This window comes from Theropithecus gelada, chromosome 4 (assembly GCF_003255815.1).
Source record: "Theropithecus gelada isolate Dixy chromosome 4, Tgel_1.0, whole genome shotgun sequence".
Classification (NCBI taxonomy): Eukaryota; Metazoa; Chordata; class Mammalia; order Primates; family Cercopithecidae; genus Theropithecus; species Theropithecus gelada.
Genome location: NC_037671.1, coordinates 164,898,139 through 164,970,227, shown reverse-complemented (window position 1 = coordinate 164,970,227; position 72,089 = coordinate 164,898,139).

The following is a 72,089-nucleotide window of genomic DNA, read 5'->3' as shown; positions in this document are numbered from 1 at the left end:
CCTGGCATTAGGGTGTTTGTGACTTCAGATTCTCTATGCAAAATCATACATAATAAGGCTTCACTAAGTAGAGAAGAGGTCATTGCACAAGTTAGAGCTGTGCTGGGTATTTTCTGTTTGTTCCTCCAGATTCAATTCCTGCATTTCTGCACCCTGGCCTGTGTTCCAGTATGTAATTTGTATAGACTGAATCTATTCCTTTGCTCTTCTGATTCCTGGTTGGGTTTGGCCATTAAGAGGCACCAGCAGGAAATAAGTAGGGAGGTAGAGAGTAATGTCATACAAATTCTTTCCCCCGCTCTCTCTCCTCTAGTAATTCACCATGGGTCAGCTGTGTCCCTCTATACAATTTCACTACTCTTATTAACAGGTCTTCCTCATAGAGCTATTCTGGTTCCAGTAACTCTTCCTGTCTCCTGTTATTTCAAAGCTAGGATTAGGGGTTTCCTATTCTGGCTAGCCCAAGGGCTGGAATGTTGGATTCCTTAAGTCATGCACACACTTCCTAGTCCACTAACTAAACTCCTTCAACCCACCTGGTAGAATGTGCCATCCACTTCCTGTCAAGACCATGAATGACACCACAGGTCAGTTAGGATATGGGAACAATATGGGAAACAATGAGTTGTACTTAGCAAAAAGTGGGACTGGCCTAACTAAACTAGAGAGAAATATTAAGGAAAGTGAAAAGTGGAATCACCAGGAGAAGGCAAGTTAATAAAGACCCTAAATCCAGAGGGCTTTAGAGTTTGATTAATAAGAAAAAAAAAAAAAATCAGAAAAGTTTTATCAGTATAATCAGAGCATGTTGAAAGTATGATTTTGCCGGGCGCGGTGGCTCAAGCCTGTAATCCCAGCACTTTGGGAGGCCGAGGCGGGCGGATCACAAGGTCAGGAGATCGAGACCATCCTGGCTAACACGGTGAAACCCCGTCTCTACTAAAAACACAAAAAAGTAGCCGGGCGAGGTGGCGGGCGCCTGTAGTCCCAGCTACTCGGGAGGCTGAGGCAGGAGAATGGCGTAAACCCAGGAGGCGGAGCTTGCAGTGAGCTGAGATCGCGCCACTGCACTCCAGCCTGGGGGACAGAGCAAGACTCCGTCTCAAAAAAAAGAAAAAAAAAAGAAAAAAAAAAAAAGAAAGTATGATTTCATTATATTCCTTTTGTTTTTTGTTTGTTTGCTTGCTTGTTTGTTTTGAGACAGAGTTTTGCTCTCGTTGCCACAGCTGGAGTGCAATGGCATGATCTCGGCTCACTGCAAACTCCACCTCCTGGATTCAAGTGATTCTCCTGCCTCGGCCTCCCAAGTAGCTGGGGTTACAGGCATGCGCTACCATGCCCAGCGAATTTTGTGTTTTTAGTAGAGGCAAGGTTTCACCATGTTGGTCAGGTTGGTCTCGAACTCCTGACCTCAAGTGATCTGCCCACCTTGTCCTCCCAAAGTGCTGGGATTACAGGCATGAGCCACTGTGCCCAGCCTATTCCTTTTGTTTTTTACAGTAAAATGGTGATGAAAAGACTGAATGATTCAAAGAAAATCTAGAGAATCCTAAAGACATTTGGGCAAAAAGTGATGCAAGCCCAAGTCATGAGGTTGACAAAAAGTAAAGATGAATCACAAGGGACACATGGGATCTCTTAATTATGGAGAAATAAGAAACATGAAGGGATGGGATTTATAGGATAATCATATAATTTATCCAAAGCAGAACACTTTTGGAAGTGATTAAAAGAAATCCATTAATATTTAAGGTAAGAAAATAGGTATATTCCAGGACGGTTTCCATCAAACAGAGATGTATAGTCAGTTTAGGAATAAACCATTTTTAGATTATAAACCTGAATTCTTTAGAAATAGATTTCATTTTTGTGCAAATAAGAAATTAAGCAATAAAGTTAAGTATGTGGGAGTTGAGAAAACAGATAAAAGAGTCATTTTTTTGGACATAAGATTGGAAATTCCCAGCTCAAATAGCATTTGATAGTACAAGGACAAACTAATGGTCAGTTGAGAACATAAGACAAGAAATAGAAATTGAAATCTTGTCAACATAAACAATGAATATGCTCTACCAAGGAGGTAATTTCTTTGGTAGAAATTCTCTCCCTCTTAACTATTTATGTCTGTGAATTATTTTCTCCACTGCAATCTAAGATTCTCTGAGGCAGTGCCAGCTTCTGATTCACTTTTGTAAACTATTAGGTTTAGCATAATGCTGCATATGGAAAAGATTCTAATAAATATTTGTTGAGTTAAAGATTTGTTTTACTTAGGCCACCTAAATAGTGCATCTGTTACTGTGTCTCTGTCCTGCCATGGCTTTGCCATGCCTCATCCTTCACCTAAACAAAGCCTGCTACTATTCAATATGCTTTGTCATGTAGAAATAAAGAAGAGTCTAAGAATTAATGTCATCCGGCGACTGAGCTATAGTAGGATTCCCGTGTTGCTTGAAAGTGAGCTGGAGGCCGGCTGCAATAGATCACACCTGTAATTCCAGCACTTTGGGATAGCCCAGGAGTTGGAGACCAGCCTAGGCAATATGGCAAGACCCCCATCTTCACAAAATTTTTTTAAATTAGCCAGGTGTGGTGGTGTGCACCTGTAGTCCCAGCTACGAAGGAGGAGGCTAAGGTGGGAGGATTGTCTGGGCCCAAGAGGCCAAGGCTGTAGTGAGCTCTGATTGTGCCACTGCATTCCAGCTTGGGTGACAGAGAAAAACCCTGCATCAAAAAAAAGATAAAAAGAAAGTGGGCCAAAATATAAATGAACTTAACTGTGTCACACATAAAGGTCTCATGTCTTTACTGAGCAATGGAGTAGACAAGGTTTTGTTGTGACATTGGTTAAGTAGTGTTACATATTTAAATGTGATACATTTTTAAAACTTTTTATTTATTTTTGAGGAGGTATTTTTGAGGTATTGGAAAATATTCTTCTTTTCTATTTTAATAAGATAAATGGACTGGGCGCAGTGGCTCATGCCTATAATCCTAGCACTTTGGAAGGCCTAGGCGTGTGGATCACCCAAGATCAGGAGTTCAAGACCAGCCTAGCCAATACGGTGAAACACTGTCTCTACAAAAATACAAAAATGAGCCGGGCATGATAGTAGTGCCTGTAATCCCAGCTACTTGAGAGGCGGAGGCAGAAGAATTGCTTGAACCCGGGAGGCAGAGGTTGCAGTGAGCCAAGATTGTACCATTCCACTCCAGCCTGGGTGACAGAGTGAGACGGTATCAATAATTAATTAATTAATTAATTAATTAAAAATAAATGGAGGATTCTTTTATGTATTAATAACACTTTGATAACCCAGATCCGTGTCTGACCTCTAACAAAGCAAGTGAACACTAGCGGTCTACTTACTCTCATGTTTTTAGCAATCGTTTTTATAGATATAAGCAATGTCTTTCCCATTCATTTAACTTTTTTAAAAGCAGGGGTCATTCCTTTATTTGCCATTAAAACCCAATTCCCTGTTCTGTATCCAACTGGCTCTGTAGCCAATAAATATGAAGTACGTCCTGACAGATGATGTTATTCCTTATCTGGCAAAAATGTAGCAAGTGTTTGAAATGTTAGCAGGTGAAAAGCATGAGATACGGATTTTGAGGGTCAGGAATTACAAAAACAAATAAAACATATTCCCTGACCTCACAGAGTTCTAAATTGTTATGGTGACTTACCTGTGTGATTGTTTTGCCACAATACTTTATGACAGAAATAGAAATGTCACAAATGCTGTAGAGTATCTCTGCCTCTCTCCTGCCCTTTTTTCCTTCCTCATATTTAAGACATCTATTTTCAGAGCATGTCAATATTGAATATTCATTAATTTTCAAAGTCCTGGGTTTTTGCCAGTTTAGATTTAGTTGACGTTCCATTACCCTGTTGAACAGATTTCATGGCTCTCTAATCAAATTAGCTCACTTCTAAACACAAACATTTTTATAAGACACTTGCCCAAAGCAATTGTGACTTAGCTCCCATCTTATTTTTTAAATAAAAAATTGAACAGCGGGTTATTAAGTTCAGCACATCACCTGCTGTGCAAAGAGACCAACAAACACGAGTTGCAGCCAATCTTCCTACAGCATTTCTCACACACTCTGTAGATCAGAGAGTTGTTACACCACTAATATTCCAAGCCCCCTGGATTTCAATTATACTTTATTTATTATCTTAGCTGCTCCACCATTTGCAATGCACAGTAATCTTCTACAAATTCGCTGCCTCCACCTTAATGGTTGTGAAGTATCTGCTATGATGCATTTTGTCATTTAGTATTAGGTTTACTATGCAAAACACAGCTAAATCTTGACAGGCCCCATAAAAACTCATCCTAAATGAACCATTATATTGTATGCTGTCAATGTAGACTAAAAAAAATATAGTGCCACTCCACAAAGCTTGCAGAAGCAGCAGAAAATAGTGAGTCGTGTTAGTTCCAAAAAGAGCCTACAGCTACATATTATGTGCTTGACAGGATTTATTGTTATTATAAACAACCAATCAGGATATTGGGTGAGCATAACTGGGAAAATGATAACAATTAAAATTTAATTCAGTTCACAAAGTAGTTTTTGAATTCTTTCAGAGGATTAAATTTTTAACAAGGTCTGGATTCTGCCCTCCACAAGTTTGGCAAATGGAGAGGGAGAAAAAGAGGTTCCCTCTTGACCATAAACAAGGCAAACTGTAACATAGGGTGAAACAGACTCATAAATACCAGACTGCAGCAGGCCCAAGTAGTGGCAGTTAATTGCAGACCCCAGGGGTATTGGTGAGTGGTGTGCTCATGATTCCTGAGGCCTGTTCATCTTTTCAAGGGTTCCAAAATGCAGGTCTGTGAACCTATTATGTTGGAATCATGGAGAGCAGTAGGTTCTGGGATCCTTGGCACTTGACAAGGCGCTGCAGGAACAAAGGTGGTTTGCTATCTAGTCTGTGTACAAATCTCCATGAGAGTCATAAGTAAACAGATTCATCTGCCCTGTCCAAGAGCTGCTGACATCCCAGGGTACAGTATATATTTTAAGAAATGTGCTGGGTGAATAAGATGTTTAGCTGGTCATTGAAGGCACAACTGTCCTGCTGAGACTTACCAGATATTGGAGATCCTACCACCTCACAGTCACCATGATGGCATATTCTCTGTTCCTGACAATCTCCAGCTCAATAAAACTCATTCACTGGTCTCCCATCCTTCAGTAAGCACATTTGTGCCCAAGCTAACTACATCATTGACGTAAAGAGCTGCATTACTTATTTAGCTCTGCCACAACAAGGATCTCATCTCCTCCAGATAATTCAGCATCCTAAACCATAGAAAGGAGCTGGTTCAAAGTTATCAATACCAAAAATCATCTTTCTCTATATGACATGTGATACATATCTTAATACATTTACATATAGTGGACTTACAAATAATGAGGCTACGTATCCTGTTTTCCCTAGAAAACAAAATTGAACCCCTATAGGGTAACCCATGGAAATCTAATGATAGTCTTTTGTAGATAATGACGTAGTCTTTAATGCCTTTAATTCACTTAAAAAGTGAATCTTTTTGTTTTTCTTTTTTTTTTTTTTTTTTGAGACAAGGTCTGGCTCTATGGCCCAGGCATGATCTCAGCTCATTGCAACCTCCACCTCCCAGGCTCTAGCCATCCTTCCACCTCAACCTCCAGAGTAGCTGGGACTACGGGCACACAACACCACACCCAGTTAATTTTTTGATTTTTTGTAGAGATGGAGTTTCATCATGTTGGCCAGATTGGTCTTGAATTCAAGAGCCTCAGTGATCCGCCGCTTCAGCCTCCCAAAGTGCTGAGGTTACAGGTGTGAGCCACCGCACCTGGCCAAAAACATTAATCTTATAGTGAGATATTTACATATTAAGCGTAAAGCTGTATTCAGCAATCAGGTTTGGTGAGTCAGGGACTCTTTAAAATTTAGTTTGATCTAAGTGACTTGAGGATTGCAACATTTGCTACAGATTTAACCCGCATTCTGCCTTCAAGGTATATTCTGTGGTCATCATGTAGTTGTTTACTAATACTTGGTTCATGGCTTTTAACAGGCAAATTCCAAGCCAACAATGGTTGATTGTATCTTCTATTTCTTGTTTATTTGTGACTACATATTAACAGTCTTCCTGCAGAAGGAAGGAAGGAAGGAAGGAAGGAAGGAAGGAAGGAAGGAAGGAAGGAAGGAGAGAGAGAGAAAGAAATGCTAGATAAAATAAAAATAAACATGCTTTTTAAGTAAATAGAAAAAGGGAAATAATTTTAACATTTTTTATCAAAACTTAAAGGGTTTTAGAATGCCAAACTGGGAAGCTGCACTGAAGCCACCAGTCTTGGGATACTTACTGTTCCAATATCTAGAATCTTGAAAGTCAGGAGCAAAGCCAGAGAAGAAAGGTAAGACTAAGGAAAGTCCATCTTCCAGGAAGGAGATGTCACAGGAAACTTATCTGGCTTAGAAAGGACTCTTGGTGGGAAAATATAATAAAATAGAAAAAAATCTGCTCTAAAAATGTATAACTCAGGCCTGCCTTTACACTGATAGGGATTTGAATTTATAGATCTTGGAATTAATTAAATCTCAAGTTAAACAATTCAGTTGGTCCTGTGTTAGTAGGTTCCAAAGTCCTCTCTATAAGGATTCATAACCATTGAGACTACATGCAGCACAAAAAGACAAACCCCAACCAGACATAAACTCACAATACAGAAAGAACTATGCCAATGTGAGGCGTAGTGAGCAGAAAGAACATACGATTGAATTAGACAACAAGGAGTTTAGGTATTCCAACTACCAAATGTGGATTTTGGAGTAAGCACATTTGATTTTTCTTTTTGACAATAAATGAATTTAGAGCATGAATAAGACAAAAGGTATTTTCAAGTAAAATTGGAAATGCTTTTAGAAGAATAAAATAGAATCTGTGTATAAGAGCATAAAAAATGTACATGCCCATATCCATGTAATCCCCACTTAGTTTTTAAGAAAAAAAAAAAACAACTCTGTAGAACCTTAGAGGATCCTTTTATGATTCTTATCAATCAAGATCTTTCCTCCTCACCATTGTAACCACTACTTTGACTTATAGAATAATTATTCTGTTAATTGTATTCACAGTTTTCTTAATATAATATTTAGCTTTGTTTATATCTAAATTCTATATACATAGAACTGTACTTTATTCATTTGGTTATTTTCTTATTTTGCTCAAAATTAGTATTTCTGATATTCATATATGTTCACAGTTACAGCTGTAATGCATTCACTTTTATTATTATGTGGTAATTCATTTTGTGTATACACACACACACACACACACACACACATGCTATGATCAACATTTAATTCTAGTGTTAATGACTGAAACAGAATGCCAGAAGTAGAAATATAAACACTGGAAGTATTTAATTGAAATTACTACTAAATGATTAGAAGTAATGTTAAACAGAAGATTTGATATATAAAAACAGAGAACTGTTGCACTCAAGGATAGATCAACACAAATTATGTAAAATGCAGCAGAGAGAAACATGATAAAGGATAGAATGAAAGGGTGTAACATATTGATGTGGTTTGGCAGTGTCTCCACACAAACCTCATTTTGAATTCCCACGTGTCATGGGAGGGACCTGGTGCAAGGTGGCAAGGTGATTGAGTCATAAGGATGGGTCTTTCCTTTGCTGTTCTCATAATGGCTAATAAGTCTCAGGAGATCTGATGGGCTTTTTTGTTTGTTTCTTTTTTTTGAGACGGAGTCTCGCTCTGTTGCCCAGGCTGGAGTGCAGAGGCGAGATCTCAGCTCGCTGCAAGTTCCGCCTCCCGGGTTCACGTCATTCTTCTGCCTCAGTCTCCTGAGTAGGTGGGACTACAGGCGTCCACCACCACGCCCAGCTAATTTTTTGTATTTTTAGTAGAGACAGGGTTTCACCATGTTGGCCAGGATGGTCTCCATCTCCTGACCTCGTGATCCACCCACCTTGGCCTCCCAAAGTGCTGGGATTGCAGGCATGAGCCACTGCACCTGGCCGATCTGGTGATTTTAAAAGAGGGGACAAGGCACTGTGGCTCACGCCTGTGAACCCGGGAGGCAGAGGTTGTAGTGAGCCAAGATCGCACCACTGCACTCCAGCCTGGGTGACAGAGCAAGACTCCATCTCAAAAAAAAAAAAAAAAAAAAAAAAAGGGTGGGAGAGTTTCCCCACACAATCTCGCTTCTCTTGTTTGCTGCCATGGGAAGCATGCCTTCAACTTCCACCATGATTGTGAGGCCTCCTCAGCCACATGGAATTGTAAGTCCAATAAACCTCTTTCTTCTATAAATTGCCCAGTCTCAGTTATATCTTTATCAGCAACATGAAAATGGAATAATATAGTAAATTGGTACCAGTAGTGTGGGGTACTACTGAAAAGATACCTGAAAATGTGGAAGCCACTTTGGAACTGGGTAACAGGCAGAGATTGGAACAGTTTGGAGGGCTCAGAAGAAGACAGGAAAATGTGGGAAAGCTTAGAACTCCCTAGAGACTTGTTGAATGGCTTTGACCAAAATGCTGATAATGATATGGACAATAAAATCCAGGCTGAGGTGGCCTCAGATGGAGATGAGGAACTTGTTGGGAACCGGAGCAAAGGTGATTCTTGTTATGTTTTAGCAAAGAGACTTGTGGCATATTGCCCCTGCCTTAAAGATATGTGGAACTTTGAACTTGAGGGAGATGATTTAGGATATATGGAAGAAGAAATTTCTAAGCAGAAAAGCATTCAAGAGGTGACTTGGGTGCTGTTAAAGGCATTCTGTTTTAAAAAGGAAACATGGCATAAAAGTTTGGAAAATTTGCAGCCTGACAATGCTATAGCAAAGAAATTCCCATTTTCTGAGAAGAAATTCAAGCTTAAAGTTGGCTGCATAAATTTGCATAAGTAACAAGGAGCTGAATGTTAATCACCAAGACAATGAGGAAAATGTCTCCAGGACATGTCAGAGACCTTTTCAGCAGCCCCTTTCATCACGTGCCCAGAAGTTTAGAAGGAAAAAATGGTTTCATGGACCGGGCCCAGGGTCCCTCTGCTATGTACAGCCTAGGGACTCCGTGTCCTGCATCCCAGCCACTCCAGCCATGACTAAAAGAGTCAAAGTACAGCTCAGGCTGTTGCTTCAGAGGGTGGAAGCCCCAAGCCTTGGCAACTTTCACATGGTGTTAAGGCTGTGGGTGCACAAAAGTCAAGAACTGAGGTTTGGGAACCTCCGCCTACTTTTCAGAGGATGTATGTAAACACTTGAATGTCCAAGTAGAAGTTTGCTGCAGGGGCAGGGCTGTCATGGAGAACCTCTGCTAGGGCGGTGTGGAAAGGAAATGTGGGGTCAGAACCGTCACACAGAGTCCCTAGCACTGCCTAGTGGAGCTGTGAGAAGAGGGCCACTGTCCTCCAGACCCCAGAATGATAGATCCACTGACAGCTTGCACCATGTGCCTGGAAAAGCCACAGACACTGAACACCAGCCTGTGAAAGTAGCTGGAGGGAGACTGTACCCTGCAGAGCCACGGGGGTGGAACTACACAAAACCATGGGAACCCACCTCTAGCATGACCCAGATGCAAAACATGGAGTCAAAGGAGATCATTTTGGAGCTTTAAGATTTGACTGCCCTGATGGATTTCAGACTTGCATGAGGCCTGTAGCCCCTTTGTTTTGGCTAATTTCTCCCATTTAACATGGCTGTATTTACCCAATGCCTATATCCCCATTGTATCTAGGAAGTAACTAACTTGCTTTTGATTTTACAGGTTCGTAGGTGGAAGGGACTTGCCCTGTCTCAGATGAGACTCTGTACTGTGGACTTTTCAGTTAATGCTGAAATGAGTGAAGACTCTGGGGGACTGTTGGGAAGGCATGATTGGTTTGGAAATGGGAGGACAGGAGATTTGGGAGGGGCCAGGCGTGTAATGATGTGGCCTGGTGGTGTCACCACCCAAATCTCATTTCGAATTCCCATGTGTTGTGGGAGGAACCCAGTGGGAGGTGAATGAATCATGGGGGCGAGTCTCCTGTGCTGTTCTCGTGATGGTTAATAAGTCTCAGGAAATCTGATGGTTTTAAAAAGAGGAGTTTCCCTGCACAAGCTCTCTTCTCTTGTCTACTGCCATGTGAAACATGCCTTTCACCTTCCACCATGATTGTGAGGCCTCCCCAGCCATGTGGAACTGTAAGTCCAATAAATCTCTTTCTTTTGTAAATTGCCTAGTCTCAGGTATGTCTTTATCAGCAGCATGAAAATAAACTAATATACATATATTTAATCAGATATCTACAGATATAGAATAGAGATAACGGGGAATAAAAAGACTGTTTTAAAGTGTTTCCCAGAAATTAACAAATGAATATTTAGATTAAAATGCACAGCAAACCTCAAGTAGAAAATGTCATTATCATAATAAATGAGGAAAAACAAATTTTGTCAAAAATAAACCCAGCTCAAAGAAAACATTTCAGCAAAATTCAGAAAGAAAAAGGACAAATAAAACATCTTAGCAGAGATACAAAACAGATTACCTACAAGGAAACACAAATTAAAATGGCAGATGAGTTCTCAACAACAACAATCAAAGATATGAGATAATAATACAATATCTTCAAAATTCATAGAGAAAAGCAAATCAGAATTTTAAAGCCAAGTAAATTATCTTTCAAGAGTGAAGATAAAATAAAAACATTTTCAGATAAGGAAACAAGGATCTTGCCAACAATAGAATCGTACTAATGGGAATGCTAAAGGAAATAATTTAAAAACAAAATTAAGAAAGAGGATCTGAGTAGCAAGAAGAAATGGTGAGAAAATATATTCTCACATATTTTGACAATACAAATAATTATTTAGTATATAAAATCATATCAATGTTAAATTTATGAGATACACAAAGAGATTAAAAGCCCACTCAAGATTAACATATACAATATGTGGAGAGTATAGTTAGAATTCAAGAATTTTCTGACCGGGCACGGTGGCTCACGCCTGTAATCCCAGCACTTTGGGAAGCTGAGGCAGGCGGACCACAAGGTTAGGAGTTCAAGACCAACCTGGCCAAGATAGTGAAACCCTGTCTCTACTAAAAATACAAAACAATTAGCCAGTTGCGGTGGTGGGCGTCTGTGGTCCCAGCTACTCAGGAGGCTGAGACAGAGAATTGCTTGAACCCAGGAGGCGGAGGTTGCAGTGAGCCAAGATGGCGCTACTGCACTCCAGTCTGGAAGACAGACCGAGACTCCATCTCAAAAAAAAAAAAAAAGAATTCAAGAATTTTCTACTATTTTCATTGCTTAGGAAGAGTGTGAACTTAAGCTTTTAGTTAATTTTGTCTAAATTATAATAGTAAAACTTCCAAACTAAAGTTGGTTTAACAGAATTATAATAATAAGTGACAACAGCAGCAGGAACAATAGATAAAAACAACCCCAAAAAGTAAGAAAGTGAAATAAAATGATCAAAAAAGTATGCAAGCAGAGTATTGTAAAATATTTCAATAATGTATCAGATATCGTAATAAAAGTAAATTGACTCAGGCATCAATAAGCAAAGATGATCAGATTGGAATTAAAAACAGAAAATTCTGTTCTGTGCTATTTTTAAATTACTCTTAAAAAATCACAAGTTTTTAAGTAAAAGAATAAAAATTATATAGCAATAAACACTAAATAAAAAATGCAGAAATAGTTATAGTGTGGAATCAGGAGGAATGCTAGAGTCTCAATAAATAATGTAAAAGATGTACTCACTAGAAGTAAAAACAATTCTAAACTTATCTGAAGTAATGACATAGGTTCAAAATATATAAAGCAAAAACTGACACAATGTAAAGAAGATTTAATTGATTTACTATTTTAGTGAGAGAATTTAACATTCTTCTTCCAGTAATCAAAATTTGAAGCAAACAAAGAATTAGAGACAATTCAGAAGATTTGACAAAATGATTAGGTAGCTTGGTATAATGGACATATATATACACAGAACCCTATAAAATTGGCATTCCTCTTCAACACATACAGAATGCTTATGAAAACTTACAATCTACTAGAACATATGGTAAGTTCTGTATCATACAGACCGTGATTTTTGACAACAGAAGAATTAAAGTGAAAAATCCTCAACATCGATATTGTATATAGCAATGCCAAATGTCAAATATAATTTGACAACAAATTCTTAACAGAGGGCATACTTTTGGATATTTTAGAACATTTTCCCAAAAAAAAACCAGTAGTCAGCAAATTAATCATAATGAAAACTTGAAAAGAATACAAAAATCAATGAAACTACAAATATTATATATGAAAATTTGTGGGACAGGGTGACTTCAAAAGTAAATATAAAGCTTAAATGTTTCTATTAGAAAGGGGAAAGGCTGAAAAAGTATTCATTAAATACCTGTCTTAAGAATTATTTTATATGGCACCTCAAACTAATCCTAGTGTATTAATGCCAGTTTCCATTTTATGATCTCACATTCCTCATCCTGGTTAGACTTAGCCTATACTCAAACTATTTCCTGCTGATCTGAGATTTTCATCAATGAATTCTGTCACACCCCTTCACAAGACTTCATAGCCCAACCTTCACTCCGTTGTACAGTCTCAGCCTGTTACTTTACAAAATCAGATGTATTAATTGTTTGTAAAATAAATCCATCCTTTTCTTCCCAAAATTTGCATCTGTATCACCCTGTCTTGGACCTTAATAATCTAGTAGCATCCCTGTCAGCACTATAGAAACAAATCATCTTCCAGTGAGCATAACTCCATACAGAGATAAAGAAATGTACCATCTAAATTTGCATGTGTTCATTTTACTAAAGATAACTGAATCTTGAGGCTTTGAGTTTGGACACTTTATTTGTGGTGATAAAAAAAAAAGGACATCTTTTTTGTCAACAAGAAAAATTAGAACGCTGCCTGAAATTACCACACACACATATACCTTACACTAAGTTTAGAACCTGAACTGTCGCCTTTTCACATTTTTGTCAACCACGTCACCTTTGTGCTAGCAAGTTAATAAACCTTTTTTCACTATGCTGTAGCTGTGGACGACAAGCTGGAGAGTTTGTTTTGTTTTATTTTGCATTTTACAATTCCTCGAGGAAATAAAGCTGATACATTAAGTAGCTCCATAAAGCCAATAGTAACCCTCTCCAAGATGAGTTTGTCTGAGGAAATATAACCACATCCCTTGCTCAAGTTAAATGTTACATTCAGTTTCTTAGGGAAATCTAGACACATTTTTGGTGAGGACATTTTGTTGTGATGTGCAGCCATATATATCAACTATTGTTCCCTTAAGAGGATATGTTACACATAAACAAAAGAAGAGTAACCTTCTATAAGCCCCAGAAATATGCATTCTACATTTAATGATAGCTTATATTTATAGACCAGCTTCAATGGAGGAGGCATCATTTTCAGTATTTTGCATGTATTAATTTTATTTACTCCTCAAAGTAATTCTATGGTATAAGTTCTATCGTTATCTGTATCATACAGGTGAGGAAATTGAGGCACAAAATGGTTAACTAACATGTCAAATGTAAGTAAAAAGTGAAAGGTCAGGATTTGAGTTCAAACAGGCTGCAGAACCTGTATTTTGAAACTTGTTTCCAATTTCCATTTAAGTTTCTGAGGGCATCCTAATTGTCAACAGTGAAATATAAATATTAATAGATATATAATTTGCAAATATTTTCTCCCATTCTGCATATTTGCTTTTTACTCTTTTGGTAGTGTTCTTAGACATACAACATTGTTTAATGTTTTTAAATTTTATTTTTTTGAATGACAACTAATTGTACATATTGTATATTCATAGGGTATATAGTGATGCTTCCATACATATAACATGTAGTGATCAGATTAGGGTAATTAGTGCATATCCATTATCTCAAATATATATCATTTATTTGTGTTGGGAACATTCGATATTCTCCATCTAGCTTTTTGAAACCATGTAACATATTATTGTAAACTTTGTTGACTACAGTCATCCTTGACAAGCGATTAATGTCCAGAATATACAGAAACTCTTACAACTCAACAGCAGCAAAACAACCCAATTCAAAAATGGACAAAGGATCTGAACAAATATTTTTCCAAAAGAGATACACAAATATGCACATAAGATGTTCAATATCACGAGTCATAATGAAAATGCAAATCAAAACCACAATGAGATAAAATTTCCTACTTATTAGGAAGGCTATACTACAATAACAACTACAATAAAAATATAAAACAATAAATCTAATCAAACATATAGAGAAACTGGAACCCTCCTGAAAGCTGGTGGTAAAGCAAATGATGCAGCCATTGTGGAAAAGTTTAGTGGTTCCTCAAAAAGCTGAACACAGGATTGTCGTATGAGCTATCTATTCCACTCCAAGGTATATACCCAAAGAATGGAAAACAGGGACTCAGGTAATTGTACACCAGTGTTCACAGTAGCATTATTCACAATGCCCCGAAGGTCGAAACAACCCAAGTGTTCGATAAAAGGTGAATGGATAAACAAAATGTACTGTGTGTACACACACAGACACACAGACACACACAATGGAAGACTGGCCATTAAAAGGCATGAGGGATACATGCTGCAACGTAAATGAACCTTGAAAACCTGCTAATTAGAATAAGCCAGACATCAATGGACAAATATTATATGATTCCACATATATTGGGTATCTAGAATAGGTAAATTCATAGAGACATAAAGTAAAATGGAGGTTACCAGGTGTTGCGGGGAGCAGGGAATGGAGAGAACTGTTCAGTGGGCCCAGGGTTTCTTTAGTAGTGATGGAAATGTTTTGGCATTAGATAGTGGTGGTGGTGGTGTAAATATATTAAAACCTGTATTGTACAACTTTAAAATGGTAATTTTAATGTTAATCATAGTTTACTATGATTTAATTTGAAAGTTTATTTTAATTAAAAAACAAGGAAATGATAACAAATAGAGACATTAATGAGCTATATAAGGTATACAAAAGCTTCTGAGATTCAGCCAATATTACTACCACCCACCTTGTGCCAATCACTTCCTCCACGACTGTATGTTCATCCTAAGCCACATATTATCTGTCTTTACTGGTATTAGGAATCTAATTGCTCAGAGTTAAGAATCGCCGTTATGTAAACCAGTATACTTTATTGATTTCCCTAACTAGATTCTGAGTAGCATATGAATAAAGGTCCAAGCTTTAAAATGAGACTCTTTAAGTTCAAATCTAGCTCTATATGTTCCAGCATAATTTGGGGCATAATAGCCTCACTAAGCATCTATTTCCTCTTTTGTAAAGTAGTGATATTAATAGTACTGACTTCACAGAGTTGTGATGAATAAATTAGATAGCATATAGAAGGAGACTCAATAAATTTTACGTGACTCATTAAATGTCTAACACTTTAAAAAATTAATAGTTCAGGCATGCAATTGCTGAATGATTTGCAAAGATTACACGATGACAAAGATTTCAGAAAATAATTCACATTAAAGTGATTTACTGTTTAAATTTCTTTTAGGATATCTAAACTAAACTCTTATATTCATCTTGAGTACATTTATCGTAGGAAGCCAGTATGATTTTCTCATTTGTTAGGTTTCAGACATCATATTTTAGTGTTTCATACATCTTAATATATTCCAGAAAGCCCAAGAGAAATTGTTGAAAGTTCAAAGAAACCAAATGCAATAAAAGAGAGTGATTCTTATAAAGTACTAAGGAAAGAAGGGTTATTGAATCAGTATCACCCTGACTGTGCCCTATGATTCTGGTGAAGCTTTGATGAAAACATAAAACAATACACTTTACAGAAGTTACAAATGCTCTGGGAAGAGACTAGAATCAGGAAGTATCAGAAATCCTCTGAGGGTATCTACATTTACACAATTTGCAAAACAAACAGTTTATCTGAGAAATTTCAGTGGCTTAGCCTAACTGATTTAATGCAATTTCCACTGTCCTAATAAACACAAATTAGTCAGGAGCAAATCTGTGATGTGAGAAAATGATAGGCATCTATCTATGTTTCAAAAGAGATTTCTTTTCAAGCAAAGGTATGGCTTAGAGGTGCCCCTACTAATGCACATTTTAGATTAATGTTGAATGGCTGAATGAAGAGAAAGCCAAAATCATTATGAATAGAATGAATGAAAAAGTACTAATATAATACAGATTGAATTTTAAATATAATCTAAATATTTTTAAAATGCAATTTTTAACAAGTGGATTTTTAATTTAATAATTACTGGTAATACAGGAACAACACTTTCTCACCACCTTCAACAGTTAGATTTCTGCAGTATCTAATGAAGATTGGTGGTACAAAATGGTACTTACGGGTGCTTATTTTCACCTAAGGGCCATGGAGAGTCAGCTATTTGAAGAATACTTTGTTTTTTTGTAATATTTTCATTTTCTTAAATCTCTAAACTCCCTATATGCTTGATTATTTCTTGATCAACACTGACTTATCCTATTAATTGTACTTGATTTTAAAGTTTTCCTTTCTTATACATTTTTGAGAGGTGAAAGTTTTCTTCTTTTATAATGTGAAGTATATCTATATAGGACTTTTTCTTTGATGTTTCAGGCCTGAGTGGAAAAATAGCTAAACTTTAATTCTTAAATTGTGAAGTTATTCTGGTTAATGTTATACATATTAGCACAAAGATTAGAATATGGATAATAAGATAATCTCCATCATTGCAGCTTGAATTATTACTCATGGATATGTAAGGTTATATGGATATAAGGCTTAAAAAGGATTTAAAGTCCTCACAGTATTTTAGCACCATGCTACATAATATTCATATTAATTGTCCAACAATGTTTTGCAAAACATGCTCTACGAGGTCCTATTTATTTCACATTATTTAAATAATTCTTATTTAATTATTTAAATTAAAACATCCTGTTTTAATTATTGATGATTATGAAAGTGGACGGTTTATGTATAAATATTATTATTTTAAATAAATATGCCCAATAATATTTATACATCAATTATCCACTTTCATAATCACCAATAAATGTGGAAATAATAAATATACATTTATATATACCCAACTAATAGAATTTTGGCATATAAAGCACTTGAAGAGATTTTCATTTCAAGTTACAGCTGGAATTCTTATTTATAATTGAAGGAATTACAAGATATTAACCTATAAGATTTGAGCAAAATTCAGATGGCGTATTTCAATGACTACTTTTTTATGCTATTTAAACATGATCTAACATGATTATATGATTATTGTTCACTAACAGGTTCAGAGGTACCAAACATTACAGCAGAACATTCATTTGGTCCTCAGCTTTCCAAATGCTGAATCTGAGACCAAAGCACCTGAGCAACTATTTGATAAGCCGTAAATCCAAAGCCAAACTTCTGTGTAAATGTAGCTGGCAGATAAAATACTGGCATTCGCAATTATCTGAACTAGTATTTTATTAAGTATATTTTAGCTTCCTTTTTCTCTTTCTCCCCACCCCCCTACTTTTAATCCTCTCTTTCCCTCCTTTCCTAAGCACTTCCATCCTACAGCTATCATGTAGTATACAAAAGGCAGGTGTCTGTAGTGGTAGTTGGGGGGGAAATAGCTGTAGTGTCTATAAGCAGGTGGTCAGAGTCCAATCAAGATAAGCAGGACATCCTTCTGGAGAATGATCTAGCAGGGAGTCAAAGTCCAAGAGGCCAAAGAGAATGTCCTACTAAAAGAGCAGGCTGCATGGGCCTTAGTTAAAGACATCCATGCAGGGGAAGACTTAGCATGAGGAGTTACAGTCTAAGAGGGTGAGGAGGATCCCATCAAAGGAGTGCCCTTGTGAAGGGTATCAGAACCCAGGCAGGGTGAAGATGGCATCAATATCAGGAGCAGAAGAGGATATTCGATAAGGAGTCAGAGCCCAAGACAGGCAAAAATAGCGTCCACATGGCACCTGAGGGTAGCCTAGAAAGCTAAAGCACATGATGATAAAAAGGGCCTCTCACCAGTTCCACAACTTCACAATTTCAAGGTTCTAATACAAATTGGAATATTTATTTTGAACACCACTTAAAGCATGTCCCCTTTTCAAGGCTTCATAAGTAAACTTCTTTTTCTATTAAAAAAAGATAGATGATTGATAAAGCATTGGATAGACAGATGGATGAATTGATGGATGCAGACTGCTAGATGACTGAGAGATAAAGAGGACCGATGAATAGATATAGATGATTGATATGTATAAATGACTGATACAGATATAGATTATAGATTTAGATAGATGGTTAGATGTAAACGACAGATCAGGTAAACCTGTTTTATTAAAAAATCTGCAGACACTCTGATACACTACAACGTACTCTGCCGTAAGGCATACTCAGTTATTCCACAGGAATGAACAACCAGACCACTCCTGGTTCCTTCAATTAATGTTTACATAATAGATCTGTTTCCATCATTTTAGGAAATGTGTCTCTCTTTTCTTTTACACTGTTTATGTTACAAACTTCCACAAAGGTTTTCTTGAAAAAATAAATAAATAAATAAAACTTTAAGGAATGGGTGATTCAAGGAGGAACCAGGAGACCATAGTCTACCATTTTAATTTGTGTTCATTGTGTGAGTCTAGAAAACAACCTTAGCGTCCCTTTGTTTAAGATTTTTCATGTGTACAATTGATGTGAATAGTATTTTTCTTCTTTCCTAATATGTGGAAGTGCTAAGGAGTCAAGATTTCCTTGGAGAATATGGTTTGGCTCTATGTTCCCACCCAAATCTCATATTGAATTGTAATTCCCAGTGTTGGGGGAGGGACCTTTTGGGAGGGTTATTGGATCATGGAGGTGATTTCCCCATTGCTGTTCTTGTGATAGTGAGTGAGTGCTCATGAGATCTGGTTGCTTGAAAGTGTGTAGCACTTCACTCCTTCACTTTCTCTCCTACTGCCATGTGAAGATGTGCTTGCTTCCCCTTCACCCTCTGCCATGATTGTAAGTTTCCTAAGGCCTCCCAACCATGCTTACTGTACAGCCTGTGGAACTGTGAGTCAATTAAACCTCTTTTCTTTATAATTTACCCAGTCTCAGGTAGTTCTTTATAGCAATGTGAGAACGAACTAATACAGAGAGATCTTGGTACTGGATGTATATACTTCCTACGCACAATAATAAACAACTTGGGGAAGGATTTCAGCCACTGTGGAGACTATCAACTCTGGATTGATGAGGCATTTAGACTAAAATCCACAGACTAGCCAATTCCCAGTGCCACTGGTGAGTATTCATAGCTTCCACAGCTTTGTTAAATAAGGAGAGAAAGAGAATTTGATGAACTTAAATGGTGATAAGCTGTCTACGGTTACACCACCCTGAACGCGCCTAATCTTGGAGGCTAAGCAGAGTGGAGCCTAGTTAGTAGTTGGGTGGGAGAAATGGTAACAAGTTATGATTTGCACCACTCTCTGAAATAATTTTTCTCAAATCACCTTTCTGATGTCAAATCCAATTCATATGGATTACACAAATTGCATGGGATTTTTATCTAAAGCAATTGTGTAACAATTGATTTTTTGCTGCATTAATGGTTTTTTCATATTGATGTTATAGCTTCTTCCAATTTAAGTTTGAAGTTAGGCAACTATAAATAATGGTTTAAAATGTTCAGGTCACTAGAATAGAAATGTCCTGGGGTGGCAATTACAGCATACCAAGTACTCACTGTAGGAGCTGCCCTGTGGTAATTAGCAGGCAAGACCCAGCCCATATATACAAGTGCTTTTTCAGGCTGACAAAGTCTTAAATAAAAATTAAGACCGGGTTTGGTGGCTCAGGCCTGTAATCCTAACACTTTGGGAGGTCTAGACGGGAAATTCGCTTGAGCCCAGGAGTTCAAGAACAGCCCGGGCAATGTGGTGAAACCTCATCTCTACAAAAACTGAAAAAAAGTTAGCTGGGCATGTTGGTACACACCTATAGGGCCAGCTACTTGGAAGGTTGAGGCAGGAGGATCCCTTGAGCCTGGGAGTTTGAGGCTGCAGTGTGCCATGATTGTGCCACTGCACTCCATCCTGGAAGACAGAATTAGACCTGGTCTCAAAAAAAAATTAAACTAGACTTCTGATAGAGGAGCCATAAACTCTTCAGCTCAGTCAAACCCTCACCCCTACCTGTTATTGTCCCAAATCTAATTCATATGTTTATATACTGACCTGACTCTGATAGATATCACAGTCTGCTCATGATTTAAAACAACTGCCAGAGGCTGGGCGTGGTGGTTCATGCCTGTAATCCCAGCACTTTGGGAGGCCGAGACAGGCGGATCACGAGGTTAGGAGATCGAGACCATTCTGGCTAACATGGTGAAACCCCGTCGCCACTAAAAATACAAAAAGTTAGCCGGGCGTGGTGGCGGGCGCCTGTAGTCCCAGCTACACGGAGGCTGAGGCTGGAGAATGGCGTGAACCGCGGAGGCGGAGCTTGTAGTGAGCCAAGATGGCACCACTGCCCTCCAGCCTGGGCCACAGAGCAAGACTTTGTCTCAAAAAAACCAAAACAATAAAAAAAAAACAAAAACTGCCAGAGTGACGAAACTTAGTAAAATATAAAAAATTAGGAATGCTGCTAAAATGACTTGAGTAATTTGAAACTATACTAGCTCACCGTCGTCTGTGGGGAATATGTTCCAAGACCCTCTGGGGATGCCTGAAACAACAGATTGTACTGAGCCCTGTATATATTATGTTTCTTTGGTTTTTGTTTGTTTGTTTTGAGACAGTCTCACTCTGTCCCCCAGGCTGGCGTGCAGTGACACAATCTCAGCTTACTGCAGTCTCCACTTCCTGGGCTCAAGTGGTTCTCCTGCCTCAGCCTCCCAAGTAGCTGGGATTACAGATGCCCACCACCACGCCCAGCTAATTTTTGTATTTTTTGTACAGACGGGTTTTGCTATGTTGGATAGACTGGTCTCAAACTCCTGACCTCATGATCGGCCCACCTCGACTTCCCAAAGTGCTGAAATTGCAGGCATGAGCCCAGCCTATATACAACATGTTTTGTTTTGTTTTGTTTTTAACTTTTATTTTAAGCTTAAGGGTACAAGCACAGGTTTATTACATAGGTAAACTTGTGTTATGGGGGTTTGTTGTGCAGATTATTTCATCGCACATGTATTAAGCCTAGTACCCACTGGTTATTCTTCCTGATTCTCTCCTTCCTCATGCCCTCCAGCCTTAGAAAAGCCCCAGTGTGTGTTGTTCCCCTCTAGGTGTCCATGTGTTCTCATCTCTTAGCTCCCGCTTGTAATTGAGAACATGCAGTATTTGGTTTTCTGTTCCTGTGTTAGTTTGCTAAGGATAATGGCCTCCAATTCCATCCATGTCCTGCAAAGGGCATAATCTCATTCTCTTTCATGACTGCATAGTATTGCATATACCATATTTTCTGATATATGAAATGTGAATATATACCACATTTTCTTTATCCAGTCTATCACTGATGGGCATTTAGGTTGATTGAATGTCTTTGCTATAGCGAGTAGTGCTGCAATGAACATTCGTGTGCATGTATCTTTATAATAGAATAATGTATATTCCTTTGGGTATATACCTAGTAATGGCATTGCTGAGTTGAATGGTATTTCTGTCTTTAGGTCTTTGTGGAATCTTCACACTGTCTTCCATGATGGCTGAACTAATTTACGCTCCCACCATAGCGTTACATACACTATGTTTTTTCCTTATTAAGAATTTCACCTTTAACTTAAAGAAGAACTTCAAGGCTTCTCTTTGGCATCACTACTCTTGCTTTTTGGTGCCATTATTAAGTAAAATAAGTGTTACTTGAACACAACCAATGTGATACTGCCACAGTTGATCCCGTAACACAGACGGCTACTAAGTGACTAAGGGATGGGAAGTGTACACAGCGTGGATATGCTGGACAAAAGGATGATTAATATGCCAGGTGGGACAGAGCTGGATGCCATGAGATTTTATCATGCTACTCACAATGGCATGCAATTTCAAACGTATGAATTGCTTAATTCTGGAATTTTTCATTTAACATTTTTGGACCATGGCTGACTGTGGGTAACTGAAAACATGGAAAGTGAAACCATGGATAAGAGGTAACTACTGTATATGTTTTCAAGCATATCCCTAAGAAGTTGACAGTTATATTCACTAATTACTGAATCATAAAAGAACTAGTGCATGAGAAAATAATATGGTTATGTGTTATTCTTGCCAGACATCTAAACTCACTCTATATGAAAGTATCTATATTTTTAGCCAATAAGATTGTTATAAAAGCAAAAGGTTAATTTAGCTGCCTCCAAGTCAAAGTCAGTGGCAGATGCTAAGTGCCTCATTTTCAATGATATCTGCTAAAAGAAATAGAGCTGACACTGTATAATTTGATTCATAGAGTCTTAATTACAGGGTATAAAATGTTCTGTAAATGAGCTATTATGCATTTTCCATTTTGTTAGTTATTTCAGTGAATAAAAACTTCAAAACAGCAAATTTTTAGTTAAGACACAAGTTAGATTTGCTGGGAAACAGTATTATCTAAAGAGTAATGCACTGATTTGTGAGCCCCAAATTCTAAATCTTTTTAGTTTTATGGACTTTCTACAAGCAAGCCTCCTCTCAGCACATGAGTCTTTGCAGCTTATAAAATGAAGACTAATACCCACTTCAGACTAATCCACTAACCATGGAGATTTAAAAATCTGATTCATAAAGGACAATGAGCTTTTTGAAAGCAAATAAAAGACAAAACAAATACATGTTCTATTGTTATTACTATACATTCTGTTATTATGTTGGTTGATACTTTTCTCAATGACAGATTTAAGCAAAAGATTGTTATTTGGAAAAAGTTGTATCCATGTTAAAATTCCATTTTCTTGGTAAGTTAACCACCAAAAATACCCATTTTTTTCTGTACTTGTGCATTTTTTTAGTTCTGTTGAATCACTGATAAAGAAAAATTCTCTTTTTTTCTCTCTTTTTTTAATCTCACGTTTGGGAATACCTTATTATAAATGCCATTGCATATTATACCCTTCAAAGTAGAAAGAAAAAAAAAGAAAGAAAACCAAACCAAACTAGGGCATAATTTAAATGAGATTACTTAGGCTATAAATACCCATCAAAATATGTTTTTGTTTTCATTTGCTACATGAAATTGCACAGTATATCACTCAATACATTCTGCTTCTAAATGACTGCAAATGGAAGGTAGTGTTTTCTTACAGAAAAAGTAAACAAAAGCTTTAAAACCTAGCTTATCCAGACAAATGACTTGAGGGGAGAAGAAGGTGGCTGTCTTATAATGTTGGAATGTGGTATGCATGAAACTTTCCTTATACCAAAAACCCTATATCAGCTCATTTTCAAGATTGATCATAAGTGCAGTATGACCTGTTGCTTAATGACTGGAATATATTCTGAGAAATGCATCCTTAGGCAATTCTGTTATTGTGTGAACATCACAAGTTATGCCAATGTAGATGTTGTAGCCTACTACGCACCTAAGCTATAAGGTATAGCCTATTGCTCCTAGGGTACAAATCTGCACAGCATGTTACTATGATAAATGCTATAGGCAATTACAGTACATGGCATTTGTGTATCTAAACATATCTAAACGCAGATAAGGTTGTGTAAAATATGGTATTATAATCTTATGGGACTACTGTCCTCTATGCGGCCTGTCATTGACTAAAACATCATTATGTGGCGCATGATTATAGTTGCAACTGCTGAGGCTCTGAAGTTTATTATATTTTTAGACCTGGCTTTTTGCCTTTTTTCTTTTTATTGGCTTATCACAATGAAAGATCATTAAAATTTCATGTCATAAAAATTCCTCCACAGTATTGGTACAGTCTATCTTTGACATTCAGGAAAAGAGCAAATTAATTTCATTGTTGGAGAGTCCTGGATCTTTCATACTATCATTTGATGTGTACATGTAAACAAGTTCTTAGGAGGAAATGAGAAACGGCAAACAATTTAGTGGTGATAGATAATAATAATCATTTCAGCAAGTGGATCAAGCTGAGTACATATTTCAGTCACTCAGTTCTTCCCTTTGTCTCTTCACTGTTTTTCCTTTCATCTGTACTCATAGACTAAGAAGAGCCCTCAAAAATTATCTCATCAAATCTACAATGAGATAATATAATCAATATAATTCCAAGAGTCAGCATCCAATAATAAAATCTGACAGTAAGTACATTCTTTGTTTCAGCAGCTTGACTCATGGAATGGTTTTCCGCATGTAACCTCTGAGAACTCTCATTGTAACATTGTAATTTAAGGACACCAGCTCACTTCTCCTTTCACGGTCATACTTACTCTTATCTCGGTTATGGGCTGAACTGTGCTCCTCTCACCAAAAAAAAAAAAAGAAAAATTCATGTTGAAGTTCTAAATCCTAGTAACTCAAAATGTGATCACAGTTGGTGGTTAGTGCTTTAAAGAGGTAACTAAATTAAAATGAGGTCTTAGGGTAGGCCCTAATCCAATATGACTGTTGTCTTTATAAGAGGAGATTGAGACACACACACACACACGCACACACAGAAAAAGAGGCCGAAAACTTGAATGCATGAAGAGACAGTCATGTTAACACACAGCAAGAAGATTGCCATCTATAAGCCAAACACAAACAGAGGCTTCAGAAAAAATCTCCTTGATCTCAGACTTCCAGACTCCAGAGCTGTGACTAAATAAATTTCTGTTGTTTTAGCCATGCAGTCTGCGGTATTTTGTTATGACATCCTTAGGAAACGAATACAATATCTTACAGCCAATTCTGTGTGTATATGTGGCTGTTTGTCCCACTGGGAATATTATTATATTACTAGTATAATGGGGTGTATCTTAAAGCAGAGAGTCAATGAGATTAAGCAATTCTTTGAAAGGTGTCCACAAAATTATATTATCCGATGTCTAAGAGTAAAGGACCACAAGTCAACTTGGAATGAACCTCCTATGAAAGACTCTATTAGCCAAATTATGATAAGAAGGAATCTATTATTCAAAGGGAAAACACTTTTCTTTTAGTATTTTGGCAAAATATGACCCTCCCCTTAGCATGTATAGTTTAGTCACTAGTGAGTAGGTAAATAGGTGTCTAGGTCTTCTGGGTAGGAAGAGATTAACATCCTAATTCTCACATGGGTGTATGGCACCTCGACTTTGGACTTTCCAGCCTCTAGAACCATGAGGAAAAAAATTGTTATTTAAGCCACCCAGTCTATAGTACTTTTTTTTTTTTTTTTTTTTTTTTTTTGAGATGGAGTTTTGCTCTTGTTGCCCAGGCTGGAGTGCAACAGTGTGATCTTGGCTCACTGCAACCTCTGCCTCCTGGGTTCAAGCGATTCTCCTGCGTCAGCCTCCCAAGTAGCTGGGATCACAGGCATGCTCCACCACGCCTGGCTAATTTTGTATTTTTAGTAGAGAGGGGGTTTCTCCATTTTTAATAGCAGCCCAAACTGCCCATGACAGGGCCCGAGAATGCAAACAAATGCCGCTTAAAATGCTCTCTAACTAGAAACGAGATCTAATTTCTAAACTCATAATTATATCCATTTATTCACATATTGCTGTCTTTCTTGATCTCTATTCTTCTGTTTTTTGTCTGAAATGTTATTAACGAGAAATTTTTAAATATATATTAATATTCAATAAAAGTACTATGCATTATCCCACTTTTCAACAAAAATATCAATTTCAGTAAAATTTAGAAAAACAAAACTTTCTATATTCTTGGTGCTTTTGGTCATTTCATGGTAAAGTTCACTTTCACTTTATCCCTTAGATGTCTAACTTAAGTCCCACAACACTTCTCCGTATCTGTGCAACACTTGGTGTGTGTTTCTGTATATGTCAGTTTGGTTTTCAGCAGAGAAAATTAACATTCATTCACCACCCTTTGTCTAGCAAGTTACTTGGAATTACTCTTAAACTTGGTCATCTGTTTAAAAATTCTTCACTATTTTTCTCATAGTTTGTTTTCCCATCTGTCACTTCAGTAAGCATCCAATAAGTAATTTCTAAGTATAGATTCTTTGTTAGTTTTGAGAGTCCACCACCAAATATAGTCTTATCACCCAATTAGGTAATTATCTCTCAATGCCTATATTTAATTTCCAAAGTTAAAAAACCAAGTTACCTATGATTAATATAATTCATAATAGATACCTAGTGAATTTTGGCTTTTTAGAGTTTATATTTTGATTACATAATATCGTGCTTAAATATAAGGTGTTCTTTACAGAAGATTCTTTTTGATGCTTAGGTTGTGATGATGCTTGGCCACACTTTATCATTAGCCATCTTCAATTTGAGAATGTCTCCTCCCCTTGTCATGTTAACATTTAAGTTTCCATATGCAGCCTTATTCTTTTTGATATTTGTAGAACATTTCTGAATTATGTCAGCTTTTCTCTTAATAACTATCACCACTTCTACTTTGTTTCAAAACATATTAATTATTTTCATATAGGTTACTAATGTTAAAGTATTGTAGTTCCAGAATAGAATTTAGGCAAATGAGATCCATGTCCACTCTGGATGTGATCATCTAATCTAATAAACATCTCCCTCACTGACATTGTGTAGTCACCGAGTTTAGGTTTAATTTTGTAGGAGCACAACTCTTCGTGCTATTACATTTAACCACAAAACCCAGTATATAAGGCATTAAAAAAAGAGCTGTTCTCATTAACAGATGTTCCTGCCCACTTGACACTTTTGATGATAATATGATGGCAAGAAAAATTCAAAGGATCTTCAGAGCATGATTTCAAAATCGTTGCTCTTGAGGCTGCCCTAAATCCTGATTTGGAATTATGCTGTACCTGTTTCATGCAGAGCCACTGAAAAATCAAGTGGTTACAACCCCAAATTACCCAAAGCAAAAAAAGAGATGAAATTCTCAATGCTGAAACAAGTAGGATCCTCACATAAAACAAAATAAAATGAAATTTTGAAAAATTATCGCTCTGTATTTTATTATCCTATATATGATATTATGCTGGTTAATTGATAAGCATCTTTCAAGAACATATCAAAAGCTTTATCAGTCATCGTAGATTAAATTTATCCAGTGATTAATGATATTCAACCAGACTTGATCTTTGCAGAAGCATACTGATTATCATAATTTTTAAAAATGTAAAAATAGTCTTAATAGTGTCAATTTCTCACTAGAAATAGGATCTTTCAATATGTAAGATCTAACTCTGTTTCTTCACCCTTTTCACAGTTCTCAAGATGATATAAAAGGTGAATACGTTGTAATTTTAATATTTAAAAAGTATGTGATTTTAGGCTGGATTAAGCAAACGAGGAATTTAGTGTTACTTAGAGTTAACTTAGAGCTTCTTAATCTTTGGACACTGCCCCTTTTCACCAGTTTCATTATTCATTAAATATGTTGCTCTGCCAAGGGCATTCTAAGAGAACACGAACTCCAGCAATAACAAAGTACATATTTGTTAGGTCCACCACTACAAACTGAAAAATTTAAATAAAGAAAACTCAGAGAAGGCATTTTTAAAAATTAACTTTATATCAGCTCTTCATGATTTAGAGTGCTTTCTTAGACAAATTCTTAGGAATTCTCATTGGAATTTCATTTAATAGATCTATCCACTCAGGGCAAAGTTTATTTTTTTACACTAACATTCAAACCATTTTATATATTCAAAATCACATTTTTAAGTAATTGATATATTGGCAAATTCTTTTAAATAATAATTCTGATATTTAAATATGGAGTTTATCTTTGGAATTTATGGATAAAGATAGTGAAATCAAGTCTGGTAAAATATTCTCCCTATACAAATACAAAATAGCTATACAAAAGTACTCCTAAAAATAAGAAAGTATACACAATTTGCCAAAAACTCAAAACAAGGAAACACAAAATGATGCTAAAAGTTTTGCGTGACATGCCTCTGAATTATCTTTGCCCCAAAATCATAATGCTGAATCTAAATGATTGTCAGAATTCTTGTAATACATACAAATTACCCTACCTGACTAGTAGGAAATAAACATGGCTTTTAAGCAAGCAACTCCTGGGGACAAGTTTTTCTGACTGAAGCACAAGCTACAAAGTATCAAGCTGATTTAAAGAAATGCATCTAAGGCACACCCCACATCATGAAACACTACATCACTGCCTACTCCAAGCCCTAGCCCCAGTACCTGAAGTGAACCATGACAGGAAATTTAACATCTAAAGGAAAAGTAGAAACACAATTCTTCTAAGGCTTTATGTAACTCAACTAAGGTCATCTCTTCCTTGCCATTACTTCCTGAAACAGAAGATACACTTAAATCCTCACACTCCAACGAGAAGATAGATCTCAAGAAAGAGAGGATGGAATCAAGATATTAGAAAAATACAGCTGCCAGTACTAAATGTTCTCGCAGAAAAAGAGAGAAAAAAGAATTAGAGGAAAATGAATCATGTAAATCAAAGAAAAAAAAATCCAAAAACCAAAACATCAACAACAGACAAAACCAAGGAATAGAAAAGAATATTTGAAAATTATGTCTAAGACTGGGAAAAACTTACTCTGACCGTATATTTGAGTTTTTTAAACAGTGAAAGTTTTAAAAAAAAAATGCCCTACACCTTGAGATAAAGAAACAAACTGAAGACCAATCAAAACTATGCCAGAGATAAGAAATAAGAAAATTGCAAGGAGCAGAATATAGATTACTATATTAAATTACTATGTAAAATAATGAACCAACTGACATACATAAAATTAAACAGGCACAGTAAATTCAGAGGGAAGAAAGGCACACATTACAGACAGCCATATATTTGAGTAGACTCGTATTTCCACGTTTTTTATGCTAACCGTTATTTGCATGGTGAGATTTTATATATATATATTTATTTATTTATTTAGGCATAATTGACATAAAATAAAAACACACATTTTGAAGGTACACTTTAATGTTTTCATCTATGAATATATGCATTAAACCATCAGCACAATTATTAATAAAATAGGAATCATGGTTGCACTTCGGTTGCTCTCAGGCTCATGAGGGAGGGCAGCGATTAGGGACTAACGCAGACCCCTAGCACAGCGTAGCTACCTCATGGAAAAGTGGCAGACTGTTTTCCATGCAGCTTCCCGCCCCTCCTACTCCTTGCCAGGCAGGCCTTCGCCCCCTGGCACCCCAGCCACCCCCTTACCTCACCCCCAACCCAGGATCTCCGGCTTCAGGTCTGTACTTGCCTAGAACCGAGCTCAGAGAAGTAGCAGGCGCGGCCACCATTTTGTGCTGATCTGCAGCCCGGCTTGGGAGGGAGTGCACAGTGATTAAGGACTAAGGCAGACCCCCAGCACAGGCAGCTGCCTTACAGAGAAGCAGACAAACTGTTTTCCACTTGGGGCTCTGCCCCTGTTACTCTTCACTGGGTAGGGCCTCTCCACCTGGACCCTCAGCACAACCACCCTGCGCACCCACCTGACCACTTCCGTCTGTGATGGTTCTGTGTTTCTCAGACAAGGAAATCCCAGAGACACCCACAACTCCTCTGCCATTGCTATTCCTGTCCTCGGGCTGGGGAATGTAAAAAGGGCGCGGTCACCACACTGACAAGTCCAACATCCAGCAGCCACCATATGGAGAGCCCTGTGTCTCTCCCCTGTGAGCCCCCACCGTGCACTCTTCACCAGGTAGAGCCCCTGGCTCAGGACTGCAGAGTAGCTGCACCACCCACCGCTGAGCATTCCTACTAGTAGTCCCTCGACTTGGGCCAGCAGTGCAATAGCTCTGCCTTTCTCTGAAGTGGAGCTACCAGAGACAACTGAGAGGCCTTCTGCCTATGTCACTACAGTGGTACTGTCTTTGCTGCCCTCTGACTGTGGAAGTGAGAGGTGACAACGTGCTAGCAGCCCTCACTCTCAGCACCTTCTCAGCCTCCAAGTCCACTCTGGTGGCGCTTGAGGAGCCCTTCAGCCCGCCACTGCACTGTGGTAGCCCCTCTCTGGACTGGCTGAGGCGGGAGCCGCCTCCCTCTGCTTGCCCAGAGGTGTGGAGGGAGAGGCGCATGCGGGAACCCGGGCTGCGTGCAGCACTCACTGGCCAGCCCGAGTTCCGGCAGAGGCTGGCGCGGGGGCGGGCGCGGGTTCCACGGGCGGGCACAAGGAGCTGCCTGCGGGAGCCGATGGCCCAGGGCAGTGAGGGGCTTAGCACCGGGGCCAGCAGCTGCGTAGTTCTCGCCAGGACTCAGCTGCCTCCCCGCAGGGCAGGGCTCTGGACCTGCAGCCGCCATGTGAACCCCCGCGGTGGACCTGCAGCCAGCCATGCCCAAAGCCCATGCCCGAAGCCCATGTCGTGGGCTCCCGCTGGGCTGGAGCCTTCCCAATGAGCACCGCTCCCTGCTCCTTGGCTCTTGGTCTCATCAACTGTCCAGGGGCTGAGAAGTGAGGGTGCACTCCACCTGCAGCCCCAGTGCAGGATCCACTCCTGAGTCTAGTGGGAACTTGGAAAACCTTTATGTCTAGCTAAGGGATTGTAAATACACCAATCAGTATTCTGTGTCTAGCTCAAGGATTGTAAATACACCAATCAGCACTCTGTCAAAATGGAACAATCAGCTCTCTGTAAAATGGACCAATCAGCAGGATGTGGGTGGAGTCAGATAAGGGACTAAGAGCAGGCTACCCAAGCCAGCAGTGGTAACCCGCTAGGGTCCACTTCCACAGTGTGGAAGTGTTGTTCTTTCACTCTTTGCAATAAATCTTGCTGCTGCGCACTCTTTGGGTCCACACCGCCTTTATGAGCTGTAACACCCCAAAGGTCTGCAGTTTCACTCCTGTTTCACTCCTGATGGCGAGACCACAAACCCACCAGAAGGAAGAAGCTCCAGACACATCTGAACCTCTGAAGGAACAAACTCCAGACTACCATCTTTAAGAAATGTAACACTCACTTCAAGGGTCCCCAGCTTCATTCTTGAAGTCTGCGAGACCAAGAACCCACGAATTACAGACACAAAAGGAACAAATATCCTGAGTGCTTTACCCACACCTCCAACAAGCCCATGGCCACCCTAAAGAAAAGAGTTCAGTCTGTCTCCCCATTATCTCCTTGCCCTACCTGCTCAGCACCAGGCAGGGCCTCTAACCTTGGACCCGCGATGCAGCTGCCCCAACTCAAGCTGATCATACTGATTGGTGGTGGCTCTGCATTTCTGTGGGGCAGAGTCCCAAGAGACAGTGAAAGGCTCTCGGCCACAACCACTGCCAAGGTCCCTTCCTCTGCTTCCTCCAAGTGGTGGGTGCGGGGGAACATAAAGCATGACCTTGCCCCAGGGTTATGGTACCCAGCCCAGGAATGCCACGCTGAGATCAGCAGCCAGCACTTGAGTGTGAGAGGAGTCTACACTTTCAGAGCACTGAGAGGGAGCATGGCTACAAACATGAGGAAATACGGAGAAACCACATGGCTGAGTAAGAACCTACCTACAAGCCATTATGTTTAAGTGCCATCTATTGTGTCACAACCCAAACTTCAACGCCAGAAATTCTTTGCTAATATTACTCACATCTGTGAAAAAAAGGACAAGAATTTTGCTACAGATAAAGATCTTGCACAAAGCCTTGGACCTCTGAAAATATCCAGAAACAAAGCCAACTTACATACCCAAATTACATCCCAGTTCAAGAAACATCAGCCCATGAACCAGTGCAAGGCCTCTGGCAACTCAGACAGCTAGTGTCTTCTTTCCACCAAATGATCACATTAGTTCCTCAGAAAGGATTCTTAACCAGGCTGAAATGCCTGAAATGACAGACATAGAATTCAGAATAAAGATGGGAATGAAGATGATGAAGATTCAGGAGAAAGTTGAAACCCAATTCAAGGAATCTAAGGATTACAATAAAATGATACAGGAGCTGAAAAATGAAATGGCCATTATAAGAAAGAACCAAACTGACATGATGGAGTTAAAAACACACAACAAGAATTTTGTAACATGATCACAAATATTAACAGCAGAATAGACCAAGCTGAGAAAAGAATCTCAGAGCCCAAAGACTGGTTCCCTGAACAAACTCAGTTACACAAAGATAAAGTATATAAAATAAAGAAGAAACAACCCCACATAGAAACATGGAATTATGCAAAGAGACCAAATCTACAATTCATTGGCACCCCGAAAGACAGTAAGAGAAAATTAGCAACTTGGAAAACAGATTTGAGTATATCATCCATAAAAATATTCCCAACCTCACCAGAAAGGCAAATATTCAAATTCAGGAAATGCAGAGAACCCCTGCAAGATACTGTATAAGATGACCATCCCCAAGACACATAATTATCAGATTCTTCAAAATCAACATGTAAGAAAAACTATTAAAAACAACTATAGAGAAAGGGGCAGATTACTTATAAAAGGAACCCCATCAGGCTAACAGTGGACCTTTCAGCAGAAACTCTGTAAGACACAGAGATTGAGGGCCTATATTCAGTGTTCTTAAAGAAAAGAAACTCTAACCAAGAATTTCATATCCTGCCAAACTTAGCCTGAATGGCTTGGGTAAACAACGAAATAAAGATAGAAATTAATTTTACTTATCTTTTTGAAATAGTAAGTAAAATTGATAGACCACTAGCTAGACTAATAAAGAAAAAAAAGAAGATCCAGGCTGGTCGCAGTGGCTCACATCTGTAATCCCAGCACCTTGGGAGGCCGAGGCAGGTGGATCACGAGGTCAGGAGTTCAAGACCAGCCTGGCCAACATGGTGAAACACCATCTCTTCTAAAAATACAAAAATTAGCTTGGCATGGTGTTGCATGCCTGTGGTCCCAGTTGCTTGGGAGGCTGAGGCAAGAAAATTGCTTGAATTGGGAACTGGGAGGCAGACGTTGCAGTGAGCTGAGATAGTGCCACTGCACTCCATCCTGGGCTACAGAGTGAGACTCTTTCAGAGAGGAAAAAAAAAAAAAAGAAGAAGAGAAGAGAGAGAGAGAAAATTCAAAAAAAAAAAAAAAAACCACAATCAGAAAGAACAAATAGAGACAAATACCACTGACCCCACAGAAATACAAAAAACCCTCAGAGACTACCATAAATACCTCTATGCACACAAAGAAAACCTAGAAGAACTAGGTTCTTGTATATACTAGGTTCATGTATATAAATCATGGAAATATACAACCTCTGAAAATTAAACCAGGAAAAATTGAATCCCCAAACAAATCAATAATGAGTTCACAAATTGAATCAGTAATAAAAGTCTACCAACCAGAGAAAGCCAAAGACCAAACAGATTCACAGCCAAAGTCTACCAGATGTATAAAGAAGACTGATAACATTCTTACTGAAAGCATTCCAAAAAATTGAGTAGAATAGACTCTGCCCTAACTCATTCTATGAGGCCAGCATCATCCTCATACTAAATACTGGCAGAGACACAACTAAAAAAAGAAAACTTCAGGCCAATATCCTTAATGAACATAGATGCAAAAATGCTCAACAAAATATTAGCAAAATGAATCAAAAAGCTAAAAAACAAAAAAAAAAAAAAAAAAACAAGCACAGCAAAAAGCTAATCCACCATGATGAAGACCATGGTCAAATAGGCTTTATCACTAGGATGAAAGATTGGTTCATCATATGCAAATCAATAAATGTGATTCATCAGACAAACAGATCTTGAAAGATTGGTTCATCATATGCAAATCAATAAATGTGATTCATCAGACAAACAGATCTAAAAACAAAAAACACATGATCATCTCAATAGATGCAGAAAAGTCTTTCAATAAAATTCAACATTCCTTTAGGTTAAAAACCTGCCACAAACAATGCATTAAAGGAACATACCTCAAAATAATAAGCCATCTAGGATAGACACAGCCAACATCATACAGCAAAAGCTGGAAGCATTCCCCTTGAGAACTGGAATAAGACAAGAATGCCCACTCTCACCACTCTATTCAAAAATAGTATTGTAAGTCCTACCCAGGACAATCAGGCAAGAGAAAGAAAGAAAAGGCATCCAGATAGGAAAAGAGAAAGTCAAACTCTCTCTGCAGAAGATATGATTCTATAAGTAGAAAACCCCATAGTTTCTGTCCAACAGCTCCTAGTTCTGCTAAACGACTTAAGTAAAGTTTTAGAATACGATCATTTTACAAAAATCAGTAGCATTTATACGCATCAAAAATATCCAAGCAAATAGTCAAATCAAGAATACAATCCCATTCACAATAGATACAAAAATAATAAAATACCTAGGAATATACCTAACCAGGGAGGTGAAAGGTCCCTACAACCAGAATTATAACACTGCTCAAAGAAATCAGAGATGACATAAACAAACGAAAAAACATTCCATACTCACAAATAGGATATTGTTAAAATGGCTATACTGCTCAAAGTAATTTACAGATTTAATATTACTTCTATCAAACTACCAATGCCATTATTCACCAAATTAGAATGAATTATTCTAAAATTCATATGGGACCAAAAGGAGCTTGAATAGCCAAGACAATGCTAAGGAAACAGAACAAAGCTGAAAGCATCATGCTACCTGACTTCAAACTATACTACAGGATTATAGTAACCAAAACAGCATGGTACCATTACAAAAACAGACACACAGACCAATGGAGCAGACTAAAGAACCCAGAAATATAGCCAGACACCTAAAACCCCTGATCTTTGACATAAGAAACTATAGGGAAAGGAATCCCTATTCAGTAAATGCCACTGGGATAACTGGCTAGCCATATGCAGAAGATTGAAACTGGATCACTTCCTTACAAATATCAACTCAAGATTGATTACAGACTTAAATGTAAACCTTAAAACTATAAAAACCCTGGAAAATAATGTAGGAAATACCATTTTGGACATAGACCTTTGCAAAGATTTCATGACAAAAATGCCAAAAATAATTGTAACAAAACCAAATATTGATAAATAGGGCTTAATTAGGCTAAAGAAGTTTTTTTCTGCACAGCAAGGGAAACTGCTAACATAGTAAACTTACAACCTACAGAATGCAGGAAAACATTTGCAGACTATTCTACCAACAAAAGTCTAACATCCAGAATCTGTAAAGAACTTAAACAAATTAGCAAGTGAAAAACCAACCATTGAAAAGTGGGCAAAAGACATGAACTGACACTTTTCAAAAGAAGATATACATGTGGCCAACAAACATATGAAAAAAACTTCTCAATATCACTAATCATTAGAGAAATGCAAATCAAAACCACAATGAGACCCAATTTCATGCCAGTAAGAATGACCATTATTAAAAAGTCAAAACAATAACAGATGCTATCGAGGGTGCAGAAAAGAGGGAATGCTTAAACACTGTTGATGGGAACATAAATTAGTTCAACCATTGTGGAAAGAAGTGTGGCAATTTCTCTAAGAACCTAAAACAGAATTAACATTCTACCCAGTATTCCCATTATTGGGTATATACCCAAAGGAATATAAACCCTTCTACTAGCAAGACCCATGCACATATACATTCATCACTGCATTATTCACAATAGAAAAGATATGCAATCAACAGAAATGCCCATCAATGGTAGTCTGGATAAAGAAAATGTGGCACATATACACCATGGAATACCATGTAGTCATAAAGAATAAGATCATATCCTTTGCAGCAACATGAATGGAGCTGGAGGCCATTATGCTAAGTGAACAAACGCAGGAAAAGAAAACCAAACTGTATATTCTCACTTATTAGTGGGAGCTAAACACTGAGAACACATGGACACAAAGAAGGGAACAACAGACAGAGGCCTACTTGAGGGTACAGGATGGGCGGAGAGAGATAACTGAAAAACTAACTATTGGGTACTATGCTTATTTCCTGTGTGATAAAATGATTTGTACACCAAACCCCCACGACATAAAGTTTACCTATAAAACAAACCTGCACGTGTATTCTGAACCTAAAATAAAAGTTTTTTGTTTTTTTTGTTTTTTTGTTTTTTTTTAAAAGAGCACCTACATAAGGCTTCATAAGGCTTCATGCCACGGCACTCCAGCCTGGGTGACAGAATGAGATCCTATCTCTGAAAAAAAACCAAAACCCTTACAACTCAACAACAAATAACCCAATTTAAATTTTAAAATGGGTAAAGACATACAAAGTGGTATAATGGACACTGGAGACACAGAAGGAGGTGGGTGAGAGGAGGCTGAGGGATGAAAAAGAGTGAACATACATATCACAATCAAAAGTTTCCTCATGTCTCTTTGTAATCTTTCCTTTCCTCCCCTCCCAACATCATTCCATTCCTAGAAAACTGCTGCTCTGCTTTCAGTCATAAAAGATTAGTTTGTATATTTTAGAGTTTGATATAAATAAGAATTATACATCATATACCTATTTTGCTTTTTTCTTTCATTCTTTGCTTTTTTCTTTCAACATAATTATTTTGGTCATTTTCAGGTTTTGGTTATTACAAATAAGGCTGGTATCAACATTCATGTACAAGTCTTTGTGTGGATATACGCCTTCACTACTCTCGGATAAATGTCCTAGCGTAGAATATCTAGATCATATGGTAGATGTGTGCTTAACTTTTTCAGAAACTGCCAGTTTTCTAAATTAGCAATACCATTTTGCCTTCCCACAGTGTAAGATAAATTTAGCATTTGAATGGGCAGCCTTTCTTGATTTTAGCCATGCTAACAGAAGTGTATACAGTCTCATTGAAGTTTTAATTTGCATTTCCCTAATGACTAATAATACATTTCTCCAAAGACTAAAGATGGTATCTTTTCATTTGCATATTTCTCACCAATATGTCTTTTATAGTAAAGCACCTGTTCAAATACTTTCATCATTTTTGTTTGTGTAAAGAATTCTTTATATAAGTATACAGTGATTTCTTATATATGGTATATAAATAGCTTTTTCCTAATCTTTCTCTTGTCTTTTCATTCTCTGAACAATGTTATATCAGTTGCAATTTTGAGATTGCTGTATCTATTGTAGTGATCATACGTTTTTCTTTAGTTTGTTGACATATTAATTATATTGACTGATTTTTGAATATAAAACTAACCTCAAATTCCTGAGCTAGCTCCATATGGTTATGCTGTCATATTTTGACATAGTACTATGTTTAATTGCTAAGTTATCATTAAGAATTGTTTACACTTATATTCATGAAAGATATTAGTTTGTAGTTATTTTTTTCTTGTGATGTCTTTGGGTTTTGGAACTGGGGTAATGCTGGCTTCAGAAAATGTGTAGAATAAGTATTAACTTCTCTTAAATTTTCTGGAAACATTTGTTTTGGTATTATTTCTTTTTTAAATGTCTAGAAAAATTCACCAATGAAGTGATAGGAGCCTGGAGTTTGTGGAAAATTCGCAATTACAAATTTAATGAATGGATATAGTTCTCTTCAGATTATTTGTTAACATAGAGAAGACTTTATTTATTGTACGAGTATTGAGAGTTTGTGTCTTTAAAGAAATTTGTCCATTTCATCTAAGTTGTTGAATTTATGGCCATAAAGTTGTTCAGAATATTCTTTTACTATCCTTTTAATAACTTGTAGAATTTGTATTGATGCCACCTCTCTCAATCCCGGTATGGACAATTTATGTCTTCCTTCTTTATATCCTGTTTAGCCTGGCTAGATAGAGCCTTATCCCTTTATTGATTATTTCATAGAATTGCTGTTACATTGATTTCATTATTGTTTTTACTGTTTTCTATTTCATTGATGTCTACCTTTATTATTGTTTTCTTTCTTTGATTAATTTGGGTTCAATTTGCTCTTCTAGTTTCTCAAGGAAAATGCTAAGGACACTAATTTGAGAATTTTTTTATTTCTACTATAGGATTTTTGTGGTTATAATTTCCACCTAGTTACTGCATTCGTAGCGTTCCTTAATTTTAATGTGTCATGCGTACATTTTCATATAGTTAAAAACATTTTTCTTTTCTTCTTTGAAATACCTGTTAGGTTGAAGTTTGTTATTTAGCTTCCAAATATTTCTGGATTTCACAGGTATTTTTCTGTTGTTGATTTATAATTTAATGCTCTATGGTTAGGGAACATATTTTGCATAAATGGGCTCTTTAGGTTTATGACACTCATTTTATGGCCCAGAATATATCTATCTTCATAATAGCTTTGCATTTATTTGAAAAGAATGTTGAGATATACATTTTCCACAGATGAACCACGCACACAAAACCATAGAAAACTCTTGACTCCCGAGCTCTCAATGTAAACCTGATTGGATATAGAAGCAAAGAATAAATTGATACATAAAATGCATCATTTAAATTATAGAAAAATGTGCAAAGAACCACTTGTAAATTGTTTCAACTTGTTTATAATTGGCAATGCTTTTTATGCAAGAAAAAATAGTTTTGAAGAGATTAATGAAATTAAATAATATAACCTATGAAAACATTTAACACAGTATATTCCACTTAACTATTACTTCTTAATATTTATTACGAGATAGAAATGGCAGACAAATAATATAGTAATTAATATTATCTTATATCATAAATACTATGAATTGTAACATGTATATATCTGCTAAACCTTACTGATATAGGAGTTAAGAATAAATTACTTAGGCAGATAGTAAGTGTAGGGGAGTCCTCGGTAAGGCTTTTCTTTTTAATGAAAAGCAACCCCAAATTATTTTCCTTTCTAACGAAGAGCAGCCTGTAAAATCCAGCTCCAGACATACATACCGGCAGTTGTGCCAATCATGCTCAAGATGGTGGCTCCATCTTCCATTCTCTTTGTCAGCGGCATGTACGGTAAGAAGCAGACAAGATGGCACCGACCAACTGGAAAGTCCATTTGCATAATAAGATTAGGGTGGGGCAGCAGCCTTCCACTCGCACTATGTAGATATCATACCTAATCAAGCCAATCCAGCCTGCCTATAAAATCTGCTGCCGGCGGCTGCGTCCCCACTTTTCGGACGTCTCTCTCTCCCGCAAGGAGCTGCTCTACTCTATCCTTTTTTCTGTCTATTAAACTTTCCACTCCTTAACCCACCCAGCTGTGTCCATGTCCTTTCTTGTTGAGCAAAAATGAACCCCAGGGTATATACCCCAGACAGAGTAGCCATTTCCTTATATTAAGGATATGTGAATAAGTGTATAAAATTACAGTTATAGAGTGGTCTTATATAATTATTTTTCAGACAATTAACTACAGAAAACCATGCACTACATGTTTAGACAATAAATTTAACACGAGTATACTGCCAAATCCTTATTGCAAAGAAATTTTAGAAAGAAAACTGTATGTTTAGATTTATTTTATAAAATACCAATAACAGTACAGTTGACACGGTAAATTGCAAAAATCTTGTGAATTGATGATAAATCTTAACAAATCATTTAAGAAATTAGTTTTCTTTCCTTCCTCCCCATGTTTATAGTATTTGACTTGTTTAAATGGTACATTTTTAAATGAAAGAGAAGTAAAAAATAGTAATACAATAATAATTTGCAAAATAAAGAAAGTAAAACAGTAGGGATCCTGTTGAGAGCTGCAACAGATTATTTTAGGAAGCTTTATTATTCAGAGTTACTTTCAGCAAGGAAAGATTCAAATCTCAAAGCCTCAACTAATGGGAATATTTTTGTTTATTAATTTCCTCCTCCGTATAAACAGTGATCAAAATTTTATTCAAAAAAAGAGCCTGATAGCTCCCTGGAGATTGCGTATTGGAGAATTAGAGTTACCATTAAGTAACATTTTCTTGAATACTTAAGGATTTTTGAGAATAGAATGAGAGTTACCATGGGTACAATAATCACAAAAAGAGTCTGATAGCTCTCTGGAGATTGCATGCAGAGAAATAAACATTGTTATTAAGCAACATTTTGTTAAATGTTTAACAATTTTTGAGAATAGAGTAAGAATTACCATGGGTGCAAAATTTGATACATATTCCATTGGATATTGAAACAAAAACCTAATAATCATTAAAATGCCTTTAAAGATTATTTAGGACTTCTAATTTTAATTCTGACATGGAAAAAACTTAGAAGTCATCACTCCTGTCTTTACAAGAGTCAAACAGAACACAGTGAAATTTATCACTTCACTTAGACCCATCAGAAAAGTGAGATGGTGGCAAGGCATATTGTCACCCCAAAATTTGAGAGTCCGATGAGTAAAGAGGATCACAGTAGAGATCAGTTTATATAGAGCAAAACCAAGCAAAAGCAGAGTGAACCGACAACCGGTAATAACAATGTTGTTATTAAATAACAATGTTGACAAATAACAATGTTAAATAACAATAACAATGTTGACAAATTATTGGAGGGTGAGTGTGAGATAATATGAGAATGAGAAACTCCTTGGGGCTGTAGTCTTAGGGAGAAACCCACACTTTCATAAATTAAATTCCAAAAACCCCAACAGATTTTCGCAGTGAAGAACATAGAAAAAAAATCCCTTGTTTTTCTGATGGGGAGAGTAAGTAACCATTTTGAAATAGGCCCAGAGTATTCCAAATAACACAAATAAGCCTATTTTCCAGGGTAACAGATGTTACTAGAGCCTTATCCCACTTGACAGATGGGTACTTCCTTGATCACCCTGTAACTTTCCTGTTTCCCTACTGGAGAGTAGGAGGGAAACTAAGAAATACTTGTGAAAATCATAAACTAAGGACACAGGCCTACTAACAGAATAATATTTAATTATAAAATTATTTCTCTCTTCCATATCATACGATCATATCAATAGGAGTCCAAGAGATAACAGAGGATCATAGGTTAAACAGCTGCAAGGGAGCTCAATACCTTTTGAGAAGCAGTATGAAGGTAAGCCCCAAAGTCAAGAAGGGAGACAAAAATAAGAACACTAGAGGAATTTGAAAACTAGCCTCCATAGCCGTTGCAACATGAAATCTTATTTTTCTTATTTGTAATTGATCTAATAGGTGACTATTCAAAGTATTAATAGTAACAATTTATTGGGTGACTACAGCATGTGGATAAGTAAAGTAAATGATAGAAATGTTATAAGATACAGGAGGTAGGAAATGGTATATATTTTGTTATAAGGTACCTGCACTAAGTGTAAGGCATTATAGCATTTAAAAGTAGACTCTGATGACTTGTAAATATGTATTTCAAATTCTAGATAAACCACTGAATTGATTTAAAGAATAATTGATATGCTAAGACATGAGAACAAATAGACTTATAGGAAATATTCAACTTATACAGAAGTCATAGCAAAAGAGCAGAAGGAAAAAATATCAAAGAATAAGAGTAATAAACAGAAAATGATTACAAACAAAGTAGCTATTAATCCAACTATATCAATAATTGCTTTAACTGGAATGGTTTCAATATTATCCAGGTTTCTTGTCATCATTACTATCCTTCAGCTCTACCAATCAGAGTTACACTGCTAGCAAGTAGCATTGCTTCAGTGCTAGAGGATTATTTGAAAGCACATTTCTTGATTATCTGGGTTTTGCTCTAAACATAACTTGTAACGATGTCAAGAAAATATCTCAGGAAATTGTACTTCAATCTTGGTAATGTCTGGATTTGCTAATGATAAATATGGCCTCTTCCTCAATATAAAATCCTTGAATTGGTTTGTACAGCACATTCACATTATATCCTGAAATATTAAGGGAAAGGTACACTTTCTGAAATTGCTTTCACAATATTTCAGTGCATAATACTTCAGTGTAACTGAGTGTTCGCATTTGTCTTATATAATAGTTAATAAACAAATAGTCTTGAAACATTAAACTGAATGCCTTATTGGTATTCTATCAATGGAGAACTAAAGCAAGATGACATTAAAGTTTAAGTTTTTCCCAAATACTAATAGATAAAATGAAAGCAAAAAGATCCTCCCAAGAAATCAAATACCATCTTCAAGGAACTGAGGGGGTATCTATCATGTGGGCATTGAACTCTGGAGTACATAGTGCCATTCTTATGCTAAGTGAAATATCTTCAGTACAATTTCATACTATCGTGTTTGACCACCCAGTGCCTCTTCTCTCTTCAAATGATAGACCCTAACTTACTTTACCACAAACACTAGCATGATTTGGCATTAATGATAACCCATATCCCTGTCCATGGTTTGGTCTAAAGATAGGTATATAACAGAGGTAAGCCATTGACTTTCTCCAAGATCTTTCTGCTGGAATTTTAAGTCATGATGAAAGAATCTTTCATTCTTTCATTATCATGAGCATATAAAATATGACCCCAGAGCTGATAAATGTTGTAACCTTACTTTATAGGAAAACCTGAAAGAATTAAATTGATACACTGGGAGATAAAGAGATAAGAGGTAAAGACACTGCTTCTGTTGCATCCTGAGTTCCTAAGATCTCAGGAGCTATGCTCAATTCTGCAACTTTTCCTCCTGCCCTGTAAACTACTACAGTATTTTTAGAGAGATGGATAGACTGACAAAACATAGATGATAGGTAGATAGAGAGGTAGGTATATAGATAGACATACAGACATAACATATATGCCTAGTTGACATAATATTGAGGAATATTGTTTGAGTTGGCATTCAGGCATATACAACTAAAAGAGTATTTACTTCAAGGGTTACGAATGAATAACCATAACAACTAGATTGTCTTTCTTATATTAGCACTGTGTAAGGGATGTTGAGGGAAATTGTAAATAAATGGGGATCCTACTTCTAAAGAATCCTCCTCTTTGTTAGGAACATAAGAAGAACATGTATAAAACAAAAGATACTATAACTTAGAATATACCAAAGAGCTGTTGTATGAGGAAATGTAAACTTCTCAGGGTGAAAAAGAGTTAGTGAGACTGACATCTCAATAAACATTTTGGCAGCGTAAGTTTTAAGACCTGCACAATAGTCCATTACATTAAATTATGTACCATGATTTGGTAATTCCTCATTCCATATATTCCTCATTCCATATATTTTGGTTGCATTCTCTATATTGCAGGGTTTCTCTACTTCAGCATTATTGACATTTGGGGCTAGCTAATTCTTTGTTGTGGGAGCTGCCCTGTACTTTGTAGGAAGATATTAATGGCAGCATCACTAGCCTTTACCCAGTAGATGCCAATAGCACAACCAGGTATGACAAATGTATCTCCAGAAATTGCAATAAACCCCTTAAGGACAAAATCACTCCTGGGTGAAAAACCATCACTCTATTAAAAATACATTTTTATTGTTCTCCTGATTACAAAAGTAATAATCATTTATTGAAAAATATATTTAAAATACAGAAAAAGAAAACAAAATAAAAATCAGTATTTTATTTTATCCAGATGTAGTTACTTAAAAGATTTGGTTACATTTCAGTACACTTCATTTTGACTGATACAAAATTTAAATAATATACTAAAATTAAAATTTAGCATCCTATAACTTTTTTTAATATTTCATAGAATTTCCCCCATGTCATTGAATATTCTTTAAATATATGGCTTTCAATGGCTTGTAGTGTCCAGTCGCATGGCAAGTTCCTTTTTTTTCTCTCAATTTAGGGCGACTCTCCTGAGCCCAAGTCAAATTTTAGGAGATGGATATAATGAGCTCTTTGTCTAATACTAAAGTGATTCTGAACAAAGACCTTTTTATCATCTGCTTAAGAATATATGGAGCCAAACTGTTGGTCTTACAGTGATTCAATACACACTTAATCTTTCAGTCTTCTGATTTGCAAACTATTCTGTGAGGTAAATTTCATGTAAAAATATGTTAAATCCAAGGATATTTAATTTATTTAACAGAAGAATTTATAGTAGCTTAAAAATAATTATGAAATAACTTTTAAATATTTACTGCACTGTTTTTATTTTTGGTTTTGGTTTGAGATGGAGTCTCGCTCTGTCAATCAGGCTGGAGTGCAGTGGCGCGATCTCGGCTCACTGCAAGCTCCACCTCCCGGGTTCACGCCATTCTCCTGCCTCAGTCTCCCAAGTAGTTGGGACTACAGGCACCCGCCACCATGCCTAGCTAATTTTTTTTTTTTTTTTGTATTTTTTCTAGAAGAGACGGGGTTTCATCGTGTTGGCTAGGATGGTCTCAATCTCCTGACCTCGTGATCAGCCTGCCTCGGCCTCCCAAAGTGCTGGGATTACAGGCGTGAGCCACTGCGCCCGGCCTACTGCACTGTTTTACGTGCTACAGATGTATCAAGCAATTTAACCCCAACTCCTAATGTGCTTAAAATAAATAAGATGTGCCTATAGGTAACTACAATGTACAATGTAATGTGACAGGAATGAAGAAAGATATGTAAAATGCAATGAAAATTAAGAAGGAGGAAAAAGTGTAGTTGGAGAGATCAGGATAGTCCTGGTTGAGGAAGCAGCATTCATGGCACACATAGGAAAGAATAGAATTCTGACATGCCAAGCAAGGTAAGGAAAAGGAAGGCATTTCTAGCAGAAGAAATGATTTGGACATAGAAGAAGAACACTACATAAGATTGCCAGGCAGTGAAAAGGTCTGGAATTCTAGATTAAGATATCTGGGATGAAGAAAGATGGAGTAGAGAAGCAGAGAAAGAATTGGGAAAGAAAAGTAGTAGACTTTAATGAGACCCTACTCTCATCAGGTACTGTGATTTAAGCTTTACTTACATCATTTTAGCACTACGTTTCCATGTTAAATATTCTAAGTCCAAGACACATGCCCACCCAGTTACATAATGGTAGAAACGGTGACACAGCTAACAAATGGTGGTGATGAAACTGAAACTGAATGTTTGTGCCCGTCCTATTACCTGAAATTGTGCTACGCTACCTTCAAATGACATATATTTTGTTAATTACATTAAGCGTAAATACACCTACGAACCTTCTTTCTCAAGTTTTTCCCTCTTAAGCTAAATCCACCAATGCTCGGAGATCTCTGGACATCTTTTGGTTTTCACCATCATGATGTATGCATTTATGTATACACCTCAACCCTCTCTCCCCAACCCACTTCCTACAACGTGGTAAGTTTCTTGTCAGCCAAGAAAGTATCTTCATCATCTCTGCAGCTTCAATGCCTGGAACAGAGAAAGTGCTTCAAAATATTCATCAGTTAGACAAAACTGAATCCAAGCAGGAATACTGAGACTAGAATTTCCATCTTTTCAAAGATTGTTGTCAATCTGCCTTTCTTTCAAAGTAATTGTCAAAATTGAGGAAATGCCTTTATTCCCTTCTTGGCTCCATGTATGTTTCTACTGGGTCCTGGTTTATAAGAGGCCGTCAAATATAAAGAAAACTTACCGATAGCATGTTGCATATGGGAGTGAGGGTGTTAAGTTTGCTTTAATGTTGTGCTTAAAATCGGATTGATTTTTGTACTAATAGTGTAATTTCCAGGTATTTGTTTTAATAACAAACGGTATTTGAAATGACTGCTATTCAGCAGTAAGTTTATAGCTAATTAGAGGAGCGTCTCACTGATGCACGTTAATGAGTGGGAGAGCTATTACTGATCAGAGTGTTAAAGTTTCAAGGATAACATCATAAAACGTAGTTTGCTTAGTTCTGTAAATATACGTTGTTTATTTATAACGGCACATAGATTACTCAAGTGCATAATACGCTGGTATATTAGGTGAAATAAAATCTCACTAACATGAGCTCACCAAAGTGCTCTATCTGCTATTAAACTTTTATTAAGGACTGAGATAAAACAATTCTCTTTGGAGTAGGAATTAGAGTGCCTGCTGATAATCACTGAAGTGAAGGAGGAAGAGACAATAAGAGAGACAGCCACGTTCTCAAGGAAACGCCATTGTGCTCTGACCTTGCCCTTACCATTCCCAGGGGACTTCAGGTCACTTCACATAAATGGATAACAGAGCAGCTAAATGTCCTGGAGTGAGTGCCCCAGTGTGTGAAGATACAAAGGCCACTCCTGGGATGGGTGTCTCAGTGTAGGATTTGTTGTTAGGACAGAAGGCAGCCTCAGAGCCAGAGTGCCAACTATAGCGTTCCACAGTTTGATGTGAGATTAAAAGAAAGACAGGTAGCCCCCAGCTTCTGTGGGGCTGGCAGTGAGGTAGACAGACAATGAACAATGGCAAGGGCAGGCATGCTGAGGGGGAGCCCAATCTGGATTGCCTACTTAGAGAGATGAAACCTGGGAAGGTGAAAGGAAAGAGTTTTTTTTTTTTTTTTTTTTTAATAACCAAAATACATAGCCATGGCATTAGCCAAAACAAAGAGAGGAAATTCCAATTAAGTAATTGTTTTCACTCCAGTCGTTCATTTTCTTTTTGACTGGGAGTGATCTGGCTGAATCAATTAGATGTTCCAGCTTTGAGCAAACATAAAGTTATGTTTAAATTTCTTAATAAAATATCCAAGGCCAGGAGCAGTGGCTCACGCCTGTAATCCCAGCCTTTTGGGAGGCCGAGGCGGGCCGATCACCTGAGATCAGGAGTTAGAGACTAGCCTGGCCAACATGGCGAAACCCCGTCGCTACTAAAAGTATAAAAATTAGATGGGCATGGTGGCCGGCGCCTGTAATCTCCATCTACTCAGGAGGCTGAGGCCGGAAAATAGCTTGAACCTGGGAGGCAGAGGTTGCAGTGAGCCGAGATCGCACCACTGCACTCCAGCCTGGGCGACAAGAGCGAGACTCCATCTCAAAAATAAAATTAAATTAAATTAAAATAAAATAAAATATCCAAATGAAAACTTTCACATAAGTAGAAAGTTTATTTTTTAATGAAATCTTCATATTTATTTCTTACATATCATATGTGAAAAGTAGCTCCTTTGCTGAAAATCTAGTTCACCCAAGAATGCATCATCATCTCTGCCCCAAAACAATGGCTGATGGTAAGGCCGTACAGAGAAAAAAGAAAAAAATGTTGAAGCTGAATATTCCTGAGCTTAAGATTTGATTTTGTCATCTAGTGGCTGTCTGATCTTCAGCAAGTTACCAAGGCTCTCTGACCTGTAGATACCTCATATACTTATTTAGGGTAGTAATGTGGATCGCTAGATGTTGTTAGGAGGATTGAGATAGCACACTTCAAGAAGAGTATCTTGTACAGAAAAATACACTCAAATAAATAATGTCTATTAATATTATCATTATAAAATCATTAAGTTGTATTTTTAAAACAAATTAACTAAAATGTAGGAATAGAGTTATTACAAAAGAGAATTAAAATTTCATACTTAATACATGAACAGTCAATGAAAAATAGGATGCACTTGGGTAAACATTTAATACTGTTATACCATATAATTTTATACCAATAATTTGGAAAGACAGTTAAAATAGTAATTAAATTAGTTTTTTATTGAGATTGCCTTTTGTTTGTTCAGTTATCAAAAGCTCTAACAGACTCTGAGTGTTTTCAGAATGACCTCAGTGAACAGTCCAGTTAGAAATTTCAGTATTCCCATTCCCTACTCCCCAAGCTCACTGACCTCAGGTGTTCATGCATCTATTCAGTAAGTAAGTATTGAGCACTGTTTTTGCTACAAATATAAAACTGGGCTTCATGAAGTTTATTGATTGGTGGAGAGAGAGATAAAAAAGTGAATGAACAGTTAACTATATAATTACAAATATTGGGAAGTGTTTTGAAAGAAAGCGTGAGAAATAAGCGGAGTGAACAAAAAGCCATTTCCACAGTGAATAATAAGCAGAGTGGCTGAAAATGATATCAAAATTGTAAAATATTAAGTCAGCACTTTAGAGGCCAAAGCATTTATTTTTAATATGTTTTATTTTCAATTATTATGGTATATAATATTTGTGTATATTTATTGGATACATGTGATGTTTTGATACAGTCATATAATGTGTAATGATCAAATCAGGGTAATTGAACTATCCAACGCCTCAACCATTTATCATTTCTTTGTGTTCAAAATATTCCAATTCTACACTTTTAGTTATTTAAAAATAAACAATAAATTATTTTTTACTATAGTCTATTATGCTACTGAATAATAGACTATTCATTCTAACTCTCATTTGTACCCATTAACCTTCCCCACTTTATCCTCCACTCATTGCTACACTTTCAGCCTCTGATATCCATCATTCTACTCTCTATCTCCATTAGTTCATTTTTTTTTAGCTCTCACATATTTATGAGAACATGTGAGAACAGAGAACATTATCTTTCTGTGTCTGGCTAATTTAACTTAACACAATGAACCCCAGTTCCACCCATGTGGCTGCAAATGACAGGATTTTATTCTTTTTATAGCTGAAAAATATTCTACTATGTATATGTACCATACTTTCTTTATCCATTTATCCTTTGATGGGCACCTATGTTGATCCATATCTTAGCTATTATTATGAATTATTATTATAAGTGCTGCAATAAACATCGGAGTGCAGGTATCTCTTCAATCTACTGATTGCCTTTCTTTTGGGTATATACTTAGGAGTAGGACTGCTGTATCACATGGTAGTTCTATTTTTAGGTTTTTTTTAAGAACCTCCATACTGTTCTCCATAGTAGCCATACTAATTTATACTCCCACCAACAGTGTATGTGGGTTCCCCTTTCTCCACATCCTCACCAGCCTGTTACAGACTGTCTTTGGAATAAAAGCCATTTTAACAGGAGAAATGATATCTCATTGTAGTTTTGATTTACATTTCTCTGATTAGTGATGAAGAGCATTTTTTATTATACCTGCTGACCATATATATGTCTTATTTTTTAAAAAAAAAAAAAAGTCTATTGAGATCTTATGTGCATTTTTAACCAGATTGTTTTTCTACTATTGAGTTGTTTGAGTTCTTTATACATTCTGGTTCTTAATCCCTTGTCACATGGGATTAAGATTACAATTAACTAAATGTAGAAATAGATCTATTACAAAAGATAATTAAATATTCTCTTTTTGCAAATATTTTCTTCTAATCTGTGTGTTGTCTCTTCATGTTTTCATTTTGTTAATTGTTTCCTTAGCTGTGCAGAAGGTTTTTTTCTTGATGTGATCTCTGTTGTCCGTTTTTGCTTTTGTCACCTGTGCCTTCAAGGTGTTACTTAAGAAATCTTTGCCTAGCTGAATGCCCTCAAATGACTCCCAAATGTTTTTTTTTTTTTTTTTTTTTTTTTTTTCCTAGTAGTTTCACAACTTCACATCTGAGATTTGAGCCTTTAATCCATTTTGAGTTGATTTTTGTATATGGGTTAGAAATAATCTAGTTTCATTCTTTTGCATATGAATATCCAGTTTTCCCAACACCATTTGTTGAAGACTGTCCTTTCTCCAATGTATGTTCTTGGCACCTTTATCAAAAACAAGTTGGTAGAAATGCATGAATTGATTTCTGGGTTTTTAAATTCTGTTCCATTGGTCTGTGTGTCTGTTTTTATGCCAGTACCATGCTGTTTTTGTTACAATAGCTTTGTAGTATAATTTGAAGTCAGATATGTGATTTTTCTAGTTTTGTTATTTTTGCTTAGGGTGGCTTTGGTAATTCTGGGTCTTTTGTGGTTTCATATAAATGTTAAGTTTTTTTGTGAAGAGTGTCATTGATATTTTGATAGGGATTGCATTGAATCTGTAGATTGCTTTGGGTAGTATGAACATTTTAACTATATTGATGCTTCCAATCCATGAACATGGGCTATCTTTTCATTTTTTGTGTCTTCTTCAAGTTATTCTATCAATGTTTTATAGTTTTAATTGTAAAGATCTTTCCCTTCTTTTGTTGACTTTTAGATATTTTATTTGTGGCCATTATAAATGGAATTACATTCTTGGTTTGTTTTTCAAATTGTTTGCTACTGGCATATAGAAATGCTACTAATTTTTTGTGTGTTGATTTTGTATACTGAATTATACTGAATTTATTTGCCAGTTCTAATAGTTTTTTGGTAAAGTCTACATTTTTCTAAATATAAGATCATGTCATCTACAATCCAGGATAATTTGACTTCTTCCTTTCTAATTGATTTCTTCCTTTCTAATCTGTATGCTTTTTATTTATTTCTCTTGTCTCATTGCTCTGGCTAGAACTTTCAGTACTATGTTGAATAAAAGTGATGAAAGTCAGCATCCTTGTCTTGTTCTAGATCTTAGAAGACAGGCTTTCAGTTTTCCCCTGTTCAGTATGATACTAGGTGTGGGTTTGTTGTATGTGGTTTATTATTTCTGAGATGGCAAGCAGTGAGAATATTTCAACTGGAAAAGAATTTTGAGTGGGAACTTTTCAAATTATCATTCTGGCTGCTGAGTAGAGAGTGGATTAGAGAGGAGAAAGGGAGAAAGTTGGCAGAACCTGTGTGGAGGGCACTGCAATAATCCAGATGGTGATTTTGGCTAGGACAGTGGCAGCAAATCAGAGAGGTGCAGGCCCACACAGAGACATATTTCACAGAAAAAGTTGGCAGGAATTGCTAAAGCACGGCATGTGTTGGGAAAGAAGATGCAGGAATCAAGGCTGACTGCCAGGCCCCATCCCTGTGTGGTATCAGCCTTGGCATTTTCTTCCCAGGCCAGTGGCTCAGTCTCCAGATTTCCCTGATCACTTTCTCATCCCTTTCTCCAACTGCCATACCTACATTAGAATTATGTCCCCTGTCTCCTTTCCTCAGGAATCTGCTTATGTATGCAATATAGTTAACTCTATTTGTACCAAAAACATTTCGTCATTTACTGAGTGTTTCCTTCAATTTTAGGAATAGTATTCCAAGAGTTAAATTGATGGAAAGACAAAGGCATTGTAAGTAGGTGATGCATAGGTATTTTAGATGATTAATTTATTTGAATCCAGCTCATATCATAGCATTCCCAACACTTCCAAGTTGTGTTTCAAAAACATGTTTCTTAAAAGATTAGTTTATCCTCATGAATGCATTATTTTCCATCTACTTTCTCCTTAATGCACTGCCATCATTATTTAACAAAAGCATCCTACCTGAAGTTACCTACAAGCTCCTGTATTTTCTGTTCTAACGTACATATATACTATTATAAATTTCTTTCTAAACACTGCTTTCACTGCATCCTACAAAAATTGACAAATTTTATTTTCATTTCCCTGATGATTTAAATTCAACATTTTTTCATATATACCTATTGACTATTTATGTCTTCTTTGGGGAAATGTCTATTCATGTCCTTTGCCCATTCTAAAATAAAAGCATTTGTTTTTCACTGCTGAGTTGATTGACTGATCTGTACATATTGGATGTTAGTCCCCTATCAGATGAGTAATTTGCAAATATTTTTCTCCCATTCAGAATGTTGCCTCTTTAGGCTGTTGATGTTTATTTTGCTGTGCAGAAGTTTTTAAACTTAATATAGTCCCATTTGTCTGTTTTTTAATTTCTCGCCTGTGCTATTGAGATCTTAACCATAAAATTTTTGCCTATATCAATGTCCTGAAGAATTTTACCTTTGTTTTCTTCCAGTAGTTTTATAGTTTCAGGTCTTACCTTTAAGTCCTTAATCTACCTTGGGTTGACTTTTGAATATGGTGAAATATAGGTATGCAATTTTATTCTTCTGCATGTGGTTATCCAGTTTCTCCAGCACCATTTATTGAAGAGGGTGTTATTTCCCCAGTGTATGTCCTTGAAAGCTTTGTTGAAGATCAACTGGCTGAAAATAAGTGGTTTTACTTCTGGACTCTCTATTCTGTCCCATTAGTCTATGTGTCTATTTTTATACCAATACGATGGTGTTTTGTAATATGTTTTGGAAGTCACAAAGTATAATGCCTCCAGGTCTGTTCTATTTACTCAAGGTTGCTTTGGCTATTCAGGCTCATTTATTGGAATTACAAGAATTTTAGAATTTTTTCTTCTATTTCTGTGAAAAACGTTGTTAGAATTTTGATAGAGCTTTCATTAAATCTATATATTGCTTTGGGCAATATAACCACTTTAATAATATTAATTCTTCCCAATCATTAACATGAGTTCATGAATTTCATTTGTGTCCTCTTTAATTTATTTCACCCACGTTTTATAGATTTCCTTGTAGACATCTTGAATTTTTTTGCTTAAATTTATTCCTAGGAATTTTACTTAATGTTGTAACTATTGTAAATGTAATCACCTTCTTTCTTTCTTTCTTTCTTTCTAGGGTACTTCATTATTGGTGTATAGAAATGCTATTTATTTTTGAATATTAATTGCGTATCCTGCAAACTTACTGAATTTTTTGTCAGTTATAAAAAAGTTTTGATGGAGTCGTTGGTTTTTTTTTTTTGTTTTTTTTTTTGTTTTTTTTGTTGTTGTTGTTGTTGTTGTTTTTGAGACGGAGCCTCGCTTTATCGCCCAGACTGGAGTGCAGTGGCCGGATCTCAGCTCACTGCAAGCTCCGCCTCCCAGGTTTACGCCATTCTCCTGCCTCAGCCTCCTGAGTAGCTGGGACTACAGGCGCCCGCCACCTCGCCCAGCTAGTTTTTTTTGGTACTTTTTAGTAGAGACGGGTTTTCACCGGGTTAGCCAGGATGGTCTCGATCTGCTGACCTCGTGATCCGCCGGTCTCGGCCTCCCAAAGTGCTGGGATTACAGGCTTGAGCCACCGCGCCTGGCCTGGTTTTTATATATATATAATTATGTCATCTGAAAGGAGGGACAATTGACATTCTCTTTTCCAATTTGGATGCTTTATATCTTTTTCTCTTGTCTCATTGTTCTGGCTAAGACCCAGTACTCTGCTGAATAGTAGTAGTGAAAGTGGACATTTTTGTGTTATTCCATTTCTTCAACGACAGGCTTTCAACTTTTCTTCAACTCGATACAGTATTGGTTGTGGGATTGCCACAGATGGCCTTTATTATTTTTTAAATATGGTCTTTCTATGCCTACTTTGTTGACAGTTTTTATTACGAAGGGGTTTAGAATGTTGTCAAATGCTTTATCTGCATCTATTGAGATGATCATATGGCTTTTGTTCTTCATTCTGTTGATATGTTTATTAATTTGTATATGTGGAACCATCATTGCATCCCTGGTATAAATTCCACTTGATTGTGGTGTATTATCTTTTTGATGTGCCGTTGGATTCAGTTTGATAGTATTTGGTTGGGGATTTTTATGTCTATGTTCATCAAGGATATTTTTGTTGTGTCCTTGTCTGGTTTTGATATCAGGGTAATGCTGGCCTTGTAGAATGGGTTGTGTAGAGTTCCCTTCTTTTCAATTTTTTGGAATAGTTTCAGAAGGATGAGTGTAAGTCCTTCTTTATACATTCAACAGAATTACATTGTGAATCCGTCTATGCCGAGGGTTTTCTTTACTTGTTTAGAGGAATTTGTTCATTTTCCCAAGGTGTTCCAGTTTATTGCTGTGTAGTTTGTCATAATAGTCTCTGATGATCTTTTGCATTTCTGTGGTATCCTTTTTCATGTGTTATTTTATTTGGGTCTTCCTTCTTCTTTTCTAGATCAGTCTAGCTGGTTTATCACTTTTGCCTATCTTTTTGAACCCCAATTTTTTGTTTCATTGATCCTTTATGGGTTTTTTCTGTTTCTATTTTGTTTACTTCTGCTGTGATCCTTATTATTTCTTTTCTTCTGCTAATTTCGGTTTTGAGGGTTTTTTTTTTATTTTCTAGCACATTGAGGTACATTATTAGATTGTTTATTTGAATTCTTTCTGTTTTTCTAGATGCAGGCATTTACTACTATAAAATTCCCTCTTAGCACTGCTTTTGTTATACTCCACTGGTTTTGATATGTTGTTTCCATTTTTGTTTGTTTAAATAATTTTTAAATTTCCATCTTTATTTACCCAGTTATTCAGGAAAATGTTGTTTAATTTCCATGTATTTGTACTGTTTCCAAAGCTCCTCTTGGTATTGATTTTTAGATTTACTCCATTATGATCTGAGAAGATACTTGACATAATTTTGATTTTTTAAAAATTTGTTGAGACTTGTGTTAGTGGCCTAACATATGGCTAATCTTGGAGAATGTACCATATGCTAATGAGAAGAATGTGTGTTGAGAAATTGTTGGATAAAATAATCTGTAAATGTCTGTTAGGTCCATTTGTTCTAAAGTCCAGTTTAAATCCAATATTTATTTGTTGATTTTCTGTCTAAATGATATGTCTAATGCTGAGAGTGGGCTGTTGAAGTTCCCTATTATTATTGTATTGGAGTCTATCTTTTTCTTTTGATCCAGTAATTTGTTTTATTTATCTGGGTGCTCTATGTTGGGTGCATATATATTTTCGAATTTTATCCTCTTGTTGAAGTGATACCTTTATAATTATGTAGTGACCTTCTTTGTCTTTTGTACTGTTTTTAGCATAAAGTGTGTTTTATTTGATATAAGTATAGTTACTCATGTTCACTTTTGCTTTTCATTTGCATGAAATATCTTTCTCCATTCCCTTACTTCCAGTCTATATGTGTCTTTACATGTAAAATATGTTTTTTATATGAAGCATACAGTTGAATCATATTTTTTTATCCATTTAGTCAGTCTGTATCTTTTAAATGGAAAATTCAATCCATTTATATTCAAGGTTATTATTGATAGCTAAGGTTTACTTCGTTACATTCTTAGTTGCTTTCTGGCTGTTTTGGATATTCTTTATTCCTTTTCCTCGTATGACTTGTCCTTGTGTTTTGCTGGTTTTCTGTGTTTGCAACATTTGAATCTTTTCTCTCCCTTATTTGTGTGTTTGCATTACAAGTGAGTTTTATACATATGCATTTTCATGATGGCACCATCCTTTTGCTTCCAGGTTTTGGACTCACCTGAGTATTTCTTGTAAAGCTGGTCTGGTGGTGATGAATTCCCTCCATATTTGCTTGTCTGGGAAAAACTTTTTTTTTACTTAATGTATATAGGAGAATTTTGCTAGATATAGTATCTTTGGGTGGCATTTTTTTGTTTTGTTTTGTTTTCCAGCATTTTGAATACATCATCCTATTCTCTTCTGGTGTGTAAGGTTTTTGCTTATAAGTCTGCTGTTGGTCTCATGAGGTCTCCTTTATAGGTGAGTAGACACTTTTCTCTTGCTGTTTCCAGAATTTTATTTTGTCATTGACATTAGACAGTCTGACTATAATGTGAAGAACTTTTACACTGTATTTGTTCGGGGATTAGTGGGACTCCTATATCTGGATGTCTACCTCTCTTGATGGACTTGGGAAATTTTAATTATTTTATTACATAGGATTTCAAACATTTTCTATTTGCCTTCAGAGTTATCAATAATTTATGTATTTGGTTGCTGTGTGGTACACCATATATCATGAAAGTTCTATTTATTTTTTTCTATTATTTTTTATTTCTTTGTGTCTGACTGGGTTATTTCAAAAAAATCTGTCTATATTCTGAGATTCTTTCTTTTGCTTGATCTTATATATTGTTGAAGTTTTTATTGTATTTTATATTTTATTCAAGAAATTCTTCAATTCCAGAACTTCTGTCTTGTTCTTTTTTTAATGATATCTACCTCTTTGCTAAATTTTTTACTCACGTTCTGAATTGTTTTTTCAGATTTTTAAAAATTATCTTGTATCTCACTGCACTTCTTTAGTATCATAATTTTATATTCTTTTTCCAGAATTTTACAAATTTATTTTCTATTGGAATCTGTTGTTGAGAAATTGTTGCATTCTTTTGGAGGTATCATATTTTCTTGTTTTCTTGTGTCTTCACATTGAAATCTGTACATCTGGCGTGACAGTCACTTCTTCCAATTTTTAAAATTTGCTTTCGTATGGGATGAGTTTTTCCTGAAGAGATATCAGTGGTATTGGCTGGGTAGAGCCCTTTGGCTTTGATTCTGAGTGCATTATGCTGTGTAGTTTCTGTATGATTTCTTTCAATGTAAACAATGTCAGTGCTATTTGTGATTTTCTAGATGGCACGAGCTACTAGAGTAGGCTATGATGAAGTTTTCTCGGGCACACAGGCTTGAAGTAGGACAGTCTTAGGGCCCCAGTGATAAAAGTAGTGGATTGAGCATGCCTATTCATGGGTCCCAGACTGGCATACACTAACACTGGTGTTAGCACAACCAGGTGGGCTATGTGTTATTGTGCTATTCCAATTCTTAGAAGACAGGCTTTCAACTTTTCTTCCACTCGATACAGTATTGGTTGTGGGATTGTCATAGACGGTCTTTATTATTTTTAGGTATGGTCCACCAGGTAGCTTGCTCAGATACCAGTAGTAGCAGCAGTGAGCTGGCTGGAAGAGTGAGTTCTCAGCTCCCTAGGCAGCTAGCATGGTGTGAGCAATCCACAGCAACAGTGGTGGGACAGCTCTCTGGGTCCCAAGCAGTGCTTTCTGATGTTGGCAGTGGCTGTGAAGCAGGGTTGCCATTCACAGCCGAAGACATTCAGGTTTTAGTATCTTCTGCTCTTGGTGGCAGCAATGCTAGTGCCATGCAGAAGAGGGGTAGGTGGGTCCCTCCCTCCCTCCCTCCCTCCCTCCCTTTAGAGGGGAGAAGGGACTCACACCTTGCACATGGGCTAGAACACAGAGTCCATGCCACCAATGGGGCATGGTTGCCACTCACAGCCTCAGACAGATAGCCCTCTGCCTCATCCACCCTAGCCCCTGGTGGCAGTAGCTGCAGCTGCAATGGGATGAGAGGGAAAGAGGAGATCATGCTCTCTACTCAAAAGCCAGAGCACAGAGGCTGTTCCACCAGTTGGGGTGGGGTCATTGCTGCCAACCCCAGATAGTCAGATCTCAGGCTCACCTGTCTGGCTCCTGGTGGCAGCAACTGCTATGGCAGTATGCAGAGTGGGAAAGGGAATCTCCCTCACCACTCCCAAGCCAAAGCATAGGGGTTTTTGCCACTGCTGGGGACACAGTCACTTGTCAGAGCCTCATATAGAAACCCCACAGGCTCTGGAAAGTGCGTGTCTTAATTTTCTTTGGGATGTGTGTGTGTGTGAGTTTTCTATCATCTTATTATTAAATATTATCTTAAAATTAAATATTAGCTGTTATTTTCACAAATTTTTCTTAGTTTTTCACCATTGTTTGAGACCAAAAAAAAGCTAGAAGGTATAGAATCTGGGAAATGCCTCTCCCTCAGGTAGGATAGAGTTCTGTTTTTTGTTCGTTTGTTTTTTCCTGGAGTAGGCCTTTTTATTATAAAAAATGCTCTGAGCTTATATCACAATGGTTACTTTTCCCCTTTCCTCCCAGAGCCATGAAGGAATTTATTTTGATTCTTTACCTTGAGAACCTGGTGACATTTCTAGAGGAAACCAGGGGAATGTGATACCCCAGGAGTTTCTTATTCTCAGACTGGTCCACTCAGCTTCCTTAATTTGTCACATTTCCCATTTAAGTCTCCCTATTAGATTATGGTTCCAGTGGGTTCTGCTTCAGGTAACAGAGCAGATTTCACTTTCTGTATTCACCTAACTCTCCAGCTTTTGGGGTGACAATTTTTGCCCTGTAAACTTCATGCTAAAATTCGTCCAAGAAAGTTGGTGCTTTTCATTTTGTTCAGCCATTTTCTTGTTTTAAGAATGGGGATGATGACTCATATGTTGGACCTAAAGCAAAAAGTGCTTAATTTTCACTTATTTTGTTCAACAACTATAAAACATTTGACAAAGTTGACCACGTTTCCCTTTTGAAATTCTTTTCTCTTCTGTCTTCTCTGTCATCATTTATTGTAGCTTTCTCCCTTTTTCACATCAGTCTATTACCAGTATTGCTTTTTCACCTTAGTCTGATTTTTCCATGATAGAATCCCTTGTTGTTCTTAGATTCTGTTACTGTCACCCTATAATATTACTGTGCTTCACTTTAGCATTATGGATGTGATACAAAGAGATTAAAATCTATATGATCGTCTCAGATATGATCGAAATGTTTTTGTTTTTAATTGTTTTGGACTCCTGCTAATGGTGGTACCAAAAACTTTTCAGAAAAAGGATGTCAAAAATTGAACTTATAATTGTATTCCAATTTCTATTTATCTTTCTTCATCTCCCATTTTAGTGAATAGCACAACCATTCATCAAACAACCAAATGGATAAACTTGAATCCTCAATCTCTCTCAAGTGATATTAATTTAAACTCATTCACATTTTGTATAACTCCTCCATATCTACTGGCATAGATTTTGTTCAGTACTTCATTATTTCTATTACTTCTTACCCAGACTATGACAATAGGTTCTAAATAATCTCTTTGTCCATTCAACATCTATACTTCCGTAATGCTACCAAATTCAGTTTCAAACATGATAATCTGACTGCTATTGTTCTGCTTTAAATCTTTTGATGACTTTGAAAACTTTAACATAAAGTGGACATTCTTAAACGTGGTATCAAGGCCCTTAAGTTTGCTTGCTGGCCTAACTCCCTAGTCTTACCTCATGCCATTTTTCTAAATATATGATTTAGTCCAATCATTTTGAACCACTTGCAATTTACCCATTTACACCATATTTTAACATATTTTTCTCCTTCTCTTTAATGCTTTTCTCTTACTTTTTCCTTAATGATTTCACCTGAATGTTTAAGACTAAGTGCAAGTATAACTTCTTCTTTGTATGTATTCATCTATCCTTTCCCCACATCGTTCTTCCTGCCACAGTCATACTACCTTAGTGAGCCTTCTTTGTGCTCTGTTTTAGGACTTCAGACATAGCATGAACTAATATGGTATCCTGGATTGGATCCTGAAACAGAAAAAAAGAAAAGAAATGCTAAAATTCAAATAAAGTTTGGAGTTTAGTTAATAGCAATATACCAATGTGTGTTTCCTGGTTTTGACAAATGTACCATGGAAACATAAGAGAGTAACATTAGGAGATTTCATACCTAAAACTGGTGAGCAATATATGGGAGCTGTCTGTACTATCTTTGTATTATATAAATGTGTTTCAAAACAAAATTTTTATTTAAAATATTCACAGAAAAAAACACTACATTTACATCTCTCATAGCAATTACCATATTGAATCACCTAGGTTATGCTACTGACCTCATTTCTCTAGCCTGTTTACTTTTCTATAAAACCAGATTAAAAATAGCAAATGTATCCATAAAAAAGTATCTATAATACTTTTGTGACTATTAAATCAGAGCAGCCATGTGAGGGACTTAGCACAGTGTCTTGCACCTAGTAGGCCCTACTTTAGTATTAACTATTATTATTACTATTAAAGAAATAATTGATTTTTCATATCTGTCAGTTCCAGTAGACTTTGAGTTTCTTATTTGGCTCACATGGTATCTATCCAACAGAAAATACTCAGTAAATATTTGTGGAACAAATATTGAATGAAAGTATACATTTTAATATTTTTCCTCTTATTTTCCTAGATATGCTTCTCATAACATGACAGAAATAAATCCCCTGCCAGTTGGTTTACCTCAGTGATCGGAATTCACTATAATATCACCGTTGCTTGCTCTCTTACTGAACTCTTCTCCACCTCAAACCTTGAAAGAAACTGCATTTCATCTATTATCCTAGAATTCATGCCCTCTATTTATTCCACTGCACAAAGGAAATCTAAACAGCAGAGTACATTTTTTCAGCCAACACATCTTTCAAAAGTCAAAACTCTCCTTCTATTGAATTTCTAGCTTTATGCTCAATTGGAATTCACAATTTTCCCCTAGATAGAGTTTTGGGATTTTTTGTTTTTTTTTTTTTTTTTAACGTGTTGGACAGTCTTCAGAATTAAAATTGATAAGTTGTAGCTATGAAGTATCTAGATAATCTACAGTCATAAAATTTGCGAAGCAGAAAAAAAATTAACCATTCAGAATTAATTTAATAAAGTCATTGAATTTCAAGTTAAAAATATATTTAAATTACATCTAATCTGTTAAATTACTTACCTGAGGATACACAAGCAATTACTGCTTTCAGAGACATTATTTCTTTTATTATTCTAAATTCCCCCTAGCATTATGGATGATGGAGACTATATTTTATTTATTGTATTTTGTATTTATTTTTAAGATACCAACATAACCATCATTTCTCCTGGGAAAAGTTTTCACACACACCTGCACATCTCCATGGGTACACAGATAAGCACACACACACCACAAACAGGCACACACAAATAAACACACACAGAAGATTTGATCTCCTTCTATGTCCTCCCACCTGTGACGCCTCTGTCACTCCCCATCCAGGCATTTATTACACTTATTTCAATTTCATGTTTGTTTGTCTTACCTGCTAGACTTTGAACTCCATGGTCAGATAACCATGTCTATCTGGTTTTTCATTGTATTTCTAGTTCTAAACACAATGACAACTAAATTCAACACTCGAGTGAATGAAAAATTTTTAAATACTGGCAAAACTGAATACCTGCCCCCAAATATGTATTACTTTTGAGTTAAGTTCAACTTGATTTTATAAAAGTGGGTATTTGTATTTTTTATCATATATTACATGATCTCAAAAACAACTATGCACAAAAACATCCAAAATTTGCTATTCCACCTTTATTTCCAACCTCTCTTATTTTAATTCATCTCAGACATTTGGTCCAGATTGCAGAAAAATGTTTGGCATTGACCTTTTCTTCTACTGAGGTAATTCTACAAACTGGTAAGGTAAAAAGATACTATCATTTGAAAAATTGCTGTGACAAAGATAAGCAACTTCCTTTTTTATTTCCACCCAGTGAACCCAAATTTAGACATAATTTACTTCCAGAATATATTTTATCCCTAAGAATTATAAGAAAGTGAAGAAACTGCTTCTTTGAATAAATTTATAAATAAAATAAAATCCTTTAAAACAGGAAAATCTTCCAAAATTTTTCCAGTGAATGACGCTATGTTATACTATAGTATTTTGCACTAGAAATACTGTGATTGTGACAGGTTTTTCATATATGCATGGATGGGAGAAATGCCACTCTGAAGTATTCATGCTGAATATGCTTTGTATGATGGCAAATTCTTCCAAAGCTTGCTATGAGTTCTAACTTATTCTGGTTTTGACTAACTCATTGCCTTCATATATTGGCCAAAATCTTCAACCATAGCCCTAAAATCAACCTCCAGTACAGCCTGATATTTGCATATAAACCATAGACATTAAAATGCTGGTAGTATCATAGAAGAAATATTTCCTGCTACTCAATAGCAGTGATGACAAGATAAAACCCTAGAGCACCTGTATATTTTTTCTCCAAGCTAAATAACCCCAATATGTTGAGAGGATGAATTGGTCTTGATTACCCTCAGCATTCTGACACCTTTCTACAAGTATTTATAATACTGCAAGTAATTATTCATATATAGACTGAATTCCCTTCTGGATTGGAGGTCTTTGTATGTAGAGTTTATATCTAATCTGTCTACACATTTCCAGCTTCTAGAACAATGCTCAAAACAAAGCAAATTTTCAATAAATGCTTCTTGAATGAGTATCTGTTGTAATCCCAATAATGCCTCCTACTATACTAATTTTGTAACAATAATATACCATAATTAATTCAGCTTGTGATTAACTGTAACTCACAATGTATCATTTCTGTTTGATCAATTACCTTTCATCTTCTCTTTATTCAGGGCCTTTCTTCTTGAAAAGAAAGAAATGTGTTGCCATTCTCCTGCTATAAAATAATTAGGCAAATGAAACCAAGACTAGATCATTGGATCAGATAAATCCAGTGCTGGTTTTTAGGATATATGGTGAAAATAATTTCATAATAAAGTAAAGATTCATCCCTAAATGATTAATACAATTTTTTCTGACAATCTTTATAAATCCTCAAAGGAAAAAAAGGGCAAAAATTCCTAAAGCAGAAAAGGGGTAAATACACCAAGCCAATCAAGATTGAAGAATTCATTTTTTTCTGATCTTGAAAAAAATCACTCTCTAACCCAAGATAACTTATATGTTACTTTTATTTGCTTTTTTTCTCCATGACTGTTAGTTGCTAAGGTCCCTTTTGGTCACCAAGAAAAAGCAAATGCTGTCCTTTAACTATAAATCTCCTTGGAACAGATTAGGGAACAAAAAAGATAATAATCCTTGCACTCTTAGAAGTAATATGCTAGTGAGAAAAGAAACAAACAAGAAAGACTAAGAATAATTAAGACAGTGGAATAGTAAAATAAATTTGGGGGCACCTGAAGATTATACAATTTTGGAAAACCTCTTTAAGAAAAAGAATTCAAACTGGTGGCTCTTCCTCTTCTATGTCTTATCCTCTACCTGCCTTTCCTGAACAATTTAGTCTAAATCATTAGGTGGAGCTGAGCAAGGTAAAAGATTGTGCACAAGAAGACTAGAGTAGGAAGAAAAGTAACAGTAATACTCAAAAGCAATGAGCACATCTAGTGCAGAGACATTAGTTTCTGAATATTTTTTTCCACAATAAGGAGTCAGGGCTCCTTAAAGAAATGGAGGCTAGGTGCAGTGGCTCACGCCTGTAATTCCAGCACTTTGGGAGGCCAAGAAAGATGGATCACCTGAGGCCAGGGGTTCAAGACCAGGCTGGCCAACATGGCAAAATGCTGTCTCTACTAAAAACACAAAAATTAGCTGGGCATGGCGCGCGCCTGTAGTCCCAGCTACTCAGGAGAGTGAGGCAGGAGAATAGCTTGAACTCAGGAGGCAGAGGTTGTAGTGAGCCGAGACTATGCCACTCCACTCCAGCCTGGACAACACAGCAAGACTCCATCTAAAAAAAAAAAAAGCAAAGAAAAAGAAAGAAATGGATAATTCTAGGCTAATATGGCAGGGAAAAAAATAGAAAAGTGAGCCTGGGATATCTTATTGTACCAGAAACTAAACAAGTGTTCAAAGAACAATGGGGACACAACAAAGATAAAAAGAAGCCAGTGAAGCGTGGCTCTCACTGGCCAGATATTGGGCAATTCAAGCACCAAAACAAATAATAATAATATAGTAATATAACCAGTTGTATAAAAAAGCAAGAGTCCATATAGGTTAACCAAATTAATTGATATATTGATGAGGAATGAGTCTTAAATTATCTCTTCAAAAATACTATTTGTTACAAAGAGAAAAGATTAACTTTACATGAAGGAGCCCGGTAGACAGTATCTTAGATAACCAACATTAGTATCATCAGTAATGAGACAAAACACAATTGTGCCTGCATGATAGTACCCAAGGAGAATAAGGTCACTACTGTGACAGTGCTGTCAAGGACTCTTAGTCACAATGTAATTACAAAGAAACATCAGCAAATGTAACTTGAGTAACATTCTACAAAATGGATGCTCTATGATTTTCAACAGTGCCAAGATTCTTAAATTAAAAATAAAATTATAAAAACCAAAAGATGAGCAATTATTACAGATTGAAGGAGATTGAAAGACATATAATAAATAAATGAAACATAATCCTAAACTAGATCCTTTTGCTGTCAAAGTCATTATTGGGATAATGGGTAAAAGTAAGTGAAGTTTGAAGATTAGATGGTAGTAATGCATTGATGTTAGTTTTCTGATTTTGATCATTATGTCATGACTATGTAGGAAAATGTTTTCTTATGTAAGAAATACATATGAAAGTATTTGAGGATAATGTAGCATAATGTCAATAACTCAAATGATTCAGGAAAAAGAAGTTATTTGTGCACTACTTGCAACTTTGCATATATCTGAGTTTTTTCAAAACAGGGAATTTTAGAAAAATTTAAAAATATAAAAGTAGTTATGAAAGAGAAAATTTAGAAACCAAAATTAATCAAAGATACTATAATAAAAACTAGAATAGTTTCATAATTAGCTGTCTAATATATCTCAAATTAACTGTCTAATATATCTGTAACACTTTTTTTCTACATGTTTTACCTTTATACACTTTTACTGTCCCATTACCTAACAATTTTTATGTAATTTTCTATGAGAGGATAGACATATCAATCTTTCTTCCAATAAGGTTGATCTTTTTAAAAAAATAATTGGGAAAAAGAAATAGGTTTTTTTTATAATAGAAAGGATTTCTTAGTGTGAGTTTGTTTAATTATACTTTAAGTTCTAGGGTGCATGTTTGTTACATAGGTAGACATGTGCCATGTTGGTTTGCTACAACCATCAACTCGTCATTTACATTAAGTATTTCTCCTATTGCTATCCCTCCCCCAGACCCCCACTCCCTAACAGGCCACAGTGTATGATGTTCCCTGCCCTGTGTCCAAGTGTCCTCATTGTTCAATTCCCACCTATGAGTGAGAACATGCAGTGCTTGGTTTTCCGTCCTTGTGACAGTTTGCTGAGAATGATGGTTTCCAGCTTCATCCATGTCCCTGCAAAGGACATGAACTCATCCTTTCTTATGGCTGCATAGTATTCCATGGTGTATATGTGCTACATTTTTTTAATCCAGTCTATCATTGATGGACATTTGGGTTGGTTCCAAGTTTTTGCTATTGTGGATAGTGCTGCAATAAACATACATGTGCATGTGTCTTTATGTTAGCATGATTTATAATCCTTTGTGTATATACCCAGTAATGGGATTGCTGGGTCAAATGGTATTTCAAGTTCTAGATCCTTGAGGAATTGCCACACTGTCTTCCACAGTGCTTGAACTAATTTACACTCCCACCTACAGTGTAAAAGTGTTCCTATTTCTCCACATCCTCTCCAGCATCTGTTGTTTCCTGACTTGTTAATGATCACCATTCTAACTGGCGTGAGATGGTATCTCATTGTGGTTTTGATTTGCAATTCTCTGATTACCAGTGATGATGAGCATTTTTTCATGTGTCTGTTGGCTGCACACGTCTTCTTTTGAGAAGTGTCTCTTTATATCCTTTGCCCATTTTTTGGTGGGGTTTGTTTTATTCTTGTATATTTCTTTAAGTTCCTTGTAGATTTTGGATATTAGCCCTTTGTCAGATGGGTAGATTACAAAAATTTTCTCCCATTCTGTAGGTTGCCTGTTCACTCTGATGGTAGTTACTTTTGCCATGCAGAAGCTCTTTAGCTTCATTAGATCCCATTTGTCAATTTTGGCTTTTGCTGCCATTGCTTTTGGTGTTTTAGTCATAAATTCCTTGCCCATGCCTATGTCCTGAATGGTATTGCCTAGGTTTTCTTCAAGGGTTTTCATGGTTTTAGGTCTAACATTTAAGTATTTAATCCATCTTGAATGCATTTTTGTATAAGATGTGAGGAAGGGATCCAGTTTCAGCTTTCTACATATGACTAGCCAGTTCTCCCAGCACCATTTATTAAATAGGGAATCCTTTCCCCATTTCTTGTTTTTGTCAGGTTTGTCAAAGATCAGATGGTTGTGATTATGTGGTGTTATTTCTGAGGCCTCTGATACTGTTTCATTGGTGTATATATCTATTTTCGTACCAGTACTATGCTGTTTTGGTTACTGTAGCCTTGTAGTATAATTTGAAGTCAGGTAGCATGATGCCTTCAGCTTTGTTCTTTTGGCTTAGGATTGTCTTGGAAATGTGGGCTCTTTTTTGGTTCCATATGAACTTTAAAGTAGTTTTTTCCAATTCTGTGAAGAAAGTCATTGGTAGCTTGATGGGGATGGCATTGAATCTATAAATTACCTTGAGCAGTATGGCCATTTTCACAATAATGATTCTTCCTATCTATGAGCATGGAATATTCTTCCATTTGTTTGTGTCCTCTTTTATTTCATTGAACAGTGGTTTGTAGTTCTCCTTGAAGAGGTCCTTCACATCCCTTGAAGTTGGATTCCTAGGTATTTTATTCTCTTTGTAGCAATTGTGAATGGGAGTTCACTCATGATTTGGCTCTCTGTTTGTCTGTTGTTGGTGTATAGGAATGCTTGTGATTTTTGCACAATGATTTTGTATCCTGAGACTTTGCTGAAGTTGCTTATCAGCTTAAGGAGATTTTGGGCTGAGACAGTGGGGTTTTCTAAATATACAATCATGTCATCTGCAAACAGGGACAATTTGACTTCCTCTTTTCCTAATTGAATACCTTTTATTTCTTTCTCCTGCTTGATTGCCCTGGCCAGAACTTTCAAAACTATGTTGAATAGGAGTGGTGAGAGAGGGCATCCCTGTCTTGTGCCGGTTTTCAAAGGGAATGCTTCCAGTTTTTGCCCATTCAATATGATATTGGCTGTGGGTTTGTCATAAATAGCTCTTACTATTTTGAGATACATTCCATTGATACCTAGTTTATTGAGAGTCTTTAGCATGAAGGGCTGTTGAGTTTTGTCAAAGGCCTTTTCTGCATCTATTGAGATAATCATGTGGTTTTTGTCGTTGGTTCTGTTTATGTGACGGATTACGTTCATTGATTTGCATATGTTGAACCAGTCTTCCATCTCAGGGATGAAGCCCACTTGATTGTGGTGGATAAGTTTTTTGATGTGCTGCTGGATTAAGTGTGCCAGTATTTTATTGAGGATTTTCTCATCGATGTTCATCAGGGATAAAGGTCTAAAATTCTCTTTTTGTGTTGGGTTTCTGCAGGCTTTGGTATCAGGGTGATGTTGGCCTCATAAAAGGAGTTAGGGAGGATTCCTTCTTTTTCTATTGATTGGAATAGTTTCAGAAGGAATGGTACCAGCTCCTCCTTGTACCTCTGGTAGAATTCGACTATGAATCTGTCTGGTCCTGGACTTTTTTTGGTTGGTAGGCTATTAATGATTGCCTCAATTTCAGAGCCTGTTATTGGTCTATTCAGAGATTCAACTTCTTCCTGGTTTAGTCTTGGGAGGGTATATGTGTCGAGGAATTTATCCATTTCTTCTAGATTTTCTAGTTTATTTGCACAGAGGTGTTTATAGTATTCTCTGATTGTAGTTTGTATTTCTGTGAGATTGGTGGTGATATCCCCTTTATCATTTTTTATTGCATCTATTTGATTCCTCTCTCTTCTTTATTAGTCTGGCTAGAGGTCTATCAATTTTGTTGATCTTTAAAAAACAAACAAACAACAAAAAAAAAACAGCTCCTGGATTCATTGATTTTTGAAAGGTTTTTTATGTCTCTGTCTCCTTCAGTTCCACTCTGATCTTAGCTATTTCTTGCCTTCTGCTAGCTTTTGAATTTGTTTACTCTTGCTTCTCTAGTTCTTTTAATTGTGATGTTAGGGTGTGGATTTTAGATCTTTCCTGCTTTCTCTTGTGGACATTTAGTGCTATAAATTTCCCTCTACACACTGCTTTAAATGTGTCCCAGAGATTCTGATACATTGTGTCTTTGTTCATGTTGTTTTCAAAGAACATCTTTATTTCTGCCTTCATTTCATAAATTACCCAGTAGTCATTCAGGAGCAGGTTGTTCAGTTTCCATGCAGTTGTGCAATTTTGAGTGAATTTCTTTTTTTTTTTTTTTTTTTTTTTTTTTTTTGAGACGGAGTCTCGCTGTGCTCCCAGGCTGGAGTGCAGTGGCGTGATCTCGGCTCACTGCAAGCTCTGCCTCCCAGGTTCACGCCATTCTCCAGCCTCAGCCTCCCAAGTAGCTGAGACTACAGGCGCCCACCACCACGCCCAGCTAGTTTTTTGTATTTTTAGTAGAGACGGGGTTTCACCATGTTAGCCAGGATAGTCTCGATCTCCTGACCTCGTGATCCACCCGCCTCGGCCTCCCAAAGTGCTGGGATTACAGGCTTGAGCCACCGCGCCCGGCCTTTTGAGTGAATTTCTTAATCCTGAGTTCCGATTTGATTGCACTGTGCTGAAAGAAAGTTTGTTGTGATTTCTGCTCTTTTACATTTGCTAAAGTGTGCTTTGCTTCCAATTTTGTCGTCAATTTTAGAATAAGTGTGATGTGGTGCTGAGAAGGATGTATATTCTCTTGATTTGAGGTGGAGAGTTCTGTAGATGTCTATTAGGTCCGCTTGGTGCAGAGCTGAGTTCAAGTCCTGGATATCCTTGTGAGCCTTCTGTCTCATTGATCTGTCTAATATTGACAGTGGGGTGTTAAAGTCTCCTATTATTATTGTGTGGGAGTCTAAGTCTCTTTGTAGTTTCTAAGGACTTGCTTTATGAATCTGTGTGCTCCTGTATTGTGTGCAGATATATTTAGGATAGTTAGCTCTTCTTGTTGAATTGATCCCTTTACCACTATGTAATGGCCTTGTCTCTTTTGATCTTTGTTGGTTTAAAGTCTGTTTTATCAGAGACTAGGATTGCAACTCCTGCTTTTGTTGCTTTCCATTTGCTTGGTAGATCTTTATTTTGAGCCAATGTGTGTCTCTGCACATGAGATGGGTCCCCTGAATACAGTAAACTGATGGGTCTTGACTCTTTATCTAATTTGCTAGTCTGTGTCTTTTAACTGGGGCATTTAGCCCATTTACATTTAAAATTAATATTGTTATGTGTGAATTCGATCCTGTCATTATGATGTTAGCTGTTTATTTTGCCCATTAATTGATGCAGTTTCTTCATAGCATTGGTGGTCTTTACAATTTGGCATGTTTTTGCAGTGGCTGGTACTGGTTGTTCCTTTCCATATTTTGTGCTTCCTTCAGGAGCTCTTGTAAGACAGGCCTGGTGGTGACAAAAATCTTTTAGCATTTGCTTGTCTGTAAAGGATTTTATTTCTCCTTCACTTATGAAGCTTAGTTTGGCTGGATATGAAATTCTGGGCTGAAAATTCTTTTCTTTAAGAACGTTGAATATTGGTCCCCATTCTCTTCTGGCTTGTAGGGTTTCTGCAGAAAGATCTGCTGTTAGTCTGATGGGCTTCCTTTTGTGGGTAACCTGACCTTTCTCTCTGGCTGTCCTTAACACTTTTTCCTTCATTTCAACCTTGGTGAATCTGACAATTATGTGTGTGGGGATTGCTATTCTCGAGGAGTATCTTTGTAGTGTTCTCCATGTTTCCTGAATTTGAACGTTGGCCTGCCTTGCTAGGTTGGGGACGTTCTCCTGGACAATATCCTGAAGATTGTTTTTCAACTTGGTTCCATTCTCCCCATCACTTTCAGGTACACCAATCAAACGTAGATTTGGTCTTTTCACATAGTCCCATATTTCTTGGAGGCTTTGATTCTTTTTACTCTTTTTTTTCTAAACTTGTCTTCTTGCTTTATTTCATTAATTTGATCTTTGATCACTGATACCCTTTCTTCCAGTTGATCGAATTGGTTATTGAAGCTTGTGCATGTATCATGAAGTTCTCGTGGCATGGTTTTCAGCTCCATCAGGTCATTTAAGGAGGTCTTCTTTACACTGTTTATTCTAGTTAGCCATTTGACTGACCTGTTTTCAAGGTTTTTAGCTTCCTCGTGATGGGTTAGAACATGCTTCTTTAGCTAGGAGAAGTTTGTTATTACCGACCTTCTGAAGCCTACTTCTGTCAACTCATCAAAGTCATTCTTCATCCAGCTTTGTTCCATTGCTGGAAAAGAGCTGCGATTCTTTGGAGGAGAAGAGGCACTCTGGTTTTTAGAATTTTCAGCTTTTCTGCTCTGGTTTCTCCCCAGCTTTGTGGTTTTATCTACCTTTGGTCTTTGATGTTGGTGACCTATAGATGAGGTTTGGTGTGGATGTCCTTTTTGTTGATGTCAATGCTATCCCTTTCTGTTTGTTAGTTTTCCTTCTAACAGTCAGGTCCCTCAGCTGCAGGTCTGTTGGAGTTTGCTGGAGTTCCACTCCAGACCCTGTTTGCATGGGTATCACCAGCGGAGGCTGCAGAACAGCAAATATTGCAGAAGAGCAAATACTGCTGCCTGATCCCTCCTCTAGAAACTTCATTCCAGAGGGGCACCCACCTGTATAAGGTGTCTATCGGCCCCTACTGGGAGGTGTCTCCCAGTTAGTCTACATAGGGTTCAGGGACCCAATTGAGGAGGCAGTCTTTCCATTCTCAGAGCTCAAACGCCTTGCTGGGAGAACTATTGCTGTCTTCAGAGCTGTCAGACAGGGAGGTTTAAGTCTGCAGTAGTTTCAGCAGCCTTTTGTTCAGCTATGCCCTGCCCACAGAGGTGGAGTCTATAGAGGCAGTCGGCTTTGCTGAGTTGCAGTGGGCTCCACCCAGTTAGAGCTTCCCAGCCACTTTGTTTACCTACTCAAGCCTCAGCAATGGTGCACAGCTAAATGACCTGCAGCATTGCAGGTCAATCTCAGACTGCTGCACTAGCAGTGAGCAAGGCTCTGTGGGCATTGGACCTGCCGAGCCAGGCACAGGAGAAAATCTCCTGGTCTGCTGGTTGCTAAGACTGTGGGGAAAGTGCAGTATTTGGGCGTGAGTGTCCCATGTTTCCAGGCAGTATGTCATGGTTTCCCTTGGCTAGGAAAAGGAAATCCCTCAACCCCTTGTGCTTCCTGGGTGAGGTGATGCCCCACCCTACTTTGGCTTGCCCTCCATGGGCTGCGCCCACTGTCCAACCAGTCCCAGTGAGATGGTCCAGGTAACTCAGTTGTAAATGCAGAAACCATCCATCTTCTACGTCAATCACACTGGGAGCTGCAGACCAGAGCTGTTCCTATCTGGTCATCTTGGAATGGAAACCTAGTTTGAGTTTCTTACAGCATCAAAAGTTGTGGATAACCAGCACTCATTGTGAAAAACTAGAATTATCTTTTAAAGTTAAAAGTTTTCTTTTGTGGAGTAAATTCTTGGCTTTCTGTTACATTTGCATTTTGGTATGATCAATAATTTTTTAAAAGTCATATACAAATTTAACCTGAAATTAACACATACATGGGCAATTTAAGTGCATTTTGAAATTGCTTCTATTCTACAGTCTAATAACTGCAGATTTTATATTCAAGTTACTCTTTTTTTACACTGACTCACTAGTTGGGATACATTAGATTTGGGTCACTAGAAATCATTTATCTTTAGGCCAGTTTACTGTGTGGGTGGCATTCTAGAAATCCACTCTGTTCAGGACAACTAGACTTCAACAAGACAAAATATGTCACTTGCCAAAATACAATCTAATACGTTGAGGTACATTCAACACACATATTCTCACGCCAATGTATGACTCTTTCTAGTCTCACTACAGATCTGTGCACTAAAGCACAGAGATTAGTCAATTCTATTTTGTGTAATTTCCAACAGTAAAAAAGTATGGTCTATTTATAATTGCTTTACTGGGCATACTTCTATAATTCTGGGAAAACAACTCTTCATTTTTTTCTAGGTATTCAGGAGAAACAATGACATTTCATTATAATTTTACCTACCTAATGATAGGAATAATTTCTAACAGATAAACTTCTTGCTATGTGCTTTTAAATATTGCTTTTCTTTCACTGCTAAAATGCCCCCAGTGCCAGTTGCTGAAGGGAATATTCACATCATAGAATAACCTGTGAACTTGCACCTTTGACTTACAATGATGAGTAGGTGGGCACAATCACTGGTAGCAGTATACTGGGGAGCTAATCATACACCAGGGTGGCTAGCAATAATGTAACATAAATGAAAATGACTGTTTAAACTACTTAATTGTATCCTATTAATCCCAAACTACATGTACCCAACTCAACTTCCTCTTGGCCTGATTCTCCAAATCCTGTAGACTTTCTGGCACTACTTGAAATTAGGATAAGTTTGATGGAAGGGAAATATTTAAGAAATATGTTTATTGCTACCCCCAATAAATAAGTAACCAAACAAATGAGATTTTAAGATAGAATAAAGAGAAGGCAGAATGCATGCTGTGGTTTGAGTATACCCAGAATTCTTGTGTTGAAAATTTGGTCATTGGTGTGGTGGTGTTGGGAGGTGAGGACTTTAAAAGGTGATTAGGTGGTTATAAGGAATTAATGCTTCTCTTAGGAGATTGAGTTAGTTCCAGTGGGAGTGAGTTCTCATTCTCTCAGGACTGGATTAATTACCTCATTGGTGTCCCTTTCACATCTGCCTGCTTTCCCTTCTTCTTCTCTGCCATGTTATGATGTAATATTCAAGCCCTCACCAGAGGCTACAGCCATACTCTTAGACTGCCCAGTTTCCACAACCATGAGCCAAATAAACTTGTTTCTTTTATAAATATATAGTCTCATGTATTCTATTACAGCAATAGTAAGCAAAATAAGGTAGTGGGGATAATAATAGACTATCAGAAACAATAATATATGTGGTTTTTTTTTTTTAAAAAAAAGATGTATGTAATAGAAGAAACTAAGGATTTG